At 38.9% G+C, this 72,089-nt stretch overlaps 1 pseudogene; it reads left to right on the plus strand.

The window, feature by feature from the left end:
* The first annotated feature begins 12,636 nt into the window (after window positions 1-12,636).
* LOC129524106 (phosphoglucomutase-like protein 5) lies at window positions 12,637-48,478 on the plus strand (annotated as a pseudogene).
* The last annotated feature ends 23,611 nt before the right edge of the window (window positions 48,479-72,089 follow it).

Raw genomic sequence — 72,089 nt, forward strand, 5'->3', positions numbered from 1 at the left:
TAGGAACTGGGTGTGGGCTTTTTCAAGCTAAACTGAAGCAGCAGTTCTATTAGGAAGAGCCTCCCAGATCAGCATCTTCTGTTTCTGGATACTCTTCCTTTGAAAAGCCAGATTTCAGCAAAAAGCTTTGCTAATGGTGAAATTGCACAACTGAAACCCTATGGGAGCAATGGGAAAGATGGAGAAAGAGGTGGTTATATCATGTACTTCAACAGTTTATTTAGAGGCTGTTGACATTAGAATAACAAGCCAAGACAAACAAAAATACTCATTTTGGATGAAAATATTGTCTTTTCATGTTATTATAGATAGCTGAGTCCTAAGACTTATACAGAAACACATTTTCCTAATGAGTGGTTGATTTTTCTGGTTGTGCAAGTAATATCCAAATTATTGTACAAATTTTTGGCTCAGGAGCAAACGTTGTATTGCATAGTGAGCTAATCACTTGCCCTTTCTAAGGTAAGCCCTTACCTCTGCTTTCCCTTCATCTTGTCATTTCTGTTTGTTGGGTACAGGTTTCCTGTTGGTTCTTTCTGTTGGCTCTGATGTAACATGAATGAAGTTCTTAACATCCTTTCAGACATAAATACAACTTAGCTCATTGTTTCTGAGTTCCTATAGAGGTTTTCTTGCCCCTGAGACTTTCGTGTCAGACAGCTGGATGTTGCTGTGTTCAAGGCTCTATATGTTGATTTTGTATCCTACAACTTTACTGATTTCACCTATCAGTTCAGTTCTAACAGTTTTCAAATTTTATTTATTTGTTTTTGTTTTTTAAATATTGTATGTTTCATTTTAGAGTCAGGAGGGTAGATGTACAGGTTTCTTACACAGGTATATTGCATGGTGCTGAGGTTTGGGCTTCTAATGATCCCACCACCCAAGCAGTGAGCATAGTAATCGATAGGCAGTTTTTCAACCCTTGCTCCCACCATCCTTCCCTCCCACCTTTGGAGTCCCCCAGTGTCTATTGTTCCCTTCTTTGTGTTGAGTTCTAACCTTTTTTTAGTGAAGTTTGTAGGGTTTTCTATATATAACAAGATCATGCTGTCAGTAGAGACAATTTCACTTCTTCCTTTCCTATTAGGATGCCTTTTATTTCTTTCTATTGCCTAATTACCCTGAGAAGTGGTGTCTGTGGGCATCCTTGTCTTGTTCCTGATGGTAGAGGAAAAGTTTCAACTTTTCACCATTGATTATGGTGTTAGCTATGGGTTTGTCATATATGGCCTTTATTTTGTTGGGATACAGTCCCTCAATACGTGATCTGTTGGGTGTTTTTTTTTCACCATGAAAGGGTTTTGAATTTTGTCAAAAGCTTTTTCTATATCTATTGAGATGGCCATATAGTTTCTATCCTTTATTTTTCTAATATGGTATATTATATGTATTGATTTGCTTATGTTGAACCATGACATGATCATGGTGAATGATTCTTTCAATGTGCTATTGAATTTGGTTTGCTAGGATTTTGTTGAGGATTTTTGCATCTATGTAGATCAAGGATATTGGCCTGTCATTTTCCTTTCTTGTAGTGTTCTTGTCTGGCTTTGGAATCAGGGTAATGCTGGCCCTGTAAGATGAGTTTGGAAGTATTCCCTCCACTTCAGCTTTTTGGAAGAGTTTGAGAAGGACTGGTATTAGTTCTTCTTAAAATATTTGGTAGAATTAATCTGGGAAGCCATCTGGTTTTGGGTTTTTCATTGATAGGAGACATTTTCTTACTGATTCAACCTCCTTGCTTGCTATTAGTCTGTTCAGATTTTTTAATTTCTTCATGAGTCAATCTTGGTAGGTTTTATGTGTCTGGGAATTTATCCATTTCTTCTAGATGATCCAATTGGTTAGTGTGTAATTATACCTAGGAGTTTCTTAGGATCCTTTGTATTTCTGTGATATTGGCTATGATGTTTCATCTTTCATTTCAGGTTTTATGCTATATTGAAAACATGAGGCATAGCAGGTAGGGGGCACTGGTCAGGACTTGGGGTATAAACTGGCAGATGTTAAGGTGGGTGATTCTGGTTAACTCAGAAACTCCAAAGTCCCGTGTGGATGAATTAACTGCCTGTACTCGCCTAGTAATGTATATCCTTGGTCAAAAAAAGATCCAGCTGAGAATGTTGGATGAAGGGACCAAATCAATATTCATCATTATGTTGAAAACAAGTCAGATTGGCTGCGGTCTTTTGACAGCAGGTCAGTGGCTAAGTCTATTTGAACACAGTTAGGGCAGGTTCAAGGGAGAATCCTGAGATCGGTATTCTTTGTTCCATACAACCTTGCCTTTCAGTTTCTTCTCCCCATGCCTCCAGGATGTCCCTGCACAGCCCGTAGGGCCCCCTCCTTCAGTACCTTGCCTTACGAAAGGGAGAAAATGAGTTTTCCAATGTTAGCATATATTTAGCCTTCCAAAATTTTCTATTTCTATTTTAGGGGAGCTCTAGGAAAACAGCGGATTACTCTAAATCCCCAGGTAAAAATCTGAAATGGTGGAATTTCCTATGACCAGGAGACATATTTTGGGGCAAGTGGGCTTTTCACAATCACTTGGACATGAAGGCATCTGCTTCTTCTATGCCTAAAATATTCCTTCAGTTTAGTAGTTTAATTCCTCTTCCTCTTTTTCAAATTTCAAGACAATACATGTAGTGACTGAACAATTTGGATCCAAGTTTCACTATTTAACTGCCAGTGTGACCTTGGGCGAGTCACTTAATCTTTTCAAGGCTCAATTTCATCGTGTAAAGTGGAAGTACAAACAATCCCTGACTTACATTATTTTGACTTATGATTTTTCAACTTTAAGATAGTTTGAAAGCAATACACATTCAGCAGAAGCTGTACTTTGAGTACCCATACAACCATTCTGTTTTCCACTTTCAGTACAGTATTCATTATATTACATGAGATATTCAAAGCCCACTTTATTATAAAATGGGCTTTCTGTTAGATGATGTTGCCTAACTGTAGGTTAATGTGAGTGTTTAAGGTAGGCCGAGCTAAGCTATGATGTTTAGTAGGTTAAGTGTATTAAATGCATTTTCAGCTTACAATATTTTCATAAGTTTATTGGAATATAACCCCATTGTAAATTGAGGGGTATTTGTAATAATGATATCTCTTCAAGGAGACTTTGTGAGCCTCTCATAGGAAAATGCATACACAGATGCATATAAATATATAATCTTTCTTTTCCATACATATGATATTCTTTAAGGATATTCAAAAATCTGGAAACAGTTGCCTCCACGGAGATAAATGGTAGTGGGTTGGGAAACTTTTAACTGTATACGCTTTTGTACCTTTTGCATTTTGAATCAGATGAATGTATAATCTACATAAAATATTAAGATTAAAACATCACCGAATAACTTATCAGGAGTTTGGTGAACATAAGGGAAGGCCGCCTATGGTGGCTGTATTTTATTCAGTGTTGGTCACTGTTGGACACTTTATAGAGCTTATTTCATTTCATCCTCACAAGCGCCGTAGGAGGAAGGGGCCCCAGAGGGATTCATGGTTAGAATAGCAGAGTAGGAGCATTTGGCAGCTATATTCTGTGTAGGTGATAACTTTAAAGATATTTTTGTTATAAAATGTTTCAAACATACAAAAAATATAGAGAAGCAGTTTTCTATAGTTATTAAATATTCTTAATGGGTAGTCATAGAAATTATCATCCAAAGTGGGATATTCTTGAGAGAAAAAGGAGGTTCTATTTATAATTATGGTGGGATAACAAACTTAAGATGAACAGCTCTGGACAAATTGGGTTGTATGGTCCCTGGAAAACAAGGATTACTGTAAATGTGAGTCCTGCCTTGTGCTTCTCTCTGTCCCACCAAGAAAATATGATCTTGATACAGATGTTCATTGTGTCAAGGCAACCATGGCAACCATGATCTAGATACACTGTTCAAGTTTTATGCTGATCCTACCTATATATGTCTCAGGAGCTTTCCAGAGTTTCCTTTGAGTGCTTCTAAATTTTGCATAAATGGTATGTTGTCCCTTGTCTCTTTTTAAAACCAGTAAGCCATTTTCCCTTCTTTTCCTGGAAAATTAAAGGAACAAGGACCAGGAAATAACAATGTATTAGCTAAGGTTCTGTTGATTGAAAGCAACAGAACCTAATTCTGGCTAGCTTAAACCATGCTAGGATTTAATGAAGAATACTGCAGAATCTTAGATATCTTATGACTGGGAAAGAGGAGGTTCAGGCAGTTCCTGGGATGTCAGCAACAGGTAGCTGTCAATTAACTGCCCCCACACCACCCACTGCTGCCGTCATCAATATAGCACACCACAATGGCTCCCAGCCTCTGTACGTCTGGGTTCCGGTGTTCAAATTCTAGAGACAGCAAGAGAAATCCCATTGAGTCAGGGATCCTTCCCTGGGTCACCCTCCCTGCCTACGGTCAGAAATGCAGGATTATGTACTAAAGACACAGCTAAAGAGGACCCACTTCGCTGTTTTGGGACCATTTGCAGGGGAGGCAAAATTGTGAGCTACGCACTTAAAGAGGTGATAACCATAAGTTTGCAGGAAAAAAAAATTGGAGAAGAGAAGGATAACACTATCCTACAGTTTCTTCTGAAAATGGACGAAGGGAACAGCATTTCCATTTGGAAATTCTCTCCTGGCATTTCAATATTTATGGATTCTGAATTCTGAGAAAAATCAGTTGAGAAATTAGGAAAATGGGAAGGAACATTCTAATTTTCCTGTGAGAATTACAGCTTCATAGTCAGTATAGAGAACTTACTGGCTTGAAGAAATGCACTGACTTAAAGTCAAGCAAGATGAGGAAGCGCTGACATGTGGAGATGAAAGTTAAGGTGAACAGGACAGGAGCAGTAAAGGAGCCTCAGTCAGACTTTCTTGTATCTGTTGCTGTGTTACAAGTGTGTGTTCATGGCCTTGTCCACTGCTAAGAGTGAATCATTTCTGCAAATTAATATTAATGTGTTCATAGGCATAGTATATGTTTTACAAATCCTATGAGAGGTTTTCTAAGAAATGCCAAGTTTTAGAAACAAAATATGCCCTTAAATCGGCAATTTTGACAGTTGCTTCTTTCTAGTGCTGTTCATCTTGCCAGGAGATCAGAATGTTATGTTATTTAAATGGTATTGGAGGGGATGATTGATGCCTTGTTTAACAATGTCATGTAAACAATGATTAAAGCATTAAGTATTTGTGGTGTTACCTTTCAATCTTTAAAGGACTTTTCTTTAGCATTTATTTTGTGATAATATTCATTTCTTTTTAATGTTTTCTCTATTAATGCTATTGGATTTTATAATCTTGTTACAATATGTTGGCTCATAATAATAATAAATCATCATTTGTTATCATATCTTTTTAAAACAGAAGACTACTAAAACTTTTCATGTAATCCTGTTACAGAAAAAAACGACTATTTGCTTGTTATTATAGTCATTTATTATTTTTCAAACACTTGTAAGTGAAGTGTTATGAAAATCATATGAATTTGGGAATTCCCAAGCATTCTCAGAAATTCTATTTCCTTGTTCCCAAATCCCAATGATTAATATCTGCCAGGAGTCGGAAAACAGTGAAAGGAAGTAACATCCTATGTTGGATACCTGGTAGGGTTAGTGAAGAAACGTTATTGCTGAGCTCTGTGTTATGCTCACGAATGATGCCATTGAGGAAGTCACACTTGTTGAAAGGAACGCAGATACACAAAGAGTTTTGCTGCTGTCTGTTGGATAAGAACCCCCTGGTTGATTTCAGCTCCTACTGCAAGTTAGAAAAATCAATCCAATGATAAATGAAAAGTGACCAGTGTGCTGGGAAATAACTTATTTTTTGGCTTCAGAGGAAATTTTCGAAACAGTGCCAAGTGAAACGTAAAAACAAACTACGAAGACGTTCATGAATTTCCCTCTGAAGCTGACAGCCGTATTTTAGCAGATGGAACTCCTACTATTAGCCCAACTCTTGGGTTGAAACAGTGTGTCCAGGAAACCCTATGTTAAAATGCAATGTGTTGGGGATATTGTTCCTCTATTTGCTTGAGTTAATTTTCAAATTAGTGTACTCTTGCTTAGCTGTGCTCTGAGGGAATGAACAAAAGATTGGTAAACTCTGATGGAGAACACTGGTCAGGCAGGGCACATAGAATCCCTGGGGATGGTGGTTTCTGACAAATGGGGGAGGAGGACCTGAGCCAGGCTTGGGCTGGGCTGGAGGAACATGAAGATGGGATCTACTCACAATCCCCAAAACTGAGGGGTCCTGATAACAGATTATTTCACCCTCAGCCATGCAAATTCATTATTTTTATGGGTAAAATAGCTTTAAAAAACTAATTTACATTGAAATGTTAAAATATTTATATAGAGATTATTGGGAATCCCCTCCTAAAGCCCAAACATAAAAACTACCAAAAAAAAAAAAAAAATTCCGTGTAGGCTAAGATTGCAAATGACTGATGGAATGTAATTTAAATTAAACAAGGAAAATATATTTCCTCTTTAATAAAGATCTAAATTCTATTCTTTTTAGGAGCCTTCAGAAATGAAATTCAACTATTAAAAAAAGTATAGAGAAGCCTTTAGAAAAGAAACTTTTCTTTTGCTGTATTATATAATAAAGAACTTTGATGAGAATAGTTCTAAAGTGTTTAGTAATCGATTACACTGATGTTTCTAGGTATTGTGGGGAACACCTAGAAATTAAATCTTCATCTTTGGCAGATCAGAGGCCTATTATTTTTAGGTAAAACAATTAAAATCTTCTTTTAATAAATTACAAATTTTGCAAGTTAGCCATTAATAGTAAGTGCTTTTCAAAGTTGGGCCCAATACATGAAAAAGCCAGAAAAACATACCTGCATTAGTTTCGCCCATCACCTTCTTATGCTGGCCTCAGGAGATTTATTAACAGCATTCAATATTTTAGGTAGGCTGGATGTGGTGGCTCATACATGTAATCCCAGCACTTTGGGAGGCTGAGGTGGGAGGATGGCTTGAGGCCAGGAGCTCAAGACCAGCCTGGTCAACCTAGTGAGCCCGTCGGTCTCTCTGAAAAGAAAAAAAAATTTAGGTATCCTGTGGCTACCTCCAAAAAGAAACTCCAGAGGAACTGAATTTTTTTTTTATTTCATGTGTTGGGTTAATGGCTTCTTTTGCAGTTACTTACGAAGAATTTAAGGGTTAGTAAAAATATTTTTTCATCCTTAATAACATGAATTCTCTAATTTGTATGTGATATAATGCCAGATATTGTGCCAAAACGGTTACATAGACTTAATCCATGCCCATTTTCAAAGATAATACTAATATAGAGAATAAGAATCATTATTATTGTAGTAATTATTATTTTAGTAATAGTAGTAATAATCAAAACAACTACATCAAACACTTATTAAACCCTTATTATGTGACAGGTACTGTGTAAGCAATTTCCACATATTAACTCCTTAAATGCGATCACTAACCCCATGAGGTAGGTAGCATTATGTCCACTTTATAGATGCAGAAACTGAGCTTTGAAGAGGGAAAGCAACTTGCCCAAGGCCGTGCAGGCAGTCATTGATAAGGGTGGGAAGCGAGAAGTTGAAGTCTGAGATGTAAGTTCACAGACACGAGTACGCAAACATGTACAAGATACTCGTATGACATGTGGGGTTGCTTGAAATATGTAATTGACTTTCCCCAGCACAAGAAAGTGTTTGGACAGATTTCAAAGGGATCTAACACTTCCCTAGAGGACTGCCCTACGACATTTTTCCGTGTGCTTTTCTGCCTCTTGTCCTATACTTTTGGCATTTCTTCTGCTCTTAGAGGCAATGAGTCAACAGCATATTTTTAGCACCTCCTTTGTGCATAGAAGTGGCCCCTGACTCAATGGGAGTGTATAACTACCATGGGCCAAATCAGTGTGCTTTCCTGTCAGCCAGGGGATTATAGAAGAACACGCTCCCCTGATTCCAACAGAACTTGCTGCCACTCTGATGTCTTCATTGTAAGGCCTCTAAATGAATGTTCAAGAAATTCATGTTAAAGGCACGCGTCATATGTGTAACTTGTAAACATTTGTGTACTTGTCTCTGTGTCCTTACACCTCAGGCTTCAACTCTTGTTTTTACCTTTATCAATGACTACCTGTGTGCTGTGTGGCTTTGGACCAATTGCTCACCCCCTCTAAAGCTCAGTTTCTGCATCTGTAAAATGGATATAATGCCATATATACATAGATATAGATAGACATACACAAATATATATACACACATATATATGTGTGTATATACATATATATAATATACAAACTGAAATATATAGTTATATAAATATTTCAGTTTAAGTTTCAAAAATCACTGGAGGGTATTTTTATAATACCCTTTGGCAATTTTACCTGCTGCCTTTGCACATTCTGGTGAATTTCTAAATGGAAGTCTGATAGAGATTAATCTTTTAATGCATCATAAATAAAAAAGAAAATCACAGAATGATGTAGCTGGAGAGGACCCTGGGGATCTAAAGTGTTTCATGAAAGATTAATGTCCTTGATCTGTTTGTAAGTGTTTTGGAAAAATCTTCCATGGTCAAATAAAACTTGGCAATGTTGGATTAAAGTTAAATAGGTTTTTTTTCCTGCAGAACTTCATAGTCTTTAATATGCTAATGTGTTTTGTGAATCTACAAGGAATGAAGTGTTTCAATACTTATTTTACCCAGATTCTCATTTTGGGACAGGCTGGTCAAGCTGAGTCAGCTAGTATATTCTCTAGATGGAGATGATGGCTGATGCCTTTTTGAGAGCAAGAGAGTCCCCAGGGGAAGCAAGGGTATATCAGTTGCTCCTATTTCATGCCAAGGATCCTCAGTCTTTAGAGGCTCAGAGAAGGCTGAAAGGCTACTCTAGGCTATCAGGGCTACCATTCATTGTGACACATGCTACAGAGAAGCTTTGAGCTCAGTGCAAAGGAGTGACCAGCCCTTGAGAATCAGGAAAATTTATTTATTCCTGACCTAGTCCACTGAGGACATACAAGGAATGGGGCAGGGGAGTGTCACCAGCTATGGTTACAAGCTAGTCTGATTCTCTTTCATTAAGAAAACTGGTCCCTGTGAGTTTAGATTGGGAAGCACCAGGTTGAAAACCTTTTAGGCCAGGAGTGGTGGCCACTGTACTCCAGCCTGGGTGACAGAGTGAGAATCTGTCTTAAAAAAAAAAAAGTTAAGTGATGTCTTCTGTTGAGGACCTCTCAGAACTTTTAATATGAAAGTGTGCATTGTGAAGAATGGGAGTAGAGTGTACAGGAGTTTTAAAAGCTGCTTGGTCATGAAACTCTTGCTTTGTGCAGGATTCAAGGGGCACTAACATTCTGAGGAAAATATTTTGGGAAACATTGATCTAATCCAAACTTCTCATTTTACCAGCAAACAACTGTGGAGCCCTCTAAGTTTCCTTTCTCCATCATTGTGACAAATTCATTGGAATTAATTCAATTAAACCTGGGGTCAGCTTTGAAGAGATTTATTTAGCAGGTAAATCTGTTTTGTACATTTTGAGGGAGTTCTGAGTTTCCATAGTCAAAAACCACAGATCAATTTAACCAACCTTTATGGAATATCACCTATGGCCCAAAGACCCTTTAGCTACAGTGATGGTCTACAAAAATATAAACTGTAATTCTTGCAATACAGGAGATTAGTAATAATGGTAAATATAATGATGATGACACCATGAATAGCTAACATTTATTTAATGCCTTTCTATTAGGCACTTTACTAAGTATTTTAATCCTCCCAACAATTTATGAGGTAGGGATTATAATAATTCCCATCTTATAGTGAGGACACTGAGGTTAGGAAATTATCCTAGCCTAAATGTTAAGTATAAGCATGAATAGAAAGGTGTTATCAGCCTATAAGACATTCCTTTATGAGTGATACAAAGTCCTATATAAATTCAGAGAAAAGAAAAGTGGTTTTAGAAATCCTTGATCAGTGAGTGTGAAGCACGTGGTGGCCCGGTTACTGTTTGGTTGCCCATCTGTCCTCCCTCTGGGGATCAGCACACCCTTACTTTGGAAGAATTGTTTTCCTTTTCACTGTAAGGTTCTTTCTGGCTATGCGGTGGGGCACATTGCCTCAAACTAGCCCTGTTCCAGTCTTTGAGAACCTTGAAATTGGAACCAAGGGAAGAGGATTGCCTCTTGAATGGTAATTCTCTAAAATCTAGTCTGAGGTGCTGGTGCCTAATCCCTGGGTCTGTGGAAGGAGCTGGGCTGTGAGAGGGGACAATGATGTTGATGTCAAGAGAGAGGCAGGTGCTAGGAGCAGAGAGATGGAGGCCTGGAGGGTTTCTGGGCTTCTCTGAGGCTTAGGGTTTGGATCATTGTCTTCGTTACTGGAACAAAGGATTTACCATACCTGCTCTTCTGGGAATGAAACCGTCCTGCTTTGCAACATAAAGTGTCATTAGAAAGAGATCTTAAAAACCCCACACCATAGACAGGTGCACAGATCCCTAGAAGTGTTAAAGTTCTGTCTGTTGGATGCTAAGCCAAGACTCTTAAGTATGTTCTAAAGAGAAACTGGTGTGTGTAGGCTGTGCACTCCCAGGGAGATAAAAAGTTAGGAACTTTATGGGTTGGGCTTGGTGGCTCCCACCTGTAATCCCAGCACTGTGGGAGGCTAAAGTGGGCAGATTGATTGAGCTGAGGAGTTCGAGACCAGCCTAGGCAACATGGTGAAACCCCATGTCTACAAAAACTACAAAAATTAGCTGGGCGTGGTGGCATGTACCTGTAGGCGGGAGGATTGCTTGAGCCCAAGAGGGAGAGGGTGCAGTGAGCCATGATTGTGCCACTGCACTCTACCTGGGTGACAGGAACTTTATGGGGAATGGGATCTTGGAGACTGAGTAGAGACTAGAGGAAAAAAAAACTACCTCCCTGACTGGCCACACTATTCTTTTAAAAAAATGTTAATTGACAAATTAAAATTGTATGTATTTACGGAGGTATAATGTGATGTTATGATATATGTATACATAGTGGAATAATTAAATCCAGAGAATTAATAGATTCATCACCTCAAAACCTATCTTTTTTGTGGTGAGAACATTTGAAATTTATTGTCTTAGCAATTTTGAAATACACAATACTTCATTGTTAACTACAGTCACCATGCTGTGCTGTAGATCTCAACAAAATATATTCTTCCTGTCTCAACTAAAACATTGCACTCTTTGACAACATTTCCCCATTCCTCTCACCCCCTCCAAAAACACCCATTCTTTATGTTGAAGAGAATGGCTGAAAAGTCCCAGCAGGTTTCAACTGGCGGCTTCAGTGGTTTTGCCATCACACCTCAACGTTATTAATAAAAAGGGGAGGGGCAATACATAATTCGGACAGGCTGAAAGTACCATTGTAACCACTTTCTCGACTTCACAGGAAAAGTCCTCTTGTTTTCATCTGTAAAATGGGAACTGCGTGAATACCATTCTTCTTTTCTTCAGCCTCCAAAGAAAAAACAGATGCAAAGCCTTTTAACAATTGCAAAACAGTATACAATGTGTGTTATTACTCACAGTTGTCTTACTGTGACCAAACACTTTATAAGCCTGCAGCAAGTCAGCCTTACTCTCAGGAAGTGGACAATATTTGGGGAAGGAGAAGCAGCAGGATATTTCAGGACAGTAGCCTTGGTGGGTCCAAAAATTCCTTGAGAGAAATGGGAGACAGAACTTTCTTCCTGCTTTGGGGTTTATCCTGCTAGTCTTTTCTCTCTTCACTCCTATTTTCTATGGAGAATTTCCTGGTTTTGGAGTTTGGGTGCGTTTTATGGAGAGGAGGCAGAACATCTTTAGCTCCAGCAGAATGAAAGGATACATGCAAAGGAACCTAGCACAGTATCTGGTACCCAGTTCTCCTTTCACTTGGCTTTATTCATTCACTCCTGGTAGGGCATTAATAAGGGATTTAGCCCCCTCCTATTGAAAACGATTAATTCAGGGAAGAGTTCAGACAGTGTGGACAGATACAGTGTAGGACAAGCCTGTTTCTAAGGCAGGAGCTGGGTAGGGAGGGTGAGAAGGGCGAGAAGAATAGGGAAATATGTGTCGTCTGTGTCGCTGCTGTTGCAACCACCACAACAAACAAACAAGTGAAAAAAAAAAAAAAAGAATTGTCCATACCGGAAAGTGTGCTGTTTTGGAGGAGGCTGGGGAAAGTGTGGATGGCTCGAGTGGGTCCTGTTGGATTGAAGTCTGACAGTGGTGATTCCCTTCAACAAATGGTCGGGGTGGGAGGCTACACACACACACACACACCCCACACGCAGCGCCCAGCCTCCGATTTCAGCGCTGGCAGGAGATAACCATTCTTAGCTCTCCTTTCCAGGGTTGTTTTTGGCTGAGGCTGTTGGCTGATGGCAAAAGGTTTCAGCCCCCTCCCAAATCCCTCCCCGTCCTTGTTCTAAAGAGAAACTTGTGCGTGTAGGCTGCGCACTCCCAGGGAGACAGGGAGACGGGCCGGGCGCCGGAGAGGAACCCGGACTCTGCCCAAAGTCTCGCCGCCCGCCGGCTGTTTTCTGGCGGAGGGTGAGCCCCGGAGGGCGGCGATCGTGGGTGAAGGCTGGGGCCAGGCGCGGGTGGAGGCGTCACCGGGGTCGGGCTAGCAGGCCCTGGAATCAGGCTTTTGGGACACCCCGAAAGTGAGTCCAACTTGGGGAGAAACTGAGGGCACCTCGGGCGGTCTGGCCGCGGAGAAGGTGGGCGGGAGAAAACTTTACAGGAAGGCAGGAGCAATCTCTGCCGAGGGAGTCAGCGAGCGGCTGCGCGGAGAGGAGGGGCGGGCGGTCCCCAGGCGGGCGGGCGCAGGGCGCAGGGCGCCGACCTGCCGGAGAGGGGGCCCGGGCGCGAGGCTGAGTCCCGGCGCGCAGCCAGGCTGGTGGAGGCCCCCGGCAGGCTGCAGATTCCCTCCGGCCCCGGGAGCCGCAGCAGGACCGGCCAGGAGGCGCCATGGAGGGGAGCCCCATCCCGGTGCTGACAGTGCCCACCGCGCCCTACGAGGACCAGCGGCCGGCCGGCGGCGGGGGTCTGCGGCGACCCACCGGCCTCTTCGAGGGCCAGCGCAGCTACCTGCCCGACTTTATCCAGAGCGTGCTGTCGTCCATCGACCTGCGCGACCGTCGGGGCTGCACCATGGTGGTGGGCAGCGACGGCAGGTGCTTTAGCAGGACGGCCATCGAGATCGTGGTGCAGATGGCCGCGGCCAACGGGGTGAGTGTCCGGATGCCCCTCGCTTCCCGCCGCGCCGCCGCCATGCCCTCTCCTAGCCCTTGTCCCCCTGCTGCCTCCGGGCCCAGCTGGGAGGCCCCTGCCCAGCACCGGCTTTGCTACCTCGCTCCCGCTTCCTCACCCTCCAGCGCCCCACTCCCGCCGCGCTCGCAGCCTCCCCGGCGCACCCCGGACACTGGGTTCTATTAGTACCCACCGCCCCCAAAAGCCTTGAGGGGTTTCCGTCGTTCCTGGAGCCACTCCGGGCGCCCCGGACTCTTCTCCGACTCTGCGCACATCCCGCACCTGCTCATTTTTCTTTCGGACATTCTCTTACCCGGCCCTGTGGATTCCAAGGCAGCTCCCAGTTTTCCATATTGTTCCCAACGCGTTCACTGCCCACAGTCCCCACACAAACTTCTTTCGCAGGCTCACAACATAGTCCCTCTGCCCCGTGCCCTTTTTGCAATAATCTGCCAGTCCCCTAAGTCTTAGCTCTGCCTATTTAACAGTAGTGGTGTCTCAGAACACACACACACACACACACACACACACACACACACACACACACACACACACACGATCCCTGACATATTTGGCAAGAGTAGGCCCTGAAGGTTTTTAATATTTTGGTTCTTTAACCCAGTGGAATTACTGAATGATTTATTTAATTAGGGTAGGGATGGAGTGGATCCATTTGCTTGATGCTAAACAGCCTGAGCTCGCAGTTCCCAGGGGGCATATCTCTAAATGGTCTGAAATGAGATTTGCAGTGGTTTTCTTAATGCAATTCCCAACTTCTCTCCAAATGCCTTTTGACATTTGACAACATTTCATGCCTCTTCCCCTTTCGGTTTTCATCCTTGTTTTCTCTCCCTTCTCCCACGACCTCGGTAGTCTTCTGCAATCCAGATTCTCAGACTTCGGGTTTTTCTCCCTCTGCCCCTTTCCTCTCTGTCCTATAACTAGAAGCACCTTTGGGCATAGACCCATATCCCAGTTTCCTCTTTCCCAGGTCCAGCAGCATCTCAAGGACATCTACAAGAGGGATACCTAATTTCAGGGGTCTCCGAATTATATGTGGGAAACATCGTCTAAAAAAGTAATTTTATCCTTATTCATGCAACCAGACCCACACTCATAGAACTTTTCTTTAAGGGGAGTGTCTTGCAGATGTATAAATGAGTGTTAACATCTTTAAAAGCGAAACTGAACAATTCCCTGGCATTTGAATTCCCTCCTTCCTTCCCAACCCTCTCCTTTTCATTTTCTCATTTATTATTAAAAACATTTTTAAAGGATCTCCGTGCTTCATATTTATCTACTATAATTCCTCCTTCTCGGTGTTGCAGGGATGGGGAAAGAGGATTTTTTAAAAAACACAATCAAAAGCAATTGGGAGAAACAGGGCCAGTGGTGTTGGGGTGGGTAGTGGAGTTGTGATTTTTGACTCCAGTAGACAATGATGCTGGATATATGGGGTTTGGTTTCTCTCTGGCTCCTCACTTGGGATTGATGAAGTTTGGCTAGAATCAGGGAGTTGAAGAGAGGTTGACAAATGGTCTTTCACTCTTCTCTGACAGGCTGTTCCTGTGGAGTGATGGAGAATAATGAGCCTTGGGAGAGCTATGGGAGCTCTCATACTCCTTCCCGAGCCAATTTTTTAGGGAGTGAGAGAAACATGGCCTGTCCAATACTTGTTGTGGGTCAGGATATTTTTGAAGCTACGGTTGTTGATTTGCATGGGAAAATTATTATGTCTTATTATTTCTTGTCCCACTTTACCATAAGGGCTCCTCAGCTTCTTACTTCAATGGGTCTTCCATGACAAACACACTTTATTAACTCTAAGAGTGGAATTTATTTTAACAGATAATTAGCATAGGTCAATATATGCTTAAAATAGAGTCAAATTAAACCTACTAGCTGTTATAAAGGACAGATGACAAAATCCACATAGAAGCATCGACTCTTAAATAATCTGAAAGTACTACTTCTAAGAGGGGTGGGCATGGGTGAGGGGAATGGTGGACATGTTTCAGAATTTCAAACAGCCAACTTTAACCAATCTTTTCCTCATTTTGTTCACCTTCTTGGGGGCTTGTGCTAAAGTGAAGTGAACAGCCATAAGGCTGGCTTCAGGAGAAAGACGGTCTAAAAGAACTGGATAATTATAAGCAAAATTGGTCTTGAATGATTGAAAATTGATGAGAATGTGCTTGTCTCCTGATTTGGCATCCTGAGTTAGACTCAGGAATACTGAACTTGGATCCCAAAGGCTTTGGTCTTTTTTGATATCCTATTGGATAATCATAAGCAGGCTAGAAAAATAGGAAACTAGAATTTATTCTCTTTGAACTGACAAATCTGACCAGTGGGCTGCATTCTCTATATCTGAAAAATCTTGGTTTTGATGGAAAAAGTTAATTTTACAAAGCAATTTTCTTTTTTTAAATTAAATTTCATTTTTTTTTTTGAGACGGGGTCTCACTTTGTTGCCCAGGCTGGAGTGCAATGGCACAGTCTTGGCTCACTGTAGCCTTGACCTCCCCAGATTCAGGTGATCTTCCCACCTCAGCCTCCTGAGTAGCTGGGGCTATAGGTACACGCCACTACGCACAGCTGATTTTTGTGTTTTTACTACTCATAGGGTTTCTCTGTGTTGCCCAGTCTAGTCTCAAACTCCTGATCTCAAGAGATCTGCCTGCCTTGGCCTCCTAAAGTGTCATGAACCACCATGCCCAGCCTACAAAGCAATGTTCTAGGAAAAACTACAGTTACTCTTTGATTATGTAATTGCTGGAGAAGAAAAGCATGGCATTTCTAAAATGATGAACTATATTACTTATATTTTAATATCTCATAAAGTTTGAAATAGACATTTCAAACATAAACATGTATAAAAATTTTTATAAATTAAAAATATAAAATCAAAAACATAAAATTATTTTATTATAAAATTAGTATAGAATGAAAAACATTATAAATTTAAACAACTTTTTTAAAAATTTATTTTGGGATTTCCCATGGAGTGATGGAGAATAATGAGCCTTGGGAGAGCTATGGCAGCTCTCATACTCCTTCCTGGGCCAACTTTTTTAGGAAATGGGAGAAATATACCCTGTTCAATGTTTATTGTGGGTCAGGATATTTTTGAAGCTATAGTTGTTGATTTGCTTCAAACTTTAAAAAATTTATTATAAAATTATGGGATGTAAAAAAATTTATTATAAAACTTTGAAATTTTCAAACTTTCAGAAAAGCAGAGAGATGAGATTAATGGCACTCATAGGCAAACATAGAATATAGATTGTAAACATTTTGCTATATTTGTGTCATGATTATTTTTTGCTTGTGTTTGAAAGTATATTAAAGAAAATGATATTTTACCCCTAAATTCTTTAGTGCAGATTTCTAAAAAATAAGAACATTTTCCTGTATAGTTACAAAATCATCTTTTCAAACAAAATAAAAAATAGTTTTTTTATATCTTTTATTACCCAGTCCACATTCAGATTTCCTCAATTATTATGAAATGTCCTTTTATTTTTTGAGACAAAGTCTTGCTCTTTCACACAGCCTGAAGTGCAGTGAAACAATCATAGCTCATTGCAGCCTCAAACTCCTGGGCTCAAGTGATCTTCCTGCCTCAGCTTCCTGAGTAGCTAGGACTATAGGTGCACACCACCATGCCCAGCTAATTTATTGTTTTTGTAGAGATGGAGGTCTTACTACGTTGCCCAGGCTGGTCTCAAACTCCTGGCCTCAAGTGATCCTTCCAGCTTGGTCTCCCTGAAATATCTTTTGTGGCTGGTTTGTTCAAATTAGTTTCTTCTAATCAAGGGACACACATTGCATTTGATTATTTAGCTCAAGACTTTTTTAACCTGGAAAATACCCTCACTCTTTGTTTATGTATTTATTTAATGAAATTGGCTTGTTGAAAAACTAGTCAGTGGTCCTGTAGAATATTTCCCCTTCTGGAATTTTCTGGTTGCTTTTTATGGTGTCATTTAACTTTTCACTCTGTTTTTTCCTGGTTAGCTGGAAGTTAGTTCTAAAGGCTTTTAGGCCTGGTATAACAAAATACCAAAAACTGGATGACTTATAAAGAACAGAAATTTATTTCTCACAGTTCTAGAGACTAGCAAGTTTAAGATCAAGGAGCATGCGGTTTTGATATCTGGTTAGGACCAACTTTCTGGTTCATAGATTGGCCTTCTTGCTGGGCCCTCACATAGTGGGAGAGACTAGCTAGCTCTCTGGGGCCTCTTTTATAAGGGCACTAATTCCAATCGTGAGGGCTCTGTCCTTATGATCTAATGACCCCTAAAGGCCCCACCTTTTGATACCAGCACCTTTGGGGTTAGGATGTCAACATATTAATTTTGGGAAGACATACACGTTCAGCCCATTGCAAGGTTTAGTTAGATTCAGGTTCAACTTCTTTTTTTAAAGACTATTTCATAGGCAATAATGTGTATTCACATCCCATCATTAGTGATGGTGAGATGATCGGAAGGTTAGGGCGATCACTGCCTATCTCCTCTGCTATATTCCCCCTTGGGTCAAGCCAAGTGGGGATGTGAACTTTGTACCATGTGTATATTCAGTTATATTCTGTATCAATATTTACTTGATTGTTTTAGCATTTATTAATGATCCTTGCTTGAGTTGATTATTTCATTAGGGGTTTCAAAATGGTGAATTTCTAATTCTCTAATTCTATCAACATGTTTTAGCTGGCATTTTTCTATAAGCAGACCATTTTCTTCACAACTGGGTTATTTGGCTACCCTGAAACATAGTTCCTTCCGGGAAGGCAGAACATATGTTTATTTCTGTCTTTTAAAAATTACTGGTGTTTGGAGTGAAGATTAGGCGAGTTAACTACCTCCACAGGTGACAAATGAATTTTGTTTTGTCTCACTTTTGCTTTTTTGAATATCACTGTGGCTGCTTGGATTTTTATATTTAATTTGAATGGATTAGGGAATAAATGAGAAGATAGGTTTTATCTGTTTCTGTAGTTTTTATGTGGCTATGTGAACTTACATTTAAAAATTCCCAGAAATATTTTAATTCCCCTTTAAAGATATAAACTATGTCATACTATAAAGCAAAAGAAAAACCAATCATGTAAAGAGTAAATAGTATCGTTTAAATGAATTGTGGTTAAGCTTAGTTTGTAACTAATTAGTTTTTTATTTTCTTTCTACTTTTATCTGCTTCAGAGCCTCTTCAGTGGTTTAGATCTTCTATGTGTCAAATTATTCTAATCTCTTAAAAAGTTTAAGAGCTAAAATACAACACAATGACTACAAGAATGCCTTTGTCCTTTTCTGGGTGGGTACACCTAAGGCAACTTCTTTTTCTCTTCTTTGTTCTTTTCTTCTTTCTTATTCTTAAATCATCTTCAATATTGGACAGATGACAGCACTATGCCTGCCTCAAGATGTTTCTGACTTTTTCTTTCTCTTTTTTTTTTTTTTTTGAGATGGAGTCTTGCTCTGTCACCCAGGCTAGAGTGCAGTGGCACAATCTTGGCTCACTACAACTTCTGCCTCCTGGGTTCCAGTGATTCTCCCAACTCAGCCTCCTGAGTAGCTGGGGTTACAGGCATGCACCACCACGCCTAGCTAATTTTTTGTATTTTTACTAGAGACGGGGTTTCACCATGTCGGCCAGGCTGGTCTTGAACTCCTGACCTCAAGGGATCTGCCTGCCTTGGCCTCCCAAAGTGCTGGGATTACACATGTGAGCCACTGCGCCCGGCCGTTTCTGACTTTTTCTAAAGTCTTCTTTCTCTGGAGATGACATTATGTAATAGCACTGTTCAATAGAAGTTTCTTTGATGATGGAGCTGTTCTATAATCTGCATTGTCCCAGCCACTAGCCATATGTGACTACTGTAACACTTGAAATGTGGCTAGAGCAACTGAAGAACTGAATTTTGCATTTTACTTAATTTTAATTAATTAAAATAGAAATGCAAATAACCATAAGTGGTTAGTAGCTACCATACTGGACAGCAAAGATCTATAATTCAGCATTTAAAATCGATTTTGTTTTGTTTTCAAAAATGGAGTCAGACTGTTACAACCCAAAAGAACTGTAGGTTAAATTAAGGTAAATCACCAAATACTACATACACATTTGGGAAATCCAAATCAGATTTTTTCATGTGATAACCACACCCTCTTTTGACTTTAGCCTTGGAGGTAATGGAGTATGGCAGAAAAAATCCTGTATCAGCAGCTGGAAGACTCACCTTCTTTTCCTAGCTCTGCCATATGTTGACCAAAAGAGTCAAAGTCCATTCAGATGGTTGAGGGGCCTTGGAATTTTGTTTTTGGTTTTCACATACAAGTTGGAGGGCAGATGCGTTAGCCTCTTGAAACACCCAGAAACCACTTGTTTCCTCATCTAAAAATCAGGTATGACAGGATCATTTAATTATCCTGGAAATCAGATGAAGCACTGCATATGAAAGCACTTTGTAACATCGATAGCACTGGGAAATGTAAAGACCTTTTACTGAAATATAAAGGTGTATGGTCAACTGAATATATCTCAGATAATTATGATTTGACTGTATGTATTGAATATAACCTGTAGTGGGCCCCTTGGTAAACAGCTTACAGTTTTGTTGCAAGTTTTAGCCAAGAGAAAATTTATTTGTTGACTAGTCATGCCCTTTATTGGCCACATGATGAGCAGCAATGATATTAACACACAGTGCACCTTGCAGAATTCAAGAATGTCTCAGTGTCTTGTGAACTAGGAAGCTGAAATGCAGTGGTATGCAGAAGGCTGGCTCAGTAGGAGCCTTGGGAGTGTCCTCCAGATAGATGTTTGTACAGGTTGTATTTGATTCCAGTTGGCCATGAAAAGCTGGTTGCTCTAAAGAATGAGAATATACTTGGTTTTGCATTTTCTAGAACTATCTGGGGAACAAATCTTGGGGTGGAAGAAAGAAGGGAGGGAGGGAAAGCTGTGCTTCAATACCTAGGGCTTCTTTCCTGGAATGGATCTGAGAATCTGGGATTGGGTGGCTAATATCTCATCTCTAGAAGGGAGAAAGAACTGGGTGGTGATGGCTTTGTATTTTCTACTGGAGTTCACTACAGAATAGGTGAATGGAATGGGCTGCTATGATCCAGACATTAGGGAGGACAGGTTTGTGATACATTAGAAAACTTGAATGAGCCCTTCTATGATTCTCTCTTCCCTCTTTCTGCTTCCCTTTCTGAATCACCATCCCCAGGTTGTGGAATTAGCAAATCTATTATGTGAGCAATAGCAAACTTACAGGAGCCCTTGGCTCCATCTATCTCCCTGTTTGTGTCAGTTCATTCTGGATGCTTTTAGTCTGTGGTCTTCATTCACTCTTTTTATGGGGAAGTAAAAGGAGTGGGACAGATTATGAGAACAGCTGGGTCCTCCCAGTTGCTGGGGTGGTTATTTTAAGCTTTGTTTAATGTGTCCAGAGACCCAGATGGCATTTTTAACTAAGCTGCTTTATTAAATCTTGTGATAAAGCATAGTGATGTTTATTGAAAAGGCAGACACACGTCAGCAACATTATGCGTGAAACTTGCTCTAAGAATTTTCTATAAAACATCTGTTCTCTTTGAGCCTTTTGTGAACTCTGGAAGTTTGCTAGTTTCTGTACAGACTTGAGGACAAGAAGTTGGAACCCACTTTTGGAGATGTCCAAGCATAGGTATTGGAATCATTAATCCTAACCCTCTCAGTTTTAAGGCCCCGGATACCCTTCTGTTAGACAACAGTAACAAGAGCAAGCACTGTAATAACATTTAAACAAGATTATTTGGAAATAATGGACAAGAAAAATTAGTATAAATTGTTTGGGGATTTTAAAATTAAAGATAGAAAGCTAGGGCTTCAGTGACCTGTGCCAGCCTATAGCCTTAAGAGTCAATTTGCAAACACTCAAGATTTGGCCAATATGCCTCTACTACTTCTACTTAACACAGTCAAAGGGAAATTTTTAGATTCTTTCATCTGATTTGACTCTCTTAGTTACAAATAAGAGGATATCTAGAATATATATGTGACTTGTTAAAATGAAAATCCAACTTCTCTGAGTCTTCAAATATCTTTCATATCTTACATTTTTAGTAACATCAACTTTTGAAGTCATGTCCGTAGTTGTATGAAAAGAAAAATTTCAGGAACATTCAACCTCAAAAGTTCTTTTTCTTAGTCTGAAGTCGTAGAAGCATTTGACTTTTACTTTCTCTTTTTAAGTTTGTACTAGTAGGTATTTTGTATAAATATAATATTTAATTATTGCCTTTGTATTCTTTTTCTCTAGTAAACATCCTGGTTTTTAGCTATCAATATGTGGTTTTACATTTAGGGATTTCTAATGGAAAGAGAAAGGAATCTGAAATCAGAGGACAAGAGTTTATTCTACTTGACCAAACACATACAAAATACTGGAAGGAGAGTTTTACAACAAATATTTAATGTCTATGACTTGTAAAAAGGTTTTCCAAATCAAGAAAATTCAAACAATTCAATACAAATATCATCAATAATAACACATGAACAGGTGGCCAACCTTATTAATAACCAGAGAAATACAAATTAAAACAATCCATCAACTTGTAAAAAAGATGAAATTACCCAGAGTTGGTGTAGGTGATGGAAAATTGTCATGTTTGTATACTGTTCTTAGAAGTTAAATTGACATAACTTTTTGGTCAGGCAATTTGGAAGTATATATCTAAATTAATAGAGTAGTTTTCTAGTAACCTGGGAATCTCTTAATCTAAGAATCTTTACTGTAGATTTTTCTAGAACAAATGTACAAACATCTATGTACAAGGGTACTCACTGCAGCATTTTGCTAAGGAAAAACTCAGAAAAAATCTATATGTTCAACAGAGAACAGGTACATAATTTATGACACAACTGCACAATATACACCACTAAAATAAAGGATTTAAATTTATATATAGTATGAAAAAGATGTGAATGATAGCTTGTTGGTGAAAAACAGCAATGACTGGAATATTGTGTGTAACGTAATCCTGCTTTTCTGTATATAATGTAGGCATAGAAAATAGGATTGAAAGGACATACTCTAGTCAACAGTGGATATAGCTTGGGTGGAGGGGCTGTATAATGGGGAAGGAGAGTCCCTTTTCCTATCTATTCCATATACATCTCTGGATTTAAAAGATCATACATGCATATGCATTACCTTCAAAATTAAAATGATAAAGACAAAAGGAGAAGCTTTGGATTTGAATCATGATACTACTGTTTGCAACTTCTATGACCGTGGGGAAGTCGCCTAGCCTCCTGGGGTTTATTTCCTCATTTATAAAAATAGGGAAAGTAATAATACTTGTCTACATATCTTCTAGGGTTGTTGGGAAGATTGAATGTGATCATGGGTTACAGCATTATGAATTATTTATTCATGTAACACAATTATTATAAAAATATTTTGCTCTGATTAAAATAAAAGAAGGATGAGATAGTGTGTTTTTTTGTCCCAGTAGCTTTACTAACCAGAAAGCGCCTGCTGATGTGGTGATCACAGTTGCTTTGGTGCAGCTTCCTCTTGACTTTTGGCATTTCTCCATGCTGCTAGCTAAGGCTGAGGTGGCGACTGTTGAAGGTGTGAGCTCCTCCCCCTCCCAGCACACATTTGTGTGCGTACTCACACTCATGCACACACAAACACACACATGCACACTCTATCACAGTACATGAGGTGGCAGCAGCTGCTCCAGCATGGACTTTCACACAACATAAAGGGCTTTTTTGGTGTGGTCTGTGCATTATTTCCTGTTAAGCATGAGCTGAGTCAGTGCCATGCTTTTCCATATGAAACCTTTCTGAGGCTCAGGCTGTGTTAAGAGCAAACCCTCTCCCCTCCATGCCCACCCCATGGCCCTCTACTGAAGCCAGATCTTAATCTGCTCATTTCATGAGGATTTTCAAACCGAATGGACTGGGCCATGTGAGAGATTACTGAAAGGAACAGACCAAGCAGAGGCTAAAAGACTCCACGCTAATCTGCTGAGTCATCTGAAAATGCACAGCTGTGGGAGCTCACGGTGCTTTAAAGTACTTTGGCAGGATGTTTGTTCAGGGGGCCTGTTCCTGCAGCCCTGCTGAATGTTTGGTTAGGAGGCATAATCTTTTTTTGGACAGGATCTCCCAAATGTAAAGTGATAGATGCTAATGTGGAATATAATACAGAAGATCCAGCTTGGATGTCATAAATAACAATAAATTGTTTAATCTTGCTGAGCTGTAAATCTATGATTGCCAGAGGTCTTTAGTTCACTGGAACATAGTATGGGGGCAGGGGCACTTAGCAAATAGGCAGTTATTATTTTCCAACCAGACAGAAACTGGTCTGATGGAATTTATCTAAAAAGGCATACACATGTATTTTAATTAATTGTGACAATTACTCAGAGAAAACACATGGCCCTAAAGAGGCTGAGGGGTTTTTTTGTTCTACCTATAAATGTATATGTATATTCACCTATATTCTACCTATGTATAAGTAAGAGAATGAGTTTTTGTTTTGGGGATATATATTTATACGTATCTATACAGATAGATATACACATACTTAATTTCTGTCTACCTATTAAGGTGCGGTGCCAGATGGAAAGTATTTTTAAGCATTTAGATAGTTTATTCTATAGCATATGTGTGCATATAGCACCCCTATAAAGCTTTATCTCTTTTCTGGATATATTTAACAAGAGGCTAGAACAGAGTCCAAAATGTCAGAAATGTTTGAACATTCCATAGAAATGAAGGAGGTGTTTCCAAATGACCTATGTTTCTATGGCAATAAATAGAACTTGTGCTGCGTTGGATGGGTCAGGAGTAAGGAATATAAACAGTGTAAGTATGACTATTCCAGGCAGAAATCTACCTTGTAAGAACAGCTTTGTGCAGTGAGCTCAACAACATTGATCAGTTAGCAGTCCGGTTCAGTACAACATTGATCAGGTAGCAAGCCGGTTCGGCAGTGCCAGTCGGAGACACAGATGGGGACAATCAAAGAAGATGCAGGTCAGGACAAGGATGCAGACATGTACCTGTCACTACCATGGACTTCAGCAGCTTCTTAGTGAGCAGGTTTATGATTAAAGAAGAAAGACATCATTGATATGTAAGCATGTTACAATTAATTTGCTGTTTAGTTATTAGCAAACTACATCCAGTTTTTAGTTTTTAGGTTTTTTTTTCCTTTTTTCTTTTTTGAGACATGTTCTTATTCTGTCATCCAGGCTGGAGTGCAGTCGTTATCCAAGCTCACTGCAGCCTTAAACTCCTGGGCTCAGTGGATCCTCCCACCTCAGCTTCCCAAGAAGCTGGGACTACAGGCGCACACCACCATGGCCAGCTAATTTTTCTTATTTTTTTGTAGAGATGAGGTCTTGCTGTGTTGCCCAGGCTGCTCTTGAGCTCCTGGCTTCAAGCCATCCTCCTGTCTTGGTTTCCCAAAGTGCTGGAACTACAGGTGTGACTCACCATGCCTGGCCTACATCCAGTTTAATTTATACTACAGTGTGGGTTTAGTCCTCAAACATGTTTTTGTTTTACATATAAAAATTTGAGGTAAAAGAACATTTTTACATTGGTCAATAATGGTACATTTAAACAATGGATGACTATATCCATTAAAATCGTGTTGTGGAAGAATATTCAGTGACATGGAAAGATTGACTCAAGGGCAAGTGAAACGTGTCAAGAGTCTGTTAGGTACTAGACACTGTAAACTGGGTCTTGGCTGTGTTACTTGCTTACATCCTCCATCATGTGATCTTTTAGATAACAAAATCGAGATACACAGGGATTTGGGATCTTGCGCAAAGTCACCCAGGCAGTAGGTGGCAAAGTCAATTCTTACATTCTTTCCTATTGAACACCAAAATCTCAGCTTACCTCAGGGCACTTAACTCTGCTTTCTTGACCCACACCCAGGTAGACCCAATGGACACTTGTAGCTCTTATCCAGCTGGGGTGGTCACCTCATAAAATGGCAACAAGTGGGGCCCTTTCTTGTTCTAGTGAGTCAGACTGTATACCTTAAAGATTTCAGAGCACTTCCTATGTACTGAAATTGCCTCATTACCAGGAAGGACATACTTCCAATTTTCACCACCTCCATTTTGCATCCAAGGAAGATTAGATTTCTTGATCTTCTCAATGAAATCTTGAGAAATGGGTGGGCCGATTGAAGAACAGGACTTGGGCCACACTTCTAGATGCCTGTGACTTTTCTGCACTTATTCAGATATTAGGAATTGATTATGAAATCCATGGTGGTTTGATGCTAATGAACTCTCATCTATCTCTCCAGCATGTGTGTAAAGACTTCCAGAGGTACAGGAAGTTGAGGATGAGCTCTCTTACTTCCATCTGGTCTCCATGTAACAAATCGTATAACTGCACAATTATCCAAATGCAAATGAAGGAGTCCCTTGATGTTTGGATAACCACATTCATGCCTCGAGTTTGTTATTTCTTGAAATTGCCCTTATCCGTCACCTGTTTACCCATGGACAACACTACTTAAGGGCTGGCAATCTGCAACCCATGGCAGCTTGGCTTTGGGGTTCCTTCCAGTGTTTTGTTTTTGTTTTTAACTGAGAAGACAGGAAACAGGCATCTTTGTGTATATGGCTTGCCACAGCCCTTCGTAGATGGACATGGTGGAGGCTGTGTGGTCCCGGAGAACACCTCCTCTGTGAAGCATCAGGGAAGTTTCTGTTCATTGTGTCTTCACTCTCTCCAATTCACTTGGGGAGTGATAGGGATTATAACACAGTGAGCAGAGGATATTGGGGAATGTCATGCTTAATTTTCTTTTCTTTTTTTTTCTTAAATGACATTTAAAGCTAAAAGAGAATCACAAAGGGTAAGTCTGATTTAAGACATTTCACACATGAAAGAAATCCTGCTTTCATGCGTGTTATGTCACAGGAAAAACTCATTTAGAGTCAACATTCTGCACCTACTCCGAAATTTTAGCCTGAGGGTTTAAATATTACCTCGCTGCTCTCTAGGACTTTAATTTGAGCTAATTAGAAATGGAACTCATACTAAAACTAATTTAGGAAAGAAGCTGTTGATGTTCTGAAGAAAAACAGCTGTCAGAAATAAGATCATTAAAAAACCATAGTTGTATATGGCACAAAATGTAAAGGAATAGAAATGCTGGGAGAAAGCTTTTATAGAATAACATTTTATCTTTCTTTGGACACTGGTCTAAGGCATGTGAAAGGGCATATTGATTCCCTTGGCACCTGGTATGCTCATTTATGGATGAAAAAGCCCAATGACATAATTTAGGTGAGGTTTAAGGCTTGATGGGAGGCATTGGTGCCATTAGAAGGACGGACACAAAGAGTTCTTAAGTAACGGCATCATGGGAAATGATAATTGCACACTCCTTTCTACTATGTCTTGGTTTCTCCAAGCATTTAGAAGTCACGGCTGGGTAGGAACAAATTTATCATGAGTCTGTCTGCGTGTTTGGGAATGCATATGCCTCACAGATGTGTCTGCAGGGGTCTGTGTGATAATGTTCATATATGTGATAGATGTGGACCCTGGGATCTGTATCTGTGTGGACCCTGGGATCTGTACATGTGTGTGAGTGACAGTGGACTAGGGTCCACTTTGCCCCCTTTTCCACGTGGGAGTTGAAGGAAATGCCCCTTAATGGCAGTAGCATCCACTTGGGTGTGTGCACCTTCTGGAGGACTGGGTGAGGTTGCCCTTCTTCCAGCCAAAGCCAGACCCTATGGTGTGGGACGTTCAGTGGGGAGCAACAGAATGCCATGGCTTGGTCCTCCCTGGGCTGTGGTCTGGATTTCACTCAGGAATGAAAGTCAGATATTGCCTGCTTCAATGCTGTAAACATAACTGAGGATAATTATGTAAGTAGACCATCTTTTCCTTGCAAGGTAGCGGTCTGCTGCATTGACAGAGGGTAGTATTTCTAGGACTTTTTCAGAGAGTAAAATGGTACTTTAAGGGATAATCTGCTATCTAAAGATGAATTGTAAATGTTGGAGGGGTTGTGGGATTCGGGGAAGACAATAGAATAATTTGTGTCATGGTTAATTTAACAAAGAGTTTTTGTTTATAGAATCTGATCTTCGGTGGATTTTAACAACCCTCTTCTTTCTTGGCTTTTCAGATAAAGAGGCAAAGCCTCAGAGAAGTTAAATGATTGATCCTATGTCAGGGGATAGAGTCAAGACTCATACCTATGCCTTTTAACTTCAAGTTGAGTGCTTTTTCTTTATACAAAAGGGCTTCCAAAAGTTGTATTTCTTTTTATCAATGACTAGATCTTGAAAGCCATACCTTTTCTGATGGCATTTATCCTGAGCTAATTGGTAGAGAGAGGGTGAACAGAAGAGAAGACACAGACACGCAGAGAAGAAGACGTGAAAACAGAGGCAGAGACTGGAGTGATGTGAACACAAGCTCGGAAATATGTGGAGGCAACAGAAACTGGAAGAGGCAAGGGAGGATCCTTCCCTAGATCCTTTCGATGAGGCAGACCCCCACTGACACCTTGATTTTGAACTTCTGGCCTCCAGAGCTATAAGGGAATAAATTTTAATTGCTTTTAGCCACCAAGTTTATGGCAATTTGTTATAGCAGCCTTGTGAAGCTAATACAAACTTCGTATTCATTTCCTAGGACTCTCATAACAAATTACCACATATTTGGTGGTTTAAAATCACAGAAATTTATTCTCTCACAGTTCTGGAGGCCAAAAGTCAAAATCAAGGTATCGGCATGGCCACACTCTGCAGATGCTCTAGGGAGAATCTGTTCCCTGCTTCTTCCAGCTTCTGGCAGCAGAATACATTCCTTGGCTTCCCGGGTGTGGCTGCATCACTCCTATCTTTGCATCTGTCTTCATATCTCCTCTTCTTTGTGTCTATTCTAGTAAGTACAAAGTGCTGCATCTTCCGTGATGGAAGTGGCCCAAATTAACCAATCTACCACCAGGTAGCTGGCTGATCATTTGGGGAATGGTACCATAAGGAGACTCAGTGTTGGTCCCTGCTGCTGGTAGAGTAGGCACTCTGCAGTGCCCATAGCCAGGTCAGCCTTGGTGAGTGAATGTCCATGTTGTTGAGCCCATGCATAGCCTTCATCCCTGCCATCACGGCCATGGTATTACAGCATTCTTGCATTGCTATAAAGAAATACCTGAGGCTGGGTAATTTACAAAGAAAAGAAGTTTCCTTAGCTCATGGTTCTGAAGGCTGTACAAGCCTGGTGCTGGCATCTCCTTGGCTTCTGGTGAGGCCTCAGGAGCTTTTACACATGGCGGATGACAAAGTGGGAGCAGGCATATCACACAGCAAGAGTGGGAGCAAGAGAACAAAAGAGAAGGTGCCACATACTTTTAAACAACAGATCTCATGTAAACTCAGAGCGAGAACACACTTATCATCAAGGACATGGTGCTAAACCATTCATGAGGGACTCGCCCCCATGATCCAAACACCTCTCACTGGGCCCCACCGCTAACACTGAGGATTACTTTTCAATATGAGATTTGGAGGAGACAAACATCTAAACCATAACAGCCACTTGGCTCATGAGCCCATTGGACAATGACAGGAATGGCTGGGGGAAAGCCACTCATTGACATCCACAGAACTGGTCATCCTATTATTAAAATCCTCCTCTGCCCAGGTCACCATTTGGTGAGTGTCCATAAGGGACACAAATATCTTCACAATTTTCCATGTCTTACCTCAGAAGCCCCATCACCCTCTCTTTCACATCTCCTCCAGTACTTATCCCCCAGTTGATAGGACCATGTCCAGCAATACCTCTTCTCTCTGGTATTGATGGGTTAATGAGCAGATCTCACATAGGTAAAATTTCCAGATATCTAGAATTTAATCTTCTGTTAATTCTCCAATTATAACTAAAGTATTTCAGGTTGAAACTTTATTCAAGTGTAATTACTCACTTTAACCTTCTTAAACAGAATGTATATTACCTTTTCAAAAATAACTGAAATTTAATAAGATAAAAATGTATCTATAATCGTTCCTACTTAATAACTTTACATGTTTATTTCTGCATTTTTATAAGTCCTTGCCCCAAAGTGGACATAATTTTATACTGTAATAGCATAAAATAATTTTGCATTTGACATTTTTGATTTGGCATTAAACTATTATTTATGTTTCTTTCGCTACTGCTTAAGAAAATGTGGGTGGTTGTAATAAATAAACCTGAAATGTAGGCAATTTTTATTGCCTTAAAAACAATAGAATGTTATTTCTCACTCACACAATAGTCCAATGAGGATGTCCCTGGTGGGCAAAGACTCTTGTCTACCAAATGGGATGGGGACTCAGTTTCCTTCCCTCTTGTGACTCTGGCATTGCCTAGAGCCACATGATTACCTGTACTGAATCTGTAGAAAGAGAAATAAGCAGTGTAGAGACGATATGTCTGTTTTCTGATATCCTCAGCCTAGAAGAAACACACATTACTTCTGTTCTTATTCTCATACTAGTTTATCACCCATTGTCCAAATGCACCATGTGGCCACACCTAGATGCAAGGGTGGGTTGGAAAATGTAGCCCCTGGCTGGGCAGCTGTTCCTCAGCATTGACTCTGTGCTATGGAAGGGCTTCCTAAGTTTTTGTGGACTGCTATCCCAGTCTGTCCCCACTATACAATCTTCATAATTTTCCCTTTAAATGGCTGAGAGAAAATTTTGAACAAAAGCTACAAACATTTTTCAGATTCTTGATTCTCCAGACTTATTACTTGAGGGCAGTGACTAAATTATATTCAGTTCTATATCAGAAGGTTCTTCCATATTGCTGGTTTCATGGTAGATACTCAATAAAATGAGTTGAATGACTACATAAATTTTAGCAAAAGCATATGGAAAATAATTTATCATGACTTTGGGTAATACTATAGGTGTAATTATTGTCCTTTCTCTTTCCTGACTTGATTAATAGCACCACTATCCATTAAGTTATTAAAGGTAGAAAGCTGAGATTATTCTTGACTCCTTTTCTCACTGGTCCAGTATTAGTTATTTATTGCAGTGTAAGAAATTACCATGAAACTTAGTGGCTTAGTTGGGGCTTGATGGGGGCTGGAGGATCCACTGCAAGATGGCTCAGTCACTTGGCTGGCAAGGTGGTGCTGGCTGTTAGCCTCCCATCTGATCCTCCTCTTTCCACTCCTGCCACTCTTCAAGGTATTTTTTCCAGAGCAGCCGTTCATCATTCATTTATTTTTTCCCATTAATTAATTCAACAGATATTTATTGTATACTTACCATATGCCAGATTTGTTCTAGGTTCTTGGAATATAGCAGTGAAAAAAAAAACAGTCCTTGGATCTTATATACAGTGGGGAAATAAACATATAATGTAGAAAATTAGATGGTAATATGCGTGAGCACATATATTTATTATTTCTCATCATTTCTATGAGACAGGAGATGGGTATTCTGGCTTGGGGACTCACATGAGGTCACAGTTACATGTTGGTATTGGTTTGGTCATATGAAGGCTTCGTGGAGGCTGGAGAATCCACTGTGAGATGGCTCAATCCCTTGGCTGGAAAGTTGGTGCTGGCTGTTGTTGGCAGGCCTTGCTTCCTCTTCACAGGGCTTCTTGAGTGTCTTCATGACATGGCGGCTGGCCTCTCCCAAAATAAGCTGTCCAAGAGAGCAGGGCAGAAGTGTCCATGTCATTTATGGCCTCACCATGGAAGTCACACACAATCACTTCTGCAATATATACTGATTACCCAGATCTGCATCGTTCAGTGTGGGAGGGGACCACAAAAAGGCACAAATGCCAAAAGGCAAGGACCATTGGGGCCATTTTGGAGGCTATTTACCACAGCCCCTCTCTTCCATATTCCAGTCCACCTGCATATTCTGTTCATCCTCCTTCCAAAAATGTATCTCAAACCAAATGACTAATTTTCATTTCTGTTGGCTCTAGCCTAGTCCAAGATTCTATCAACACTCGACTTGAAGAGTCTCCCGTCTGATATTCCTCTTTCTGCTCTTGCCCTCCTTCAAGGTATTTCTCCCAGAGAAGCCATTCATCATGCATTCATTATTCTCCATTCATTAATTCAACAAATATTTATTGTACACTTACCACATGCCAGATTTATTTTAGGTTCTTGGGATATAGCAGTGAAAAAAAGTCCTTGGGCTTTACATACAGTGGGAAAATAAATAATATGGAAAATGTTAAAGGCAACATATGTGATCCAGAAAATTATAGCAGGGTGAAGGAAATAGGAAACAATAGAAAAGTTAGGGACTTCTGGCTATAGTATTATATAGGGCTGTCAAGGGTGCTATCTCTGATTAGCTTACATTGAAACAGAAACCCAAAAGACAGTAGAGGGCAGGTATGTTAATATCTGGGCAAGTATTCTAAGCAGAGGAAAAAGAAAATGCAAGGGCCCTGAGGCCGGATCATGTTTGGTATGTTTGAGGAATAGCTGTTCTGTTCCGTTGTGGCTGGAACAGAAGAAGGAGGGCGGGAGGGTGATGGAGAATGGTACATGATGGAGGTCAGATTATGTAGGGCCTTGTAGCCTACAATGAAGACTTTGGCTTTGTTTTGGGTTGGTGGGGGACAAGGAAAGCTATTGGAATGTTTTAGTGACTTGATGTGACTTACTTTTTAATAGGACCATTTGCGCTGCTCAGCCCATGATGTTTAAAAATGCAATCAGGTCACTTCCACTGTTTAAAACCTTTCAATGGATTCTGGTTGTACCTAGAATAAAATCTAAGCTCCTTAGCTATTATTATTATATTATTATTAAAATTGACGTCCTTTATTACAGCAGTCTAATTCCTTCCTAATATGTACCTCACTAGTAACTATTATTATTATTGCTTATTTGTTTATAATCTGTCTCCTCTACTTGAAAATATGTAGCCTGGGGATCTTGTGGATTTCCATACTAAATCATCCCAAGGCCACTTTGCTTTTGAGCTGTGTGTGTGTGTGTGTGTGTGTGTGTGTGTGTGTGTTTTGATCTCTTCTGTATCTTTTTTTCCCCTGATCTCGCTGATTGTTATATTTGGTCAGTGACTGACCTCTAGCAATGATGGTGCCAGGGCAACTTTGTTGTTGAACTGTATGTTAAAGTTTGTTTTGGCTTGTTGGTTATATCAGTACTTATCAAATGAATTATCTGGGAAGAGAGGAGAGGATCTTATTAAAATACAGGTTCTTATTCGGTAGGCCTTGGGTGGGCCTTGAGGTTCTGCATTTCTTTCTTTCTCTTTCTTTCTTTTTCTATTTCTTTCTCTTTCTTTTTTCTTTCTCTTTCTTTTTCTTTTTTCTTTCTTTCTCTTTCTTTCTTTCTCTCTCTCTTTCTTTCCCTTTCTTTCTTTCCTTCATTTCTTTCTTTCCTTCCTTCCTTTCTTTCTTTCCTTCCTTCCTTTCCTTCCTTCCTTCCTTCCTTCCTTCCTTCCTTCCTTCCTTCCTTTCCTTTCTTTCTTTCTTTCTTTCTTCCTTCCTTCCTTCCTTCCTTCCTTCCTTCCTTCCTTCCTTCCTTTCCTTTCTTTCCTTCTTCCTTCCTTCCTTCCTTCCTTCCTTCCTTCCTTCCTTCCTTCAGACAGAGTCTCACTCTGTAGCCCAGGCTGGAGTGCTGTGGTGCCATCTTAGCTCACTGCAACCTCTGCCTCCCAGGTTCAAGCAATTCTCCCACCTCAGCCTCCAGAGTATCTGGGACTACAGGTGTGCACCACCATGCTCAGCTAATTTTTGTATTTTTAGTAGAAATAGGGTTTCACCACGTTGGCCAGGCTGGTCTCGAACTCTGGAGCTCAAGTGATCTGCGCACCTCAGCCTCCCAAAGTGCTGGGATTTCAGGTGGAGCCACCATGCCCAGCTGAGGTTCTGCATTTCTATCAAGCTTGCAGGTGATGCCCATGCTGCCAGCCCTTTGAGTAACAAGGGGGCTTTATTACTGAGCTTGGCTGAACATTGGAATCATCTGTGGAGCTTTAAAACTACTAATGCTGGGCTCTCAACCCCAGAGATTACAATATCATCAGTCTAGAATGCAGTTTGAGTACTAGGATTTTAAAAAGTTTCATAAGTGATTCTATTTTGTAGAAATATTGAGAACTACTAGATTGGATGATATTGAATCCAATTTTAAAACAAGATGTAGCAATAAATGTTCTTCAGCACTGTGTTGCTGACTTTTTAGAAAGTCAGTTTTGTAGCTCTAGAAAGAATCTGGCTGCATCCATGGATGACCTCCAGATCTCCGCTTAGCATGACTGGGTTATTTCTCCAATGTCTCCAGCACACGCTGTCACTTAACAGCAGAAAGAGAATTCCTACTTTCAGGAGAAAAGTCATTCCTGAAGATTACAGTTAAAATATGCCCACAGATGATGAGGTTGTAGTAAATCAGTCCCCTTGCTCTCTGAGCTTGTTCTAAGTTACAGGAAGCAGAAGAAGCAGAGAAGCACTCCATTTCTTTTTTCTTGTAATCTCTAGCATGTTCACATGCGTAGTTTCTGAGTCAGTAGCAAACTAAGAACTTCTTGTGTGATTCAAGCTAACCCCTCGATTATCAGAAGCAGATGTTTCAAACAACTGAAGATCAATGAGGCATATCCTATTTACAGGTTAATAATTGACTACTAGATGCAGGTGCACCAAATGGTCTTAGAGACATTAGATAGGAGAGACAATGTCAGTGCTCCCCCTACCCTGCCTCCCCTAATCTAAAGCCTACTCTGTTTCTTTTATCAAGTGATTGGCTGTATGTTAACAGAGCCTAGGGCACTTTCCTGTTGAAATGCCTTTAATCCCAAGCAACTGGATTGATTTTTTTTTTTTGGGATGGTTTAGATTGGACGACTGATTATTGGACAGAATGGCATCTTGTCGACACCTGCAGTCTCCTGCATTATCAGGAAGATCAAGGCAGCTGGTGGAATCATTCTAACAGCCAGCCACTGCCCTGGAGGACCAGGGGGAGAGTTTGGAGTGAAGTTTAATGTTGCCAATGGAGGTATGTGGTTCAGTATATGCCTTAATAATCATGATTTCGTTCCTCTTATATTATTATAGTCTCACAGTGACCCTTTGATGATAGACAAGCAAGGTGCAGAGGACCTAGCTCAGAAAAATTTAGTGAGGTGCCCAAAGTGATCCAACAAAGAAGTGGCATGATGGGTTCATGAACCCATTTGGGTGGTCTCTTGGTCCCCTGTACTCTTCAGCATAAACTATTGAATAGTTGATGCTTATCTGATATGGAAGGACTCTGAATTTTAACATTAAAACATACCCTGAAGGTCGTTGTCTAAATGACAATTACCCTCATTTTACACATGAACAAATCAAAGGCCTGAGAGGCTGAGTTACTGCTGAAGGCCACAGGGTTGATCAGGGTCAGATTAATGATTTTTAGCCCAAATCCTGGGCTCTCTTTTTCCTACAGTGTTGACTTTCTCTCAAAATCACAGAATTGTTTCACTTTTTCTTATATTCACAGCAATTTATAGTTTGGGGGTCCTTAGTGGAGGGGGTGGGATATATGTATGGAGTAAATTTCTTTTAAAAATTGAACACACAAAAAAATAGGGAGAATAAGAAATAGATAACATGTACCCATTATCTTGTTTTTCTATTTTGCTTATCTTTTTTTTCTGAAGAATTTTAAAGCAAATTATAGCACAAGAACATTTCGCACCCAAATATTTTTGTATGCATCTCTTAAAAAGAAAGACATATTGCTGCATGACTGTGCTAACATACCTAACAATAATAACATTAATTCTCCAATATCACCTGAAAACTAATCTATAGTCAAATTTTTCAATAATCCCCAAAATATTATTATTTATAGCTGTTTTATTCAAATCAGGATACATCTAAGGATGCCATGCATTTGCTTGGCAAGTCTCTTAAATCTCTTTTAATCTAGAACACTGAGTTTGCATGAATGTGGGTAGGAGCCAAATTTTAACCAGCAACAGTTACCATGATAAATTATTCCTCATCCCAGGCAAAGCAGTGCATTCTGAAGGGAAAACTTATTATCTATCCCTCCTTGTAGACGTTTTACACGTTATCCAAACAAGAAAGTGTATTCATGTTGAATATTTAAAAAACAATATTGTAACCACAAAGCAGAAAACTAAACTACCAAACCACAAAGGTAGACAACAATAGAGGAAGAAGAGAACAAATTATCTACAAAGTAACCAGAAAACAATTAGCAAAATGGCAGGAGTAAGTCTTTTACTATCAATAATAACCTTGCTGGTACATGGGTTAAACTGTCCAATCAAAAGATACAGAATGGCTGAGTGGATCAACAACAAGATCCAACTAGATGCTGCCTACAAGAGACCCATTTTTAAACTTTAAGAATAGGCATATACTGAAAGTAAAGGGATAGAAGGAGCTATTCCATGAAAACAGACAGTTACCAAAAGAGAGCAGGGATGCCTATACTTATATCAGATAAAACAGACTTCCAGTAAAAAGCTGTTCCAAGAGACAAAGAAGGTCATGATTTAATGATAAAGAGGTCATCTTATCAAGAGGACATAACAATTGTAAACATATATGCATCCAAAATTGAAGCACTTAAATATGTAAAGCAAATATTAGTGGACATGAAGGAAGAAATATACAGCAATATAACACTAATAGGGGACTTCAGTACTCCACTTGCAACAATGGAGAGATCAACCAGACAAAAAATTAACAAGACAACACTAAATTTGAACTATACTTCAGACCAAATGGACCTACCAGACCTACATTCATCCAACAACAGCAGAATATACATTCTTCTCTAGCATACATAGAACATTCTCCAGGATAGACCATATGTTAGGCCACAAAATAAACCTTAACAAATTCAAAAAGATTGAAATCATGTCTAGTATTGTTTCCAACCACAATGGTGTGAAGCTAAAAATCAATAACAGGAGGAATCTTGGAAAATTTACCAATATGTGGAAATTAAACAACATGCTTATGATGAACTAATGGGTCAAAGAAGAAATCAAGAGGGAAATTAAAAAATATTTTGAGATTAATGACAATGGAAACACAATGTATCAAAACCTACAGTATGCAGCAAAGTCAGTTCTAAGAGAGAATTTTATAGCAATAAATGCCTAGATTAAAAAAGGAAAAAGATCTAAATAAGTAGACTAACATTATGCCTCAAGGAGCTAAAGAAAGAACAAACTAAACCCAAAGTGAGCAAAAGGAAGGAAATAATGAAGATCAGAACAGAAGCAAATAAAATGTAGTATAGTAAAACTATAGAAAATATAAATAAAATCAAAAGTTGGTTCTTTGAAAAAATAAAATCTACAAACTCCTAGCTAGATTCACTAAAAAAAGCAGACTCAAATAAATAAAATCAGAAATGAAAGTGGAGACATTGCAATAGACACCTCAGAAATAAAAATGGTCATAAGGGATTATTATGAACAATTTTATGCCAACAAATTGGAGGACCTAGAAGAAATGGATAAATTTCTCGAAAAACTAACCCATCAAGATTGAATTGGGAAGAAACAAAAAGTTTGAACACTCCAACAACAAATAAAGAAATTGAAGAAGTGATTAAAAACTTTCCAAAATAGAAAAGCCTAGGACCAAATGGCTTCATGGCTGAATTTTATCAAACATTCAAAGAATAATTATTACCAACACTTCTTAGACTCTTCCAAAAATTACAGCTACAGGGAATACTTCCAAACACATTTTGTGAGGCCAGCATCACCTTGATACCTAAAGCCAGACAAACATATTGTAAGAAAATAAAACCACAGGCCAATATCTCTGATAAATATTGATGAAAACCAAATTCAACAACACATTAAAGAAATATGAATCATGGCCAAGTGGGATTTATCCCTGACATGCAAGACTGGCTAAACAGAATGAAAGATAAAAACCACATGATCATCTCAATTGGTGCAGGAAAGGCATTTTACAAAGTTCAGCATTCTTTCTTAACAAAAACTCTTAACACTTTAGGTATAGAAGGAAAGTTTCTCAACATAATAAAGGCCGTTTATAAGAAACCCACAGCTAACATCATAATCCATTGGGGACAACTGAAAACTTTTCCACAATTTAGCACATGGCAGGGATGCTCACTCTTGCTATTTCTATTCAACATAGTTTTGGAAGTACTAGCAAGAGCAATCAGACAAGAAAAATAAATAAAAGTCATCCAAATTGGAAAGGAGAAAGTAAAATAATCTCTATTTACAGATGATATGATCCTATATATAGAAAATTCTAAAGATTCTACACATGCACACACACACACACAAACACACACACAAATTTTTAGAACTAATAAATGAATTCAATAAGTTGCAGGATACAAAATCAACATACAAACATCAGTAGCATTTCTATACATAAATAATGACCCAGCTGAAAATAATCAAGAAAACAATGCCATTTATGATAGCATCAAAAAAATACTTAGGAATAAATTTAACCAAGGGGTGAAAGTATACTGAAAACTATAAAACATTGATTGAATAAGACACAAATAAATAGATATCCTGTGCTCACTGATCATGGATCAAAAACATTAATATTATTAAAACATTCATACTACCAAAAACAATATACAGATTTAACACAACCCCTATCAAAATTTCAATAACATTCTTCATGGAAATAGAAAAGCAATACTAAAATTTGTATGGAGCCACAAAAAACCAAAGCAATGTTGAGGGAAAAAAAGTTGGAGGTACCACACTTGCTGATTTAAAATTATATTACAAAGCTAAAGTAAAACCAAAACAGTATGATACTGGCATAAAAACAGAAACGTAGACCAATGGAACAGAATAGAGAGCCCAGAAATAAATCAAGACATATATAGTCAACTAATTTTGGAGCAGGGCACCAAGAGGACACAATGGAGAAAGAAAAAAACCTCTTCAATAAATGGTGCCTGGGAAAACAAAAATGTAAAAGAATGAAATTGGACCCTTATCTTACACTATACAGAGAAATAAACTCAAAATGAATAAAAGAACTAAATATAAGATCTGAAACCATAAAAATCCTAGAAAAGAACATAGGGAAAAAGTTATTTGACATTGGCCTTGGCAATGATTTTTTGGATATCACATCAAAAGCTCGGGCTACAAAAGCAAAAACAAATAAATGGGACTACCTCAAATTAAAAAGCTTTTTAGCTTTCCATTTTTCATTTATTTATTTTATACACTTTAAAATCTCTGGGCATTCTTTTTTAGCATCTTAAAATTTATTTTTATATGAGTGCCTGTAGATTTGCCGTATCCTTTAAAAAACAATTATTTTAATATATATTATAATTGTACATATTTTCAGTGTGCATATGGTGAAAGTCATTGGAGTGGAAGATATCAAGGAGCTTGGAAATTGAAAAGGAATTCAGAAGTTGTTGATGAACTCTGAAGTTATCAGCATGGATGGTTGAATGGCATCACAGACAACTATCTAGAGAGACAGTACTTGCTTTACTTTTGGAAATCAGTGTGCCGGCATTAAAACTCAGGGACTTGAAAATGACGGACACAGCCAAAGAATATAGTATGGGGCCTGGGGTGTAGGGAGTGGAGGGAGATATTCATGCATTCTATAATCTGGCAAGCATAAAATAATGCAAAAACGAAACAAGACTACCTATTCTTTAAGTTTTGTGAAGGGTAAAAAATGGTAAGGAGTGAAGCAAAGGGCTATGTTTATTTCTTTGAGGTCTTCACTTTTCCCACACAACAAGAAAATTGTTGGTAAAATCTTCTGGGCTGTCTTCTCTCCCACTTACTAGAATAGGACTATTGCTATTCTTTTTTATGAGCATTTATTGGAATAAAGTGATGGTGCTACACTCTAAGGCAGCGTTGTCCAACAGAAAAATATTGTGAGTCACATACATACTGTACATTTTTAGTAGCCACATTAAAAAAGTGAAAAGAAACAAGTGAAATTCACATTGTGTTTTATTTAAACTACTATATCTAAAATATTATTATACCATGTCATCAATATAAAAATTATTAATGCAATCGATTGCATTTTCTACTAACTCTTCAAAATTTGGTGTGCGTTTACAATTGCAGCACACCTCAACTTGACTAGCCACATTTTAAGTGCTCAACAGCTAAATGTGACTAGTAACAATTGTATTGGACAATGCAGTTCTAAGGATTGAGATATTTTAAAAATCAAGAAACAATTTTTGTTCAGTAGAAAGTTACAGTATAGTTGACAAGTAAGATTCATACAGAAAGCTATCTATACATCTAGCAATCACTTATACTTTAGATCTTTCAATCTACTTATTTGTTTCTCAACCTTGTTGCAAAAAAAAAAAAATCTGAAATGGCTTGCATTAAGATATACAGGGTAAAAAAAAAAAAAAAAAAAGCAAAACCCCAAAAGGTGAACAAGTATTGATTTCATGTTCAATTTATTTAAAGTCTAATACTACTTGTCAATTTGGCCTTCCGAGGAAATGTATCATATATTTTTAGTTGAGCTTCATTTTAGAAGTGACTAGAGATTGTGAGTTGGGGAAAATAATTAACTTACCCTGCTAAGCTCACACATCAATTAGGTAGCAGAGCTGGGAATAGAAAGCATAGTTTCCTCTTCTAGATGCACTGGGGAAGCTGCATGGAAATCTGGAATCCCTCACTTCTGTCAAATGCATATCCTGTTTGTGTCTCATAACCTGAATAAAGCTGATTGAGTAACCAGGTTTCCCTGGCAGGTGTGAAACTATTTTTAGGAAAGATGTGTCATTGCTTAGAAGTGGATTAAAACAAACAAACAAACATATGGGTTGTTAGTCTACATAGAACAGGTGAGGCTGATCAAATTTCCCCCATAGTGGATGAGTACAGTATAAGAAATATCAAGGCTAATTGAACTGTGAATCATTGATCATTGTTTAGAGAACAAATGAATCTTTCTCTGCCTGGTGGAGGAGGATGGTAACATTTCACTGCTTGAAACTCACGAGACTTTTAAAAACATGTATTTTTGGTGTTCAAATTTTAGGTCCTGCACCCGATGTTGTCTCAGACAAAATCTACCAAATCAGCAAAACGATTGAGGAATATGCTATATGTCCTGATCTCTGAATCGACCTATCTCGACTAGGAAGACAAGAATTTGACCTAGAGAACAAATTCAAACCATTCAGAGGTAACAGAGATTTTATTTTGAAGAAGTCAGAGTAACTATGTGGATGGGGCTGACTGGTTTCTGTAGGGAAGTAAACTCATGAAAATTATTGCATTGTTAATCTCAGGGGTGACTCGATAAATGTGTGTAAACTTAATATGGTGTAGAGAGAAGACATGAGAGCAGCCAAGATATTCAGAACTGGAAACTTTCAAAAACCACTTCCCAAATTCGATATCATTTTCAACATAGGAAAAGTTTTATGGTTGACTTCATTATAGCATTCCAAAAATAGGTTGTGAATTGCCAAAACTTGTCTAAGCAATTAAGGTGAAGATGCTGGAATGCCTTAGTTAAGAAGAAACCTAACAAGTCAATGGGTTATTAAATTTCTCATGAAAGGTAGGAGTTTCTTTTCCAAGACATAATCAAGCTTGGAATAATTACGCATCAGCTTATTGAATGCATAATTATTGATCACCTGCCCTATACCAAGCACCGTGTTAGGAGATTTTACAAAGGAATTCAGTAACTACCAAATATATTTAGGCAAGTGATTCAAAAATTAAAGAACCAAAATGAGATTGTCAAAAATATTATCTTATATTGTAAAGCAAATATAACTTCTACAGTATTCAGAAGATAGCTTTTTGTTTTATAGATTAATTTTAGACCATATGACAACAACATTAATAACATGTATGTATACAACATTTTCCCCCTATATTTTATCATATTGCTTTTTCCTAGAAGGCATAGAATAGCAATAGATCTAACATGTTTTACTTTTTTAGTGCTTCTATAAGCTTGAATGCAGTTTGTGTTAAGATGGTATCCTCATTTTAGAAGTAATTTAACTTAGCCCAAAAGAGGAAATACCTGGTTTGTGTCCATGTGATATTTTAGGAATAGAGAAAAGATTAAAATGGATTGTGTGGGGGTCACAGTATTTGCCCAATGTTACCAAATCTTTCTTGAGAAGTTTTGAGTCAGTTGTTTGCTTAGGTAATGAGCAGAAATTTACAGAGAGCCATGATACTCACTGGAAGCAGCAGGGCCTGCTTTTGCTAATCTAGCTGGGAGAATGCATAGGCATATGTGTGCACACGCATGGGATGGCTGGACAATTAAAGGCAAGGGGTACATTATATTAAGCAAAATGATTTCAATACGCTGATTACATATGGTTGGAAGGACTAGGCTTATTTTTGGCATCTTCACAATTTTTATAGTTGTCCAAGAGACCCGAATCTTCGTGGGCTCTCATTCAGGCTCATTGCTGCAGCCACATTGCTAGTTGAACGAGTTTTCTAAAAATGTTACTGATACCAGGAGATAGGTAGAGGGATTCCCTGGCTTCCAAGAATTTGGAGATAATCGTTTGGGATAATTTATGTGCTGTATTCTTGCTGGTTCAAGTGTTGAGCAAAGCTTGAGTTAATTAGGAACAAATAATTTCTTTGCATTTCACTTTAAAGTGTCAAGAGCATGAACTATATGATGTGAACTTTCAATTTTTACTGACTTCTTGTTCCCTCGTTTTTCACATTTGTTTGGTACTGTGTGTTACCTATTGTAAATACCAAATGTATTTAGGCAAGTGGTTCAAGAATTGAAGAGCCAGAATGAAATTGTCAAAAACATTATCCTATAATGTAGAGTGAGTAAAACTTCCAAAGTACTCAGGGCATAACCTTTTGTCTTACAGATTAATTTTTTTATGGCGGTAAAATATACATAACCAAATTTACCATTCTAACCATTGTCAGGTGTACACTTTATACAGGTTAATTTTTAATTACTTCATAGATTATTATGCTCCTCATGTAAAAAGATAATTTAAAAGTATCCATGTTACAAATATAATTATATTTGAATGAACACATAGATTACATTGACTTAAGTGTAAGAAAAAATATTTTTAGATATGTATTTGATCAGATGAAGGGATAATATTATATGGCATATTAAGATCTCATCCATTAAATATCACACCTGGATTTACTAAAAATTATTGAAAGTGGGTTGGTAATATCTTCAGTGCAAGTTTAAAAGTATTTCAGGGTTTCAAAGTAGTATGTATTTGAAAAATCTGAAAACAATATACATAAGTTTCAAAATTTAGCTAAGAATTTAAAAAAGCAGGGCTCCTGGACAAATTTTAGCACCTAAAGAATTGATTTACTACTTCTTGGAAAAGTACTTTCTGAGCATTAATTATACACTGATTGACAAGTATGAAAAATGTATTCTGAGCTTTTTGGTATGTCACATAAATGAATAAAACTTTTTGGATTCTTGGTTACTGGGTGGTGCTAGATACTGGAAAGCATTTGTGTTTAATGAGAACTTCTAGATATTTGCCATTCACTTGGAAATTGGGTGCTAGATTGGGCATGAATGAGATTTCACGCAAACCCAGGAATATATTCATCCCCAATTCTGCACTCGAATCTGGTAGGCACAATGGCATTAGGAAAATAGGGGTCACTACTGTGGTCACTTGCTGATTTGTTTCATACCAGCTGAGTCAGTCTTTGGCCAGCCCCCACAAGAAAGGCAACTGGATATGCCAAAATGCCTCTAAACATTGAGATGTGTGCTGTGTGCATTTTTTTGGGAGGGGAAGTGGGAGCAGGAGTAACAGGGCACATTTTTATCTTAATTTATTCTTGTGGTTGATATTTTCCTTGCAAAGAAGAATTTATAACTTGGTATCATTTATACCCATTGAGCACCTGAAAAGCTTGTAGTATCTTGATTGTGCCCTGATTTGTGATTTTTGTCAACAAATGGGCACTTCGCTTCCCACATCATGTGTAGGGATATGATGGGCTTGTGACCAGAATTTCATGCTGTTAAGGTAGTGATTCTTTTTATGCTTCCAAGTATCTTTCATGGGTACAGTCAATGACATTTTCCTTTGTTTTTCTATCTTTAGTGGAGATAGTGGACCCAGTAGATATCTATCTTAACCTCCTTCGGACCATCTTTGACTTTCATGCCATCAAGAGTTTGCTGACTGGGCCCAGCCAACTGAAGATTCGCGTTGACGCAATGCATGGAGGTAAGCTTGTGATTTTCTCCAAATCAGTGGGCAGGAAATATTGAGACCTCTACACCTGTTGGGTTTCAGAGGTTAAGAGGAAAGTTGGATTCATAGATATTCACACAACATGAGTATGTTCAGATATTTGGAATGCTCTGGAAAACTTCAGGACCCTTATTTCTGTGTTTGGATGTAAATGAAAACAAAAGTTGAACAAATGAGTTTGAGGCTATGCATGTTCAAGTGTGGAGTATAGTAAAACTTATTTATTTGATCATATGCATGGCATAGTTTAAACAGTCAAATAAATAGTTCAAGATTTATTGTGAAAAAAATCTGTACCCAACTCCTATCTTCCCCCAATTTGTTACCTTCCAGAGTTAAATTTTTCCATTTTTTCAGCTGTTTCTTTTTGTATTTATCTCCCTATCATTAAATATTATGAATATACAGACCCTTGTTGATTTTTCAGTTTTGAGTATTACTGAATTCATACTACAGGAACTGGAGCTGCAGCTCTTTTTCACCCTCTCCACCCACCACCCACCTCTCCACCCACCCTTTCCACCCACCAGTTAGGGAATCCTAGCATGCTTCCCTCATTATATCATCAGTTTGGTAAGATCATTGTCTAGTGTTTACATTACCACAACACTGCTGAGCCATGCAATATGCTATAATTATATTCCCTTTACAGTACAACTTTTTGATTTCCTTGGAAACAGCAGTTATCTTGTTTTCTCATTGCTTGCTTTTAATCAAGTATGTTTACCACTCTTAATCCTCAAGCTCTCCACTAGTGTCTAAATCTTCCTTCACTTCATTTTCCTGGATACTTTGATCTGCCCCACTCTGCCCTGGTTGCTCTCTGAGCATGCTGTCATCATGAAATCTCCCTTTATCACCATGGTAGTAATTCTTTTTACACATCTCCTATGTTAAATGTCCTGTCCCCTGGTTTCTTTGTCTGACACCTTGATTTACTCGTACATTTTGGAGGAACACATTCTCCAGGAACTCAGTGAGAGAAAGCTCATGGTAGGTAAATATTTTGTGTATTGTATATCTGAAAAGGCCTTTTATTCTACACTTGCCCTTGATTAATATTTGACTGATATGGAAATCTAAGTTGGATATTATTTTTCTTCAGAAGTTTGAGGGCGCATTTCTCTACTGTGTTATAGCTATTATATTAAACTTGAGAAATCCAGTGCTATTTTGATTTTTAATCCATTGTCTTTCCTTTTTCTTCTCTGGAAGCTTTTAGGACCTTTGACTTATCTTCAGTGTTCCTCTGTTTTACAATAATGGATCTTAGTGTGGGACTCTATCTTTATTATATCGGACACCTGATGGACCCTTTCAGTCTGAACACTTGTGTCCTTTAATTCTGGAAAAGTTTTTGAATTACTATTTAGTAACCATTCTGGTTATTTTTACTACTGAATCGATCCTTTAATTATTCTATTTCCCCTTCTCCTCCCCAGTTTTTCATCTCTTTATTTTGTTCTACTTTCTGGGAAATTTCCTTAACTTTATCTTCCAGTCCTTTAGTTCTACCATTATATTTTTAATTTCCCAAAACTTTTGTTTGTATTTTCCAAAGATTCTCTCTTGTAAAAACACATCCTAGTTATGTTTCATGGATACCATAGCTTTTTAAACTTAGGTTTACTGAGGTATAATTTATACACAGTAAAACTCACTCCTGGTAGATATACAGTTTGATAAGATTTGACGAATATATACAGTCATGTAACCACTATCACAATCAAGATTGAATATTTCCATCACCCCAAAGAGTTTTTTGCAGCCCTTTGTAGTCAAACCTCTTCCCTTATCCCCAGCCCCTGGCAACCACTCATCTGCTTTCTGCTCCCATAGTTTTGCATTTTCCAGAAAGTTATATAAATGGAAGCATACAATATGTCACCTTTTGCTTCAAGCTTCTTTCACTCAGCATAATAATTTTGATATACATTCTTGGTGTTGCATGTATCAGTAAGTTGTTCCTTTTACTGCTGAGTACAATTTTATTGTGTTGTCGATATATCACCATTTGTTTATCCATTCACTGGTTAATGAAAATTAGATTTCTTTTTCTTCTAGTTGTTGGCTATTGTAAAGAAAGATACTGTGAACATTCGTGAACAAGTCTGTATGTTTTCATTTGTCTTGGGTAAACAGCTAGGAATGGGATTGCTGAGTCATATGATACGTGTATGTTTACCTTTATAAGCAATGGCCAAATCATTTTCCAAAATGCCTGTTCCATTTGCACCACTGGCAATGTATGAGGGCTCCAGTTTATCTGTATCTTCACCAATACTTGGTACTGTCAGTCTTTTCCATTTTAGCCATTCTACTCTATCTTGTTAATCTCTATTAGGATATTACTGATATATTTTAAAAAGTTTTCTTCTCCCTGTATAATTTTTGTTTCCTCCAGGTTTCTCTTTACTTTTTGTTTATTTTCACCTCATCTCAAATACATTCCTCAAAATTTTGGTGATCCTTGGCTTTCTGGCATATTTAAGAATGAGGCACTAAAAATCTGCTGGGAGCTCTGAGCCTGCTGTGGGTCTTCTCCATGGGCCTTACTCTAAGGGCTTCTGGCTAGGCTGTTCTGTTCTTTCTTGTTGGGCTGATCGTATTCCTCAGGAAAAGAACTTTCAGGTTCTTGCCTTAGCATTATCTGGCCTACAGGGAAGACAGCTTTGCTTTTTTTCCAAATAGTATGAGCAATGTTTCTGGGTTTCAGCCTCATTGCCTGGTTTATACTGTATGTCCATCTTTGAATCAATTGCTCTGGCTAGAAGATGGAGGACGCTGACTGCGCAGACCTAGGTCACCTCCTTAGCCTTGGGGAGGTGGGATTTAGCCATACCCAGACCCCATGAACTGAGATGGGGAAGGGAGTTTTTCTCCAATAGAAATCCCAAATGCTGTATCCAGAGGAAGAGGAAATGTGTGCTGGGCAGGCACAATCAAGAGATGTTCACTATTGGAGGATTGTGTGTTGTATTGGTGGAAAATAAGTGGAAAGCAATATCTTTCAGATATTTCAGCTAGGAGGATTACATGCTGTTCCACAAGTGTACCTTATGTTCTACCTCAGGCTCTGTTCCCTTGCTCATAATGTTCCTTCGATTTAGATGGGCTTCCCACTCCAAACCCAAACACTTGCCAACTTTATATTATTCCGTCAAGTTCCACCAGAAATGCTGCTTCTTCCTTGAAGCCTTATGTGTGGTTATTGCTTCTCTGAAGCCGTTGGATATAATTATTTCATCAATGTGCATTGTTTAGTCTTACCACTGCAGTCATTCATTTGCAGCTTTGACTCATCCCACTACTAGATTACAATCCCAGGAATGTAGAAACTATGTGCTTTGCATCCCTTCAATATGATCCCTTCATTTCCTAGCAGAGCAGCTCCATATTGCATACTCCATAATGTTCATTGAACTGGAAAATACTATTCCTTGGCATGTATTTTGGTAAAATGTGCTTGTTTTTATATGCTTCAGTGGTTTATAGTGTTTAATTATATACTTGGCAGAGTCCAAATGATTGCAGAGACAAAGAACATTGCTAGAGCCCTTTAATGCTTTTGCATATATTCAGCTAAAGCTTTTAATACATGAAAAGCAACAGGCAATGAATCATTATTATGTAGCTGATTTCTTCCTGGCAACCTTTTAGAAAAATTTCAGGTGAAAAAATGTATGTAACTAGATGATTGAATACATCTTCTGTATTCCTACCACAGTAACTGGCACATAGTAGATGCTCAATAAATAGTAGTTCAAGCAAATATTGTTCTATATTGTATCTTTAAAACGATTGTAAATTTATATTTTTCTTCTGGGTTATTAAATCGTGTTTCCTGTACTATTCAGAACAAAATACTCTGGGGAGAAGGTTCTGCAAATATTTAATATTGCTGTGTATCTATTTTTAGTTATGGGACCTTATGTGAGAAAAGTTCTGTGTGATGAGCTGGGGGCCCCAGCCAATTCTGCAATAAACTGTGTTCCCCTGGAAGACTTTGGAGGGCAGCACCCTGACTCAAACCTGACATATGCAACGACTCTTCTGGAAGCAATGAAAGGAGGAGAATATGGATTTGGAGTTGCATTTGATGCTGATGGGGTAAGTAGGAAAGCTCTCTGTCTGCTGACCCTTTGATCATATAATGAGCCATGCACTGGAAAGCAGAGAATTAATGAACACATCTGGAGCTAACATGTATGGGGCATGTGTGCCCTAACTGGCTCTGCATCTGCCCTTCTGTTTAATGACTAAGTATTGCAATTAAATAACGATTACTTTTCTTAGTTCCAGATTTATGTTATGGCATACAAAGGTTGTTTATTTAAAAATATATATTATTCAATAAATCTTTATTTATGGCTGATGTTGTTGAAAGCACCAAGTTAAGAAATCAGCTATTTCTGCAAGAACCAGTGTTCTCTATTATGTTTGGGAGAAAGAAAGAGTTAGGTATTTAGGGGCTTCTAAAGCTTGAGCCACATTTCAACAGGTGGAACATATTCCTGGTGTGTCAAGATTCTGGGCCCTTGGTACTCAGAGATTTCGAAGAATGTTTCCCATGTTCTCTTTGGCCTCATTCAAGTTGTTAGATTGTTAAATATAAGATGGCAGTAAAGTGGATTGTGATGATTATGGGAATGGGCTGCTAGCAGATGCTTCTGTCCGATCATTTTTATGCATTCCTTCCTACAGGACCGTTATATGATCCTAGGCCAAAATGGCTTCTTTGTGAGCCCTTCTGACTCCCTGGCCATCATTGCTGCCAACCTCTCTTGCGTCAGATGGGGGTCCGCGGGTTTGGGAGGAGTATGCCAACCAGCATGGCCCTGGACAGGTAAGCAAGGATGTCACCGTGAAAACTTTATGGTAGACCTTTGGCGTCGATGTCTCCTTTGTTAGTTGCTGGCGCTTATTCTCCCCTGCTCCATTAGGGAATGCGTTGAAAGCAAGGGAACACGGTATAGTGTACTGGGTAGAAGCTGGAGAATCAGGTGACCTGAGCTTAATTCTTGGTTCTGCCACTTACTAGCTGTGGGAATTTAGACTTATTTAGTCTCTGTGCCTCAGTTTTCTTATCTGTAAAATGTGAATAATAATAGTGGTATCTTTATATGGATTGTCATGAAGTACAAATGAGGTGCTTCATGTAGAACATTTAACATGGTTCCTGGTACATAGTAAGTACTACATAAATATTTAGCAACAGAACTTATTAACCTGAAAGTATGTATGTATAAGTGAGGGAAAAAAAGCATGGGTTTTGAGGTCAGATTATATTATGTTCAAATGCTAACTTATAGCCTTATTAGTGCTGTACAAATAGAAAAATGATACTTCATAGGTTTATTGTAAGAATGAAACGAGACAGTGCATGGAAAATACCCAACAAGAGGTTCACTCAGTAGGGCTCTAACTAACCCTATTAGGTTTCATTCTTCTTGCTCTATCCATCCCTCTTGTCTATCACCCTATATTATAAAACATTGAATTTCAGAGTCTGACATTTTCAACCAGCACGTGTTATTATAGAAACAGTGTATGTGCCTGGTGGAAAGTTAGAAAACACAAATAAGAGAATGTAAACATCATATCCCCTACCTTGGGTTACCTATGTTAATAGAAAAACTTATATTCCTTACTGTATCTCTTTCTATACATATACGTTATACACATATAATTAAAATACATAATATAATATACATAATATATATACATATATAATTTATTTGCCTGTGATAATACCAAAGACATCAAAAAGTACATTGCTTGTAACCTGCTTTTTCTTTTCCATCCACAATTGCCAACTACCAATTAATAAATTTTGGCTGGGCGTGGCGACTCACACCTGTAATCCTAGAGCTTTGAGTGGCTGAGGTGGGAGGATCACTTGAGGCCAGGAATTCAAGACCAGCCTGGGCAATAGAGCAAAACCCTGTCTCTACAAAAAATTTTCTTTAATCAACCAGATGTAGTGGCATGTTCCTGTAGTCCCACACCAAATGTTGATTAGGATAGGAAGCAACCAGAACTTTCATACATTGCAAACAAAAGTGTAGAATGGAAGACAGTTTGGCAGTTTCTTGTAAAATGGAGCCTACAGCTGACCAACATTCCATTCCTAAATATTTACCCAAAAATAATGGAGATGTGTCCACAAAAGACCTGTATAATAATATACATAGTTGCATGATTCATAATAGCTAATAACTGGAAACAATACAAATGTCCATCAACAGGAGATTGCAAAAATAAATTGTGATATATTTATATATTCGTATACTACACAATAACAAGAAGGAATGAAATACTGACACATGCAGTGGGTGTGGATGAATAAAAAAAATTAAATGATAAAAAGCCAGTAACAAACAAATACATAATACATAATTCCATTTCTGTGAAGTTTCAGAACAGGTAAACATATATGTAGCAATAGAAATTATTACAATGTTACTGTATGAGGGGTAGGAAGAAGGCACCGGGAAACATTCTGAGGTGACGGGAATGTTCTGTGTCTTAATCTGGGTGGTGGTTACATGGATGTGCACACTTTTCAAAACTCATTGAATTGTACCCATAAGATGCATTTCACTGTATATAAATTTTACCTTATGAATGAATCAACACCATGAAAAAGTAGCCACAAAATCCAGAAGATGAGATTCTATGGGACAAATTAGCTAGGTATGATGACGCATGCCTGTAATCCCAGCTACTTGGGAGGCTGAGGCAGGAAAATCGCTTGAACCCAGGAGACAGAGGTTGCAGTGAGCCGATACCATGCCATTGCACTCCAGCCTGGGCAACAAGAGAACAAGAGTGAAACTCTGTCTCAACAACAACAACAACAACAACAAAATACTGAAGGGCCATAACACGTGGTTCTAAATGAGATACTACATTGGGCAAACCATTCAAAAAAGACATTCTGGAGACACTGAGGGAAAATTTCAGTATGATCTTAGTTTCAGATGACATAAAAATTATTTATTTGTTTATTTTAGAGAAAGGGTCTCACTCTGTTGCCCAGGCTGGAGTGCAGTGGTACGATCATAGTTCACTGTAACCTTCAACTGCTGGGCTCAAGCAATCCTCCCAACTCAGCCTCCTGAGTAGCTAGGACTACACATGCGCCATCATACCCAGTTAATTTTAAAAACATTTTTTGTAGAAATGAGATCTTGCTATGTTGCCCAGGCTGGTCTCAAATTCCCGGCCTGAAGTGATCCCCCTGCTTCAGCCTCCCAAAGTGCTGGGATTATGGGCATGAGCCACTGAACCTGGCTACTTTTAATCTTCTTATTAGTATCTTTTGATGAGCAGAAGTTTTAAATTTTGATGAAGTCTAGTTTATTTTTCTTATAATTAATGGATTATATGATTATTATATATGTCTTTGTCAACTACAAGAAATTTTTGCTTCCTCCAAGGTCAGAGAGATATTTTCTGTATATTTTCTTCTAGAGTCATTGCAGTTTCAACTTTTACATTTATGTCTAGAATGATTTTGAATTAATTTTTGAGCACGGTATAAGGTAGGGGTCGAGGTTCACTTATTTCCCTTATCCAGTTTTTCCAATCCCATTTTTAAAAAAGAATTTTCTTTCCCCTGAATAGCCTTGGCACCATTATTAAAAATCTGTTGACTATATATATGTAGATCTATTTCAGGATTCTCTATTCTATACCACTGATCCATTAGTTGATTCGTATGTAAATATTACACTGAAATTAGGTGAGCTTCCCAACATGTTTTTCTTTTTTGTCAGATTAAAGGGAAATTATATATTCTAGGTCCTCTGCATTTTATTTCATTTTAGAACCAACATCTCAATTTCTACCAAAGCCTACTGGGATTTTGATTGGGATTATGTTGAATCTATAGAGCCATTTGGGGAGAATAGTATTTTAATAATCTTGAATCTTCCAATCCATGAATGTGGTATATCTCTCTATTTAGGTTTTCTTTAATTTCTCTTACATGTATTTCATAATTTTTAATGTAGAGATCTTATACAATTTTTGTTAAATTTATTTCTGAGTATTTTCTTTATTTTGATGCTATTATAAATGTTTTATGAATTTAATTTTCCAATTATTTGCTGCTGGTGCTTTTTTGTAAATTGACCTTGTATTCTTCACTAGAGGGGAGAAGAATCACCTACCTTTTGGATGCCTCCCACTCTACTTGTCTCCCTGAGGTGATATGGACCTTAAGTCCACGATGGTGAACTAAACTCAGTTTAAAATTCTTGCCTAGCAGCACCAAAGAGTGGTATGTGATTCCATGTTTTCTCCCATTTACCTTTGCCTACACCCTGCCTTTAAAAAAAAAAGACTCCGTAGAATTGTAGGGAACAAAGCAAAAATGGGACCATTTCTAGAAATTGAGAACTCAGAGTCATATAGGATCCTGAGTGATATGTAGGGTATTTAATAATATGGGAGTATATTTAACCCTTCCACTTATACAGAATCTTATAATTTAGAAATAATTTGTAACATATCAACTCACTTGATCTTTGCAATAATTTTATGAGGTAATTGAGATAGGCATTACTCTCCTCATATTAAAGATGTTGAACCAATGATCAGAGAGCTTAAGTGACTTGTACAAGGTCACACAGTGAATTAGAAATTGACTCAGGATTTGAAACTAGGTCTTCTGATAATAGGGTACTACTGTATCTGCCCAATAACTATAATTGGATCAAAAGGGTCCCTGATAAACCAGTTGAGAACATTGTCCCCTGTGGGCTAGCAAATAACCTTCCAAACCATGGCTAGGGGAGGCTGGTTTTACTCTGACAACAAAAACCATTTGTCCTTGTTTCTTGTGGAAATTTCCCAGCAGTTCTTGATTTCACTTTACCCCTCCTTCTCAATAAATCTCTGTTTCAGTCAGAAACCAGAGGCCTTGCTTAGAAATTTCACAAAGGACCTGTTCTGATATGTAAGTGACCATTTAAAAGGATTATTCATGCTTGCTGGTTGGGAATCAGAATTCTGTGGGGCTCTGACGTGGTAATTTGTTCTGGGTATTTGATCTGTTGTGTAGGTCCCAGGTGGATTCTCATGATGGACACTTTATAAGCTTCTTTATTCCTAGGTAAAATCAATGCAGCTTCAAAATTTCGACCTTGACAGTGGTTTCCCATATAGCTTATTTTTTCTTTAATTAGTAAATTATAGGAATGTGCCCATAAATGCCACTGGAATAATAACAACTGAGGACACAGTTGAGATCCATTAAATGACACACTTGCCTAAACTCCTGGGATTCCAGAATAAGGGGAGGCCTGTACCCTTGAGGCTGGTGAATTATTCAGAGAAACTTTCATTGTTCACAGATAATTGTGGTTCCCCAAGGGAAGATTTTCAGTGTCTTTAATTTCTACTCTTACAGTGTCACTAAAACAAGGATTCCATTTAGCCCAGAATAATACCGTTTCAGCCTTGAAAATGGCATTCTTTTGGGGCTTTGTCATTCTGAATGTGTCTGATTTGTGGTTGCAGATGAATCTGTGTTGCTGAAACATTTTGGTTCAAATGATTTCAGAAGTAAAACACATTGAAAGTATGTTTGTGGCCTGAGGTCCGTCTCCACCCCGTGTAGAGGTATTAAATAATCCTTTGTGTCATCATCCTTCAACAATATTTATGAAGCACCCATCTGCGCTTGGGGCTGTGCCGAATTCTGTGCAAAACAAGGCAAACACACACAGCCTGAAGCCCTATTCACTAGACATATTTACAGTCTCAAACACGGCTAGCATCCTTGAATACATCCCAAGAAGCCAGATCTAAAAAGTATGTTTTGACTATGAAAAAGGCCATCCAAGGTCCACCACCCATAAACAGGGTGGTAAATGGATTAGTGCTCATCTACCCTCTATTTGCTCTTATGCCACCCTTATGGTTCACCATTTATCCACTCAAGAAATATCTATTAAGGACCTCCTATGTCCTAGACATGGTCCCCATGGCGGTGCTTTCAGTCTAATGGGGAAGACAAAGAATAACAAGTAAGGGAAACATACAGAAACACAAATTGTAACACAGGCTAGTGGAAATGAACTTGGTGCAGTACTCATTGGTGGGCATCGAGCATCTTGCTTAGATAGGAGATCCAGGGAAGGACTCTTGGAGGAGATTAGGCATAGGACCAAAGATCAGAAACAGGTATCTGGACCTGACTGTGATGCTGGGATTAGAAATGACACCCACACATGTGAAAACACTTATTCCTCAGAAGGTAGTCTACAGCTATTTTTTGCCAATCCCCAATCTAAAATATGTACTATAGCTTTATCTTGAACATACTCAGCTGATCGTTGGAATCCAGACAGTGTTAATCCTGCAAGTATGCAAGTATCTACTGATCTCTGGTGATCTCGATTCTTACCACGTCCTTTAGATCTGTGCTGTTTCATCTCCCAGATCAGTCATGATGGATGACAGTGGTGGAAGAGAGAGTGATGTGAGCTCATATGTAATTACTCAGTCTCCCATACATTGCTTCTGCTATAGAATGATGGGAATTATTTTGCTTTAGCAGATAAATATGTTCAAATGTAACCTATATTAACATAAAAGAAAAAAAGAAGAAAGCCCTTTATCCTGTAAGTTATTGCCCTGAAACTCTGTATAGCTGATTCAGTTAGGATCAAGGCAGGAAAGAGATGGCACCCTCAAAAAGGTCTTACTAAAGAGAATTTAGTAATTATAACTTAATAACCTGGTCTAAGGAATGGATGAGGTTAAGGAAACCAAAAAACACAAGAAGGAATGGCGAGGTACCTTAGCATCAGCAATAGCAGGAAGCTGTTAACACCCCTAGGGCTAAGAAGGGTCCAGGGGAGAGGTCAGGGTGACCACAGCCTAGTGAGGTCTGGAGTTGTGAAAAGTGGGTGGTCAGACAAGAGCTGAACTTGGCAGGGGGGAGAAATGCCCCAACTTGTCTCTTCTCACCCTCCAACCTCCTGCTGGTGCCTCCTATAACCAAACCACACTGGAAGCCAGAGGGCAGCCTATGGAGTTCTGCCTCCTGGGGAAGAGAACAGGGCATTTGATGAAGTGGGGACTTCGGGGTAGAAGGGGACAAAAAGCCACCAGCATAAATGGCACAATGGCCCATCTTTTTGCTTATTTCTACTTGCTTATCTCCTAGTCTCACCCTCTTCCCTCTTTTTTGGACTTCAGGCATAGAGAGTTGAGTTAATCATACTCATCATTGAACAATCCTTTAATAATTGGTCTGATTGAAGGCTCATTTCTTATTACTTTAAAAATGATAATGCATTTCTTTTCTGTCTGTTTGACTGCCCCACCATAGACAACCATAAAAAATGTGTTTATTGGGTTTTGTGTATATGTTTTTTGCATATATTTTTACTTAATGTGACTAGTACTATATAAGAGATTGTATTTGATTTCTTACCTTTTTTTCCACTAAAGACCACACTTTAAGATCCTCTTGATGGCTGTACATCCATCTAGGGTGTTGCTTCAAACTGCTGCTTATTTGTCCATGAGTGCATCCATGATATTTTGCCCTTGATTCCCTCAGCAATGAACACTCAGACTGCTTCTCACTTCCTATCACAGTGAATACTGCTGCACAGGCACCCTGTGGATATGTGTGAGAATCTGTTCAACACGTGTATTCAGAAGCAGAATTATTGGGCCAGAGGGGGTGTCTATACTTAATTTAGTCAATTTTAACCAAATACTGTCAGATTGCACTCCAGAATGCCCATCTCTTGCCTGCTTCTCCAGCCAGTCTCTAAGTTCCTGCATCTTCAAATCCAGGCCAACACTTCATGTTGTCTAACTTTCTAATTTTTATCCAGTAGACTAGATAGAGAGTAACATACCATTGCAATTTTAATTTTTCATGTCTCACATTACTAATGAGCTTAAGCATCTCTTCATATGCTTGAGAAATTTGGGAGTTTCCTTTTCTATTAATTGCCTATTCCTGTCCTTTGACCATTTTTTTTTCTATTTAGGGTTCTTCTTTTTAGTCTGATGAATTTGCAGAATTTCCTTGGATGATCTAGATACTAGACCCGTTGTCAGTTTTAGGCACTTCTAATTTTCATCTTTTATCTTTAGACAAAATTTTACTCCTGAGTTCGATAGCCAAATTGATATCAGTAGACAGATCTGTTATAGACAACTCAAATTTAACATGTATAAATAGCAACTTTTCTAATTTTTCCTGAAAATTGTTTTTCCTGTGTTTATTCTCTGCATGAGTCACCTATTATCTAAATAATAAACCTTGGAATAATCCCTCATTCCAGATGTACCACTAATCACTGGGTTTTGCTAGAAGGATCCCTTAAATGTTTTTAAATCATTATTTCTTCTCCATTCCTACTTTTCCTTTCCTACTTTACATTCTCATTATCTTTTGCTTGGACTATTGTAATAGTCAATAAACTGTTCCCACTTCCTCTAGACTTCCTCTTCTTCATTTCCTCTTCTGTACTGTCCCAAGGGCAGTTGCTCTAAAGCAGAAAGTCGTGCATTTTCTTCCCTTGTTTAAAATGGGTTGGTGGGCTTTGAATGCCTGCAGGAGATTCCGTCTCCTGATTATACAACATGCATAATCTCCTGATTATAGAACACGCATAATCTCCTGATTATGAACACTTCACTCCTGCAGACATTCTTATCCTACACTCTAAACATGTCATGCTGCTTACAGTTCCCCAAATTCGATGCCCTCACATTTCTGTGCCTTTGCATGCACTTCTGTCCCTGAAATGTATTCCCTTTGCCCCACCTCATTCCACTTTGTTCTTCTTTATCTTTTATGGCTTGAGTCAAGCATCTCCTTCTCAGTAAGTCCTTTGATACCATGTTCCCTCCACCCCAACAGATATTTCAAAAAGTTAACTACTATGAGCTATCAACATGCTTCTTTTGACTTTGGTACAGAGAGACATCTGGTGATACTATCTGTTGATTGCAAAGAAAAATATACCCGACTAATAAGAAGAAAATGAATGGTGCATAATGACCCAATCTCCTTTGGATATAATAAAACTATGCCTGATTTGTGGTTTTCATTTACATTTAGGTGAGTTTGTAATGAGTTGGATTTTTAGTAATGATATGTGGGTACTGATGCTCTTAGCAAATACAGCTTAATCAATGTGAGATGAAAGGAAGCAACTGCATTGTAGTTATTTCCTAGTCGATAATGAAAAACTCCCCACAGCCTGAACTTAAGCGCAAGGTTGTTTATTCCCTGCCCTGGCAAATTGAATGAGGACTGGATTCATTACCAAGGCATTTACAAGACGCATAAGGTGGCCTTCCTTTATGGTTTGTGTGTTGACCTACTGGAAAGGATGCTGAGACTGGTTCAAGTCTGTAATTGTGTGTTTCTAAGAGTTGGTGTCTAATGGGAAAGTGATCTCAGGCCTGTAGTTAGTAAAAAGCATTTATGTATTAACTGGCTAGAGTGAGAGGAATAAATTGTTAACACTTAAAACTATAAACTGTAGGAGATTTGGAGATAGTGGCTAAATCCTCTTGGAAATGCTGGATGCATCATCTTTTATTCAATTTTTCTGAGCCATCTTGGGTTTCTGCTATCTGAGTTAGTCAGAAAAACACTTAGGTGAATGTTAAGTAACCCAAGTGCTAAAATATATAGTCGTCATCACTCTCCCATGAGAACTGAAAGACGAACCTTTTTTGGAAGTCAGCTCTCTTTTATCTGCTGTATTTGTGAGGACTCTTTGATACTCAGATTCTGTCTCGGGAAGGGCATTGTCATTATTTAGGGTGTCCAGCAGCCTATTTTCAGCCCTCCCACCGATGTGGCCCTTCTTGGTCTAAACAAGTCACTTTGACCAGTGGTGGATGGATCCAATACTGAAAGAAGCTCCTTAGAATCGCCCTGTCTGATTAGGGATTCAAGGCTACTTTAAACTGGGGTTTCAATGCCATCCAGTCTCAGTGCCACCCAGTCTCGAACATGTGGCGTGCTGTTGTTCTCCAACGGGAACATTAACTTCATGGCCTGCCTTTGTAATCTCAATTTTGGTCTTCCGAGGCTACATTTGGTTAAATAACCTCTCTCTTTTATTCCTTGTGACTTAAAATATTTATTCAATTTAAAAATAAATCCCATTGATTACTGCAAAGAGGCATGAGGTATATGTTTTGAGCTGATAAAAATGTTCCATATCTTGATTACAGTGGTAGTTACACAGCTATATATATATATGTGTGTGTGTGTGTGTGTGTGTGTGTGTGTGTGTATTTGTCAAGGCTCATGAAACTGTACACTTAGAAGTGATGAATTTTGGCTGGGCGCGGTGGCTCACGCCTGTAATCCCAGCACTTTGGGAGGCTGAGGCAGGAGGATCACTTGAGGTCAGGAGTTCAAGACCAGCCTGGCTAACATGGCGAAGCCCCTGTCTCTACTAAAAATGCAAAAATTAGCTGGGTGTGGTGGCTCAGGCTTGTAATCCCAGCTACTTGGGAGGCTGAGGCATGAGAATCGCTTAAAGCTAGGAGGCAGAGCTTGCAGTGAGCTGAGATCCTGCCACTGCACTCCAGCCTGGGTGACAGAGTGAGACTCCTTCTCAAAAAAATAAAAAAAGAAGTAATGAATTTTATTTTATATAAACTATACCTTGATAAAGGTGATAAAAATAATCAAACTCTATTTATTTAAAAATAAAACAAAGCATCTCTCTTGGAACTTCTTTTCTGACTAGGGGCAAGAATCATTGCTCTCTTTGAATGACTCTAGTTCCCAGCATAGAGGTTTGTATTTACTAGACCACCAGTAAACATTGGTTAGGTTCAGGTGAGTTGAATTGTCTCTGGAATCACTGTTTACTGCTTTCCTTTTTGTTTGAACCAGGACATAAATATATGGCCTGCAATCTTGTCTAAAGACATAACTTACACAGTTGGAGGTTCTCAGATATCAGTCATTAGTCAAATTTATTGGTGATATAAAAGATATAAGGAAGGTAGTTTAGCCCGGCCTAACTCTCAATCATATGCTCTGTCAAGCCACCAGAGAAGTTTGGTGCTTGACAACGTTTTAAAATGAAGGAGGATAATGTTAAGTCATCTTAGGCCTGAAGGTACTTCTGGAGTGAAAGAGCATTGCAGTTCTTGTGTGTGCTTTATATTTATATTTATATTTATATTTATATTTCAAAATGTATTTTGTAGCTCTCCCCACCAAAAAAGTTTTAAAATGGATTTCAGCTTCAACTTTCTAGGGTAGTGTTGAGCTGGTTCTATTGAAATACTGCTTAAATGCTTGCTAAATATCACTGATTTCACTTTACCTGTCATGCTGAGGGAAAGATAGTATCTAAGACAGATGTGCAGGGTGAATCAAGATGCTGCCTGAAAGTTTTGTGTGCTCAGGAAAGCATTTTTATTTACAAGTGAACTCTATTACAGCAGAGATCCCCAACCCCAGGCCACATAGCAGGTGAGTGAGCATTACTGCATGAGTGCCACCTCCTGTCAGATCGGTGGCAGCATTAGATTCTCATAGGAGAGCAAATCCTACTGTGAACTGTGCATGTGAGGAGTCTAGGTTGCATGCTCCTTATGAGAATCTAATGCCTGATGATCTGTCACTGTCTCCCATCATCTCCAGATGGGAACCATCTAGTTTCAGGAAAACAAGCTCAGGGCTCCCACTGATTCTACATTATGGTGTGTTGTATAATTATTTCAGTATATATTACAACGTAATAATAATAGAAATAAAGTGCACAATAAATGGAATGTTCTCGAATCATCCCCAAATCATCCCTCTCCCCCAGTCTGTGGAAAAATTGTCTTCCACGAAACCGGTCCCTGGTGCCAAAAAGGTTGGGGACCACTATGTTATATAGTATGTTGTTTGATTGTCATACAAACCTTCAGAAGTATTTGAGGCAGGCACTATTATTGACATTGTATTTACAGAAAAATATGATGATGAGATGTTAAGTAATTGCCCAAGGTCACACAGAATAAATTAGTCAATATTGGTACCAGATTATCTGGCTCAAGCCTCATAATCTCTTCACTATTCCTTATTTGTGAGGGCAGGAAAAGTTCTGATTATACTCTGAGTGAAAGTCATTCGTGTGGGTTGGTGTGGGGGTAGGGGTGGGGGTAGGGAGAGAGACCTGTATTACCCCCAAGGTGGTAGATAACATCAGATAAGCAGAATTAATTTCAACCCAATACGTCTGTAATTTTGACGTTGAATATCACTACTGTTTAGTAAAACTATGAAAGAAGCAGTCCTGGCTTTAACTTAAGACTTCCAGGAAAATGTTGACCGTAGTTCAAGGTAAGGCTGGAAATTTACATCTTTGCCTCAGGATCTGCTTGAAGATCATCAGCAGCAGCTGCATTAAAAAGTATTTATTAGGCTTCAGCAGCTTTTCTCCCTTATATTCTGGGTAAAGTGGGTTAAGCAGGTATGATTCCTTCTAGAGGTTGTTTTGTTTTGTTTTGTTTTGTTTTGTTTTGGAGATGAAGTCTTGCTGTGTTGCCCAGGCTGGAGTGCAGTGGTGCAGTCTCGGCTCACTGCAACCTCTGCCTCCTAGGTTCAAGCAATTCTCATGCCTCAGCCTCCCGAGTAGCTGGGATTATAGGCATGTGACAAAATGCCTGGCTAATTTTTTTGTATTTTTACTAGAGACAGGGTTTTGCCATGTTGGCCAGGCTGGTTTTTAACTCCTGGCCTCAAGTGATCCACCCACCTTGGCCTCCCAAAGTGCTGGGATTAGAGGTGTGAGCTACTGCACCCAGCCTAAGTTTTAAATCTGAGATAGACAACACTGATGACCAGAAACATAAAAGATATCGATTAAGTACAATGAGATCCTCTAGTAAATAATGTGTTAGCAGTTGGATATGAGATGCCCGAGCCTAGGAAAAAATGAAAACAAATCTTGTCAGCCCTATCTATATGCCCTACACAGGTGAGGGCGGAATCCAGACCTGGGAATCCAGTCATCTCATCTCTGATCAAGTTGCTGCCTGACGATTAAATTTGTCATTTGGAGTTCCAAGTTCTTTTAGAGTCCCTGATGGCATTGGTGGTTTATATTCTGGCATGAGGGAAAACTCCTTGTAGGTTGATGCCTGTATTTAAGAATGCAAGATCCACCAGGACTCACAGAGAGATCGTATCACTTGGGATCTTTGTGCAGCAAATTAGAGAAAACTAGCTGAAATGGGGCCTAAATAGCAAAAGGAATGTGTTGGCCCACATAACTGAAGTAGATTGGCCTCAGGTGAACCGTGATCCAGCAGCTCACATGATATTACCATTTGACCTGGTATTCCCTCTTGTCTGCTTTGCCTTAGATGGTATCACTCTTATCCCTAGGCTCTGAGCCTCTGACTGTCTGGTCCAGATAGCAAGTGTCTGCAGGATTTCTAGACCCCATGCTCTTACACCAGCTTGTCTATGAAGGTGGAAGACAAAGCTTTTCTTTCCAAGAAGAAACTGAAAACATCAACTCAAGTCTTGACTTTGGTTGGGGTTTGTACTTTCTCTGACTCATTGATTCTCTGGGGCTATAGACGATGGGATAGACTGACAGTCTTAAGCCTCCTTCCCCTCATTAGGTAGAGCTAGGAGGAGGGTCATTCCTTCCCAAACTAAATGACTAAGAATGGATACATTTGTCCTCCAAAGCGAGATCTTTCTTTTTTCCTTCCAGAAAGAGTAACTGCAGTAATTAGGACCCAATTGATGGCAAAGGGGTATGATCTAGGTGAGTCCATTGGGGTGCAGTTCTGGAGGGGGAATTCAGGACCTTCTTCTTACCTCCTCCTCCCCCTGCAAATACTCTGAGACTCACTAATAACTGACAGTGGTATTCAAATTGGAGCAGTGGTTCTTGCCTCTGACCTTTGCCTGTGCTCAAGTAGTCATCTGTCCTTCTTTCTCATCCTCTCCTCTTCATCCCTTTCTTCCTCCTTCCCACCCTTTCCCTCCATCTCTATTCCTCCCTCCTTCCCTTCGCTTCTCCTTCCCTTCTCCCTCCTTCCTTCCTTCCTTCTTTTCTTATCTTCCCTTCCTCCCCACCTTGCCTGCCTCTCACATTTCCATTTTCCAAAAAACCTTTTTAAGCCCCTTTTGTGTGCCAAGCACACTGCATGGTACTGGATATTCCTGATGGAGCTCATCTTCCCTTCCATGTTCCCTTTTCCTTTAGCAAACTTCACTGCCAACAAAATGTGTTAATATTCTCTGTGTAAGGTGTTCTGCTAGATTCAGGGAGGTCCGTGGCTTCAGCGTGAATCTCAAGGATAGAGCTGGGGAGTGTTTTTAAATCATGATGACATTGTTCATAAAGATTGTCTCACACAGATTCTACTACCTATATTTTGGGGTGGGAGGGAGAGACAGGGAATGTAGTTTAAGAAAAGCAAGCATTTATGTCTGCCAGTGTACTCAAATGAGCTCATGTACGAAGTGGGACATGGAACTCGCTGACCTTTATTGGCCTCTGCATTCAGACTACCTGGGGTTGAATTCTAACTCCTCTGCCTTCTGACTTTATGACCTTGGGCTGTTTACCTAACTTCTCAGGGTGTCTTAGTCTATTTTTGGTTTCTCATAACAGAATACCTGAAACTTGGTAATTTATGAAGAAAAGGAATTCATTTCTTACAGTTATGGAGGCTGACAAGTCCAAGGTCCAGGGGCATAACAGGTGAGAGCCTTCTTACTGTCGAGGACTCTGCAGAGTCCCAAGGTAGTACAGGGGGTGAGGGGGCTGAGCATGCTAGCTCAGGTATCTCTTCCTCCTCTTTTAAAGCCACCAGACCCACTCCCATGGTAACTCGTTAATCCACTAATCCATGAATGAGTTAATCCATTCATGAGGTCAGAGTCCTCATGACCAAATCCCTTCTTAAAGCCCCTACCTCTCGATACTGCCACACTAGGGATGAAGTTTCAACAGAATTTTTGAAGGGGATAAACATTCAAACCATAACACGGGGTCTCGTACTGAGGATTAAATTAGGTTATATATATATATATAGTGCTTAGAGCAGTGCCAGTCCACAGTATGCGTTCAATGAAGTTAGCTATTATTGTCATGGCGATGGGGCTTTATGGATAAGAGAGTGAAGCATAGGCAGTGGATTCTCATGAGTAGTCTCCCGTGCTTCCACATTAAGGACTAAATGTTGGCCAGTGGCTGTGCTCAGGCCCCGTCTTCCACATGTGGATGCTAGTGAGGCAGGGGTGCTTTCTTGCTGTGTATATTCACATTTCAGAGTCCCTCAGAGCTTCCAGAGGACTCTGCTGTGTGAACCTCACATATCTCTATTTTATAGTTTTTCAGATTACTTTGTAAATAATTATTGTTAATTTTCTTTAGCTTTTTAAAAATATGTATTAATATATTGAGCCTTTCAGTTATGACCTAGGAATAGACCTACGTTTTTTGGGGGTGGGGAAGGGGTCCATCTGTTGCCTAGGCTGGAGGGCAGTGGCACAATCACAGCTCACTACAATGAACTTCTAGGCTCAAGTGATCCTCCCATCTCAGCCTCCCAAGTAGCTGGGAACACAGACATGCACCACCCTACCTGGCTAATTTTTTGTTTTTATTTTTTGTAGAGACATGGTCTCACTATGCTGCCTAGGCTGGTCTCAAACTCCTGGACTCAAGCAATCCTCCTGCCTCAGCCTCTCAAAGTGCTGGGATTATAGGCGTGAGCCACCATGCCCAGCCCCTATTGCCTTTTGATCCGTACTTTTTGATTAATATCCTCTAAAACACATGAAAATCATTGTTCCCTCTGTTAGGTGCTTCCATAGAATACATATAGGACCCTAGAAGTCCCATCTCTTTAGAAAAATTATCTTTCTGGGAAAATACAGAGTTTCTTTTATAACACGTCTGTGTCTCTGTATGCTGGCCAAAAGCCTCAAACCCCCGAACAGACCTGAAATGTTTATCCCTACCACTACTTCTGATAATAGGGGTTTGACTTTGTATTGCCCACACATCCCATTAAAACATATAATGTGATTTGTGCGCATATTGTGAGCATTTGTTCATTTTATAACCTGTTTAGTAGTTCAGCCAAAAGCAACAAAAGTGAAATAAGAGAAACATCCTGAGCAAAAAGAATTGCTCTTTGATATACCTGTGCACTGGCATGACAGGACAGAGGAGAGATTTGTGAAAGTGGACTCCTTTGTTACTAATATAACACCGGCTACTTTCTTTAACAATTAACATCTCAACCCCAATTTATCATTATTGTGGCTGTTTTTTTGCTTTCATAATGACTTCAGAAAAATTCATAACATCATCTGGAGTCCCTTTATCTGCAAAGCCATTAGTCAATTTCACTGGTACTCTAGGGAGAGACTTGGGAAGTGAAAGGTGGACATTTCCCCCCAGATGGGGTTTCTTTACATGACTCTTATCAAATCAGGTGGGTGTTAGGAGCCTGAGAAATGTGAGTGTGAAGAAATGTGAAATGTGAGATTTGGATAAGGTCGTTTGGATTTAAAGAGGAAATTTCCATCAAGGGCCAACTCCTAGAGGAGATCACAGAGCAGAGGCTGGGGTGTGGCTGCAGGTAGGCATGCCATTGAGCCAAGGTGGGCTGACTCGAGGAAGAGCTCAAGCAGATGCTTTAGAACAAAGCATAAATGTCTTCTTTTGAGAAGTGTCTGTTCATATCCTTCGCCCACTTTTTGATGGGGTTGTTTGATTGTTTCTTGTAAATTTGTTTAAGTTCTTTGTAGAATCTGGATATTAGCCCTTTGTCAGATGGGTAGAAGCCAAATCATGAGTGAACTCCCATTCACAATTGCTTCAAAGAGAATAAAATACCTAGAAATCCAACTTACAAGGGATGTGAAGGACCTCTTCAAGGAGAAGTACAAACCACTGCTCAACAAAATAAAAGAGGACACAGACAAATGGAAGAACATTCCATGCTTATGAATAGGAAGAATCAATATTGTGAAAATGACCACACTGCCCAAGGTAATTTATAGATTCAGTGCCATCCCCATCAAGCTACCAATGATTTTCTTCACAGAATTGGGAAAAACTACTTTAAAGTTCATATGGAACCAAAAAAGAGCCCGCATTGCCAAGACAGTCCTAAGCAAAAAGAACAAAGCTGGAGGCATCATGCTACCTGACTTTAAACTATGCTACAAGGCTTCAGTAACCAAAACAGCATGGTACTGGTACCAAAACAGAGATAGACACTAATGGAATGGAACAGAGGCCTCAGAAATAACACCACACATCTACAACCATCTGATCTTTGACAAACCTGACAAACACAAGAAATGAAGAAAGCATTCCCTGTTTAATAAGTGGGGCTGGGAAAACTGGCTAGCTATATTTAGAAAGCTGAAACTGCATCCCTTCCTTACACCTTATACAAAAATTAATTTTTTTTTTTTTTGAGACAGGGTCTTGCTCTGTCGCCCAGGCTGGAGTGCAGTGGCGCGATCTCAGCTCACTGCAATCTCCGCCTCCTGGGTTCAAGTGATTCTCCTGCCTCAGTCTCCCGAGTAGCTGGGATTACAGGCACCCGCCACCACGCCTGGCTAATTTTTGTATTTTTAGTAGAGATGGGGTTTCACCTTGTTGGCCAGGTTGGTCTCAAACTCCTGACCTCAGGTGATCCACCCACCTTGGCCTCCCAAAGTCCTAGGATTACAGGCGTGAGCCACCACGCCAGGCCTAAACCCTTATTTAAGTAAAACTTATTTTCAGGAAAAAATGAATCTGAGGATGTGTTACATGTCCCCCTTTTACTTAGTGACAGTCCCAGACACACTTGAGCTTGTCATTAACAATATTCATCAATTTAAGAGTTGATCAGAGAAGGTCATACAAGAATCCAATCTCAGTGGAATTAAAGGAAAAATTTTTGCTAAGCAGAAAATAAATGAGAACTGTACATTTAAAATAAATAAATGAACAGAAAGCCTTTCAAATCATACTAAACTAACTTATATCTGTGGCTACTACATTGTTGTTCTTTAATGCTTAAATAGGTAAAAGCACTGATGTTTTAGTTGAAACTACCAGCAGTAGGAATGCTTGCTCAGTAAGAGCAAGACCCCACTAACACAGTCATATTTATAAAGTCAAGGTTTAGGTGTCTGCCAGGGTCTGTTTTCCCTAAATCTATTACAAACAAATGAAAGCAAATCAGTAAATACTGTTTTAATGTACCTATACCGAGTCATAAAATTATTTTCCTCCCAAGTCAGGAAGAAACATAAAGTTGGTTAACTGAAAAAGAGAAAGTTTAATCATTCTGATTTTCATTCTGATGCTCTTCTTTAGACTATCTATTGCCGTTTTCTTTTGTAGCAGAACAGCTGATTTTCGGCCTAGGTTTTCATGATCTGATAAACCTTCACCATAGACAGTTTCTTGGAAAGAAACTTTGCAAGTGTCAGTTATCTTTAAATGTTCAGGAAGCTGTGTGGGTCTCAGACCCAGCTGGAGCAGAGCCAGCACGGGATTCTGAAAGCATTTGCAGGCTCTGAGATGGTTTTAACCTGTTCCTTGGCAGTGCAGCCCTTGAGTACATTCTTGGAAAGATACTAATGTTTACTTTCATGATGTAGAATGGATGAGCAGTGAAGGTTTCTAGGAAGGTTGAACACACTCATGCCCACTTTGGGACACAAGGAGGCAGATGCTATCATGGGAACTCTTCAAATAAGGTCGTATGGTTTGGCTGTATCCTCACCCAGATCTCATCTTGAATTGTAGTTCCCATAATCTTGTGTGTTGTGGGAGGGACTCGATGGGAGGTAATTGAATCATGGGGGCAGTTACCCTGATTCTGTTCTTGTAATAGTGAGTTTTCATGAGATCTTTACACTTGATTAATGTTAACTGTAGTTGTCCTACTGATCTATCGAACACCAAGTCTTATTTCTTCTAAGTGTATTTGTACCCATTAATCTACTGCTCTTCATTCCCCATCCCAGCTACCCTTCCCAGCCTCCGGTAAACACTAGTCTACTCTCTATCTTCATGAGATTCACTTTTGTAGCTCCCACATATGAGTGAGAACATGCGACATTGTCTTTCTGTGCTTTGCTTGTTTCACTGAACATAATGACCCCCAGTTTCATCCATCTTGCTCCAAATGACAGGATTTAATTCTTTTTATGGCTGGATAATATTCTATTGTGTATTTTTACCACACTTTCTTTTTAAATATTTATTATTATTTTGTAGAGACAGAGTCCTGCTATGTAGTCCAGGCTAGTCTCAAACTCCTGGACTCAAGCAATCCACCTGCCTTGGCCTCCACATTTTCTTTATTCATCCATTGATGGACACTTAGGTTGATTCCATATTTTGTCTATTATGAATAGTGCTGCAATAAACATGCAAGTACAAATCTCTCTTCAATATATTGGTTTTCTTTCTTTTAGATAAATACTCAGTAGTGGAATTGCTGGATCATATAGTATTCTACTTTTACATTTTTGAGGAACATCTGAACTGTTTTCTGTAGTGGCTGTACTAATTTACATTCCCCCCAACAATGTGTGAGGATTTTTCTTTCTCTGCATCCTCACCAGCATGTTATTCCCTGTCTTTTTTGATAAAAGCTATTCTAATTAGGGTGAGATTATATCTCATTGTGGTTTTGATTTGCATTTTCTGGATAATTACTGATGTTGAGCATTTCTTATACCCTTTGTTCATTTGTCCTCTGTTGAGAAATACCTGTTCAGGCCTTTTGCCCTTTTTAAAATCAGATTAATGACTTTTTGCTATTGAGTTGTTTGAGCTCCTTATATATTCTGGTTATTTATCTTGTCGGATGGGTAGTTTGCAAATACTTTCTCTTATTCTATGGGTTGTTTCTTCACCTTGTTTGACTGTTTCCTTTGCTGTGCAGAAGCTTTTCAGCTTGATGTAATCTCATTTGTCCATTTTTGTTTTTGTTGCCTATGCTTTTGAGAACTTCAACAAAAAATTTTTGCCCAGACCAATGTCCTGGAGCATTTCCCCAATGTTTACTTTTAGTAGTTTTATAATTTCAGGTGTTAGATTTAAGTCTAAATCCATTTGTATTTGATATTTGTACATGGTGAGAGATAGAGGTCTAGTTTCATTCTTCTACATATAGTTGTCCAGTTTTCTCAGTGCCATTTATTGAAGAGACTGTCCTTTCCCTGTTGCATATTGTTGGCACCTCTGTCAAAAATTAGTTGGCTGCAAATGGCATGGATTTATATCTGGGTTCACTATTCTGTTCAGTCGGTGTCTGTGTCTGTTTTTTATGCCAGTACCATGCTGATCTGGCTACTATAGCCTTGTAGTATATTTTTAAGTCAAGTAGTGTGAGGCCTCCAGCTTCGCTCTTTTTGCTCAAGATTGCTTTGGTTATTTGTGGTTCCATATAAAATTTAGGATTGTCTGCTCTATTTCTATGGGGAATGTTGTTGGTATTTTGATAGGGATTACATTGAATCAGTAAACTGCTTTGGGTAGGATTGTCATTTTAACAATATTCTTTCAATCCATGAGCATGGAATAATATCTTTTCCATTTTCTGATTCATCTTCTATTTATTTAATCAGTTTTTTATAGTGATGCTTGTAAAGATCTTTCACAGCTTTGGTTAAATTGATTCTCAGGGGCCAGGCACAATGGCTGACACCTGCAATCCCAACACTTTGACAGGCCAAAGCGGGAGAATTGCTTGAGCCCAGGAGTTTGCGGCCAGCCTGGGCAGCATAGTGTGACCTTATCTCTTAAAAAAGAATCAAAATATTAGCCAGACGTGGTGGCACGTGCCTGTGGTTGCAGCTACTTGGGAGGCTGAAGTCGGAGGATCGTTTGAGACCAAGAAATCAAGACTGCAGTGCTCACTGCACTGGTGACAGAGTGCAAAGCTTGAGACCAAGAAATCGAGACTGCAGTGCTCACTGCACTGGTGACAGAGTGCAAAGCTTGAGACCAAGAAATCGAGACTGCAGTGCTCACTGCACTGGTGACAGAGTGCAAAGCTTGAGACCAAGAAATCGAGACTGCAGTGCTCACTGCACTGGTGACAGAGTGCAAAGCTTGAGACCAAGAAATCGAGACTGCAGTGCTCACTGCACTGGTGACAGAGTGCAAAGCTTGAGACCAAGAAATCAAGACTGCAGTGCTCACTGCACTGGTGACAGAGTGCAAAGCTTGAGACCAAGAAATCAAGACTGCAGTACTCACTGCACTGGTGACAGAGTGCAAACCTGGGTGACAGAGCAAAACCCTGTCTCAAAAAAAAAAACAAAATATTCCTGGGTATTTTACATTCTGTGTAGATACGATAAATTAGATTGCTTTCTTTCTTTTTCAGATTGTTCACTATTGGTGTATATAAATGCTACTGAATTTTGTATGTTGGCTTTGTATCCTGCAACTTTACTGAATTCACTTATTACTTCTAATAGTTTTTTGGTTTTTAAAAATAGAAGATCCTGTCATCTACATTCAAAGCGAATTTGACTTCTTTCTTTCCAGTATGAACACCTTTATTTATTTTTCTTGACTAACTGGCCAGGACTTCCACTTTATGTTGAATGAAAGTAGTGAAAGTGCACACCCTTGTCTTGTTCCAGATCTTAGTGGAAAGCCTTTTAGGTTTTCCCTGTTTGGTATGATGTCGGCTGTGGATTTGTCATATATGGCCTTTATTATTTTGAGGTATGTTTCCTCTGTACCCGGTTTGTTGAGGGTTTTTATCAAAAGGGATATTGAATTTTATTGAATACTTTTCAGCACTTATTGAAATGATCATATGGTTTTTGTTCTTGGTTCTGTTAATGTGTATCACATTTATTGATTTTCATATGCTGAACCATCTTTGCATCCCTGGGATGAATCCCACTTTATAATGTTGAATGATCTTTTTAATATCTTGCTGAATTCAGTTTGTTAATATTTTTTGTTGAGGAGTTTTCTATCTGTGTTCCTCAGTGAAATTAGCCTATTGTTGTCTTTTTTTTTTTTTTTTTTGGTGGCCTTATCTCGTTTTGGTATCAGGGTAATGCCCGCCTTGCAGGATGAGTTTGAGCATTCCTTCCTCTTCAATTTTTTTTTTTTGAAGAGTTTGAGTAGAATTATTATAGTTTTCCTTGAAATGTTTAATAGAATTCATCAGATCCTGGACTTTTCTTTGATAGGAGACTTTTAATTATAGCTTTGATCTTATTACTTGCTATTGGTTTGTCGAGGTTTTCTCTTTCTTCGTGGTTCAATTTTGGTTGTATATTTCCAGGAATGTATCTTTGTCTTCTAGATTTTTCAATTTGTTGGCAATTGTCTCTAATGATTCTTTGTACTCCTATGGTCTCTGTTGTTTTGTATCTTTTTTGTTTCTGATTTTATTTATTTGGGTCCTCTCTTTTTAGTTAGTCTTGCTAAAGTTTTGTCAGTTTTTTTTTTAACTAAACTTGTTTTGTTGATCTTCAGTAATGTTTTAATCTCAATTTCATTTATTTTTGCTCTGATCTTTATTATTTCCTTTCTCCTAGTAAATTTGGGTTTGGCTTGGTCTTGCTTTTCTAGTTCCTTGAGATGCTCCATTATTAGGTTGTCTTTTGGAAGTCTTTCAACTTTTTTGATGTAGATGTTTATTGCTATAAACCTCCCTCTTAGTACTGTGTTTACTGTATCCCATAGATTTTGATATGTTGTGTTTCCATTTTTATTTGTTTTGAGAAATTTTTAAATGTTCTTATTTCTTCATCAACTCATTGTTTATTCAGGAGCATGTTGTTTAATTTCCATGTTTTCGTTTAATTTCCAAAGGTGTTTTTTTTTTTTTTTTTTGAGATGGAGTCCCCCTCTGTCATCCAGGCTGGAGTGCAGTGGTGCAATCTGCAACCTCCACCTCCTGGGTTCAAGTGATTCTCCTGCCTCAGCCTCCCAAGTAGCTGGGATTACAGGTGTACACCACCACACCCAGCTAATTTTTGTATTTTTAATGAGACAGGGTTGTGCCATGTTGGTCAGGCTGGTCCCGAACTCCTGACATCAGATGATCCACCCACCTCAGCCTCCCAAAGTACTGGGATTACAGGCATGAGCCACCACACCCAGCCCAAAATTCCTCTTGTTATTGATATCTAGTTTTATTCCATTGTGGTCAGAAAGGATACTTGATATGATTTCTACTTTTAAAAATTTGTTGAGACTTGTTTTGTGGCCTAAAATATGGTTTATTCTGGGGAATGTTCCATGTACTGATGAAATGTGTATTCTGAATAGTTGAGTGAAGTGTTTTATAAATATCAGTTCGACCTATTTGGTCCGATGTGTAGTTTGATACAATGGTTTCTTTGTTAATTTTCTGTCTAGATGATCTGTTCATTGGTGAAAGTGGGGTATTTGATGTCCTCCACTATTATTGTATTATAATCTCTCTCTCTCTCTTTGTATCTATTAATGTTTGCTTTATATACTTGGGAGCTGAATTTCAGTCCATCAAATGTATTAATCAGTTCTAAGATTTCTGTTTGATTTTTTGAATAATGTCTCTTTGTTAAATTTCTCTGATAAATTTCTGAATGGAGAATTACCGTTTTGTTTCTTGTATTCTGGTTGTTTTGTAACTCTTCTCCTCCTTTCTTCCTGTCATCCTTTATGGTTAAGTGACTTTCTCTGGAACTATGTTTTAATTTGTTGGGGTTTTTTTTTTAGTGTGTTTATTATAGGTTTTTACATTGTGGTTACCATGAGGCTTATAGAAAACATCTTATAGATATAACAAGTTATTTTAAAGAGATGACAGCTTATCTTAGATAAGCAGTCCCCAGTCTGTTTTGGCACCAGGGACCAGTTTCATGGAAGACAATTTTTCCATAGATCGGGCAGTGGGGATGGTTTTAGGATGAAACTGTTCTACCTCAGATCATCAGGCATTAGATCCTCATAAGGAATGCTCAACCTAGATCCTTCGCACTTGCAGTTCACAATAGGGTTTGCACTCTTATGAGAATCTATGCTGCTAATGATCTGACAGGAGGTGGAGCAGGCAGTGCTGTGTGACCTGGTTCCTAACATGCCACGGACCAGTACTGGTCCATGGCTCAGGAGTTGGAGATCCCTGTCTTAGATCACACAAAAAAAAAGAATAAATAAAAAACTTTAAAACAACCCTCCATCTTTAATTCCATCCCCTGACATTTTGACTTTTGTTGGTCTGAATTTACGTATTTTGATATTGCCTATCTCTTAACAGGTTGCTGTAGCTGTTAGGGTTTTTGATAGATTTGTCTTCTAGGTGTCATACTAGAATTATGGGTAACTTATGGGTGGACTGCACATGACAATTACAGTATTTCAATATTCTGGGGGTTTCTATACTTGATGTTACCCGTAGGTTTTATACCTTCAAATGTTTTCTTTTTGCACATTAATG

The sequence above is a fragment of the Gorilla gorilla genome, chromosome 7 (genome assembly GCF_029281585.2).
Source record: "Gorilla gorilla gorilla isolate KB3781 chromosome 7, NHGRI_mGorGor1-v2.1_pri, whole genome shotgun sequence".
NCBI classification, from domain to species: Eukaryota; Metazoa; Chordata; class Mammalia; order Primates; family Hominidae; genus Gorilla; species Gorilla gorilla.